This window comes from Gobio gobio, assembly GCF_949357685.1.
Source record: "Gobio gobio genome assembly, chromosome: 3".
Taxonomy (NCBI): domain Eukaryota; kingdom Metazoa; phylum Chordata; class Actinopteri; order Cypriniformes; family Gobionidae; genus Gobio; species Gobio gobio.
The window spans coordinates 54,793,294-54,854,241 of NC_137099.1; the positions used below are offsets into that span (position 1 = coordinate 54,793,294).

The 60,948-nt window shown below is 38.8% G+C and overlaps 1 protein-coding gene across 3 annotated transcripts; it reads left to right on the forward strand.

Moving 5' to 3' along the window:
• Positions 1-9,209: 9,209 nt before the first annotated feature.
• On the forward strand, positions 9,210-60,736 carry abca1a (ATP-binding cassette, sub-family A (ABC1), member 1A). 3 transcript variants are annotated; one of them, XM_079812742.1, is made up of 50 exons: positions 9,210-9,419; positions 12,564-12,668; positions 13,289-13,382; positions 15,958-16,099; positions 16,205-16,323; positions 21,188-21,309; positions 24,420-24,611; positions 26,797-26,886; positions 32,998-33,241; positions 33,336-33,475; positions 35,190-35,306; positions 36,923-37,117; positions 38,566-38,771; positions 38,873-39,049; positions 40,277-40,499; positions 40,579-40,800; positions 41,361-41,565; positions 41,659-41,772; positions 42,591-42,762; positions 42,855-42,986; positions 43,068-43,207; positions 43,352-43,489; positions 43,574-43,806; positions 43,931-44,003; positions 45,513-45,715; positions 45,808-45,856; positions 45,941-46,054; positions 47,118-47,266; positions 47,360-47,484; positions 47,569-47,667; positions 48,619-48,808; positions 48,933-49,027; positions 49,118-49,150; positions 49,259-49,364; positions 49,502-49,576; positions 50,567-50,736; positions 50,824-51,001; positions 51,088-51,203; positions 51,503-51,647; positions 51,788-51,911; positions 53,739-53,868; positions 53,969-54,089; positions 54,209-54,271; positions 54,383-54,489; positions 54,679-54,820; positions 54,907-55,041; positions 56,144-56,247; positions 56,871-56,963; positions 57,054-57,297; positions 58,957-60,736. In XM_079812742.1, exons 2-50 carry the CDS (start codon positions 12,603-12,605, stop codon positions 59,095-59,097), a joined length of 6,807 nt encoding a protein of 2,268 aa, XP_079668868.1. In that variant the 5' UTR covers positions 9,210-9,419; positions 12,564-12,602; the 3' UTR covers positions 59,098-60,736. The 3 variants fall into 3 exon arrangements, with proteins under 3 accessions (XP_079668868.1, XP_079668869.1, XP_079668870.1); XM_079812743.1 differs by having other exon boundaries at positions 48,622-48,808; XM_079812744.1 differs by having other exon boundaries at positions 45,941-46,045.
• Positions 60,737-60,948: the final 212 nt, after the last annotated feature.

Sequence of the window (60,948 nt, forward strand, 5' to 3'; positions counted from 1 at the left end):
ATTGATAAGCTATAGTGCTATATATCTGTCTTGCTCAGTATCTTCATTCAAGGCCCATGCGGCCCTGGCTTGTGTCTAAGAGTTTTAAAGCCTGCCTTCATTTCTCAGAGGTCCTGATGACCTGGAGAAAAGATATTTTTCTCCCCAATCCTTTCATTCCTATTAGCGATTGGGTCACACTTTATTTTAAGGTGTCTTTGTAGCACTGTAATTATACATTTAAGTAACATTAATTAACTACATGTATTTAGGATTCGAATTAGGGTTTGGTTTGGGTTAGTTGCATGTAATTATGCATAATTTATAGTTATTACTGTACTATATTACTATACTACATGTAACATTACGTAACAATGCCACTGTAATATAGTGTTACCGGAGATTGATATGTGTGCAGAATAAAAACTGCCAGGATTTGAGACCAACTTAAACCAGAAAACCATCTAAAGATTCTGCTGAAAGAGGATGAATCAGATTATGTAGGCTACCATGTGCTGATTCACAGACATGGCTTAGATCAGGGGTGGGCACTTCCAGTCCTGGAGGGCCACTGTCCTGCAGAGTTTAGCTCCAAATAAAGCTCACCTGCCTGTAGCCTTCTAGGCTGCGTCCGAAAACCTAGTCAGCTGACTCGTTGCCTCGTTGCCTTATCAGACAATGGCTTGTCAGGCAGTGTTTGTGTGTGAAGGCACCTCTCCAAACTGATTTCGGACAGACTTCTTAGGCAGTGTATCCGTTTAATGATCTACACCAAAATAGAGAGAGCTTTGGTGAGAACTAAACAAATATTTAACTACTACATTAGTAATTTCTCGCTAGAAATGACATCAGAAGTAGAAAATGTTGGTACATGTTCAACACAAACTGACCAGCAAACGCAACTTTCGGACGCCATCGTTTTTCTTCCTGCTCAACTGTCACAGAATGGAAAGCACAGGATTGTGGGGTATCAAAGGCAGCGAAGGATACAAATATGCTGACTTCAAAAATCGATCAGATGAAGGTATAGCTCAGGAGACAGGAAGTGAAGCTAACATTAGATTCAGACGTGCCTTGATGCCTTCCTGCCTTGAAATCTGTCCTCCGAAGGCAGCATTTTCCAGGTTTCGGACGCAGCCCTAGTAATCCTGAAGACATTGATTAGCAGGTTCAGGTGTGTTTGGTTAGGGTTGGAGCTAAACTCTGCAGGACAGTGGCCCTCCAGGACTGGAAGAGCCCACCCCTGGCCTTAGAATAAGCCAGGATTAGGCTTTAGTTCATTTAGGACATTTAAAGGGATATCCGTCCATTATAAAAGTAATCCACACAGCTCCGGGGGGTTAATAAACACCTTCTGAAGTGATCGATGGGTTTGTGTATAAGAAAAATATCCATATTTAAATCATTAGAAAGTAAAATGTCTAGCTTCCGGCAGACCGCCTTCCGTATTGAACTTACGAAAAAAGCATAACTTGCGTGACGTATTGTAAGCGTTTTGAACTGCGAGAGGCGTTACACTTTCTGCGTAAGTTGAATCAAACGGCGGTCTGGTGGAAGTTGGATATTTTACTTCATAAAGTTTTAAATATTGATATTTTTCTTACACAAAGCCATCGATTCGCTTCAGAAGGCCTTTATTAACCCCACTGAGCCGTATGGATTACTTTTATAATGGATGGATGCACTTCGTTGGTCTTCAAATTTTGGGCTCCCATTCACTGCCATTATAAAGCTTGGAAGAGCCAGACTATTTTTATACACTCACCTAAAGGATTATTAGGAACACCATACTAATACTGTGTTTGACCCCCTTTCGCCTTCAGAACTGCCTTTATTCTACGTGGCATTGATTCAACAAGGTGCTGAAAGCATTCTTTAGAAATGTTGGCCCATATTGATAGGATAGCATCTTGCAGTTGATGGAGATTTGTGGGATGCACATCCAGGGCACGAAGCTCCCGTTCCACCACATCCCAAAGATGCTCTATTGGGTTGAGATCTGGTGACTGTGGGGGCCATTTTAGTACAGTGAACTCATTGTCATGTTCAAGAAACCAATATGAAATGATTCAAGCTTTGTGACATGGTGCATTATCCTGCTGGAAGTAGCCATCAGAGGATGGGTACATGGTGGTCATAAAGGGATGGACATGGTCAGAAACAATGCTCAGGTAGGCCGTAGCATTTAAACCATGCCCAAATGGCACTAAGGGGCCTAAAGTGTGCCAAGAAAACATCCCCCACACCATTACACCACCAGCACCAGCCTGCACAGTGGTAACAAGGCATGATGGATCCATGTTCTCATTCTGTTTACGCCAAATTCTGACTCTACCATCTGAATGTCTCAACAGAAATCGAGACTCATTAGACCAGGCAACATTTTTCCAGTCTTCAACTGTCCAATTTTGGTGAGCTCGTGCAAATTGTAGCCTCCTTTTCCTATTTGTAGTGGAGATGAGTGGTACCCGGTGGGGTCTTCTGCTGTTCTAGCCCATCCGCCTCAAGTTTGTGCGTGTTGTGGCTTCACAAATGCTTTGCTGCATACCTTGGTTGTAACGAGTGGTTATTTCAGTCAAAGTTGCTCTTCTATCAGCTTGAATCAGTCGGCCCATTCTCCTCTGACCTCTAGCATCAACAAGGCATTTTCGCCCACAGGACTGCCGCATACTGGATGTTTTTCCCTTTTCACACCATTCTTAGTAAACCCTAGAAATGGTTGTGTGTGAAAATCCCAGTAACTGAGCAGATTGTGAAATACTCAGACCGGCCCGTCTGGCACCAACAACCATGCCACGCTCAAAATTGCTTAAATCAACTTTCTTTCCCATTCTGACATTCAGTTTGGAGTTCAGGAGATTGTCTTGACCAGGACCACACCCCTAATTGCATTGAAGCAACTGCCATGTGATTGGTTGATTAGATAATTGCATTAATGAGAAATTGAACAGGTGTTCCTAATAATCCTTCAGGTGAGTGTAGGCTATATAACTCTGATTGTATTCGTCTGAAAGAATAAAGTCATATACACTTAGGATGACTTGAGGGTGAGTAAATCATGGGGTAATTTTCATTTTTGAGTGAACTACACCTTTAAGGGCCAGCTTACCAACGAGAGGTTCCAGGTCAACAACGAGCCAATACCAACAGTTCAGGAGAAGCCCATCAAAAGTCTCGGTCGCTGGTATAGCGCAGAACTCAAAGACTCGAAGCAGCTGGAGCAACTCAGGCAGGAAACAATCAGCGGCCTCAAGAAGATCAACAACACTGCTCTCCCAGGGAAGCTGAAACTGTGGTGCTGGCAGTTTGGGCTTCTGCCCCGTCTCATGTGGCCAATTTCTATCTATGAGGTCACGCTATCCCATGCCATTCGACTGGAGAGATTAGTGAATGCACAAGTGAGGAAGTGGCTGGGACTGCCGAGATGCCTTACCAGCATTGGCCTGTATGGCAATGGAGCCCTCTCTCTGCCAATCTCGGGCCTGGTGGAGGAGTACAAATGTGCCAAATCAAGGCTGGAAATGACTCTCACAGAATCCCGGGATCCAGTCGTTAGAGGTGCTGCTCCTACCCTAGTAACGGGGAGGAAATGGAAGCCGTCGGCAGCGGTTGCGGCGGCAAAGGCTGCCCTCAAACACCGGGATATAGTGGGGCAGGTCCAACATGGCAGAGGGGGCCTTGGATTGGAAGCAGCAACACCAACATGGCAAAAGGCTACTCCAACCGAACGGCGGCACATGGTGGTGGAGGAGGTGCGCCACCAGGAGGAAGCAGCCAGGTGTGCCAAGGCTGTCTCCCAAGCCCAGCAAGGTCGCTGGATGAAGTGGGATGGCGTGGAGAGGAGGAAAATCACATGGAGTGAGATGTGGGGTATGGAGGCTAATAGACTAAGGTTCATCATCAGGGCCACATACGACGTCCTGCCCTCCCCAACCAACCTACATCTTTGGTATGGAAAGGACCCAGCCTGTCCCCTGTGTGCAGGTGCATCCCCAGCAACCCTCAAACACATCCTGGTGGGTTGTAAGACAAGCCTAACTCAAGGAAGGTACACCTGGCGCCACAACCAAGTGCTGAGGTGTTTGGCTGCCGAAATTGAGAACAAGAGGATAACCACGAACGCCGCGCCTCTAAATGCCCAAAGTATCATCCCGCGGAGAACAACCTTCATGCGGGAAGGGGAAAAACAGAGGACTAAGCCATCACTCCCAGAATCTGGCCCACTGAACGCAGCCCGGGATTGGGAAATGCGGGTAGACCTTTACCAGAGGCTCACCTTCCCACCCGAAATTGCAGCAACCAACCTGCGCCCAGACCTTGTCCTTTGGTCCAAGTCCTGCCGGCGTGTCTTCATCGTTGAAATGACTGTCCCATGGGAGGATGCCATCGACGAGGCATTTGAGCGGAAGAGGCTGCGATATGCCAATTTAGCAGCTGAAGCAGAGGGGCGGGGCTGGAACGTGAAGGTGTGGCCAGTTGAGGTGGGATGCAGAGGTTTTGTAGCCAGTTCTACCACAAGGCTCTTGAAGGAAGTAGGGATCAGAGGGCAGTCCCAACGGAGGGCAATCAAAGAACTTGCCACTGCAGCGGAACGGAGCAGTCACTGGCTGTGGCTGAAACGTATGGACGCAACATGGGCTGCCAAATGAGTGCATGGTGCCACTACCGTGCGACACACACCCGGGTCTGATCAACTCGTGGTGGGCCAATCCCGGCAGAGGGTGTCTTGTGATAAGTGGCCGAAACACCCAATGAGGTCGGGCACACAACTGAAGATGTGTCGCACGGGTGGCACCACGAGATCTGTGCAAATTTCACCCCACACAAGATTACATCCCCATTCAATTGTTGTGCTGAAAGTTAGGGATCTTTAACAACTAGTCCTATAAAAAATCCTGATGTCTGGTGTCAAAACCAGTGACTGCTGCGAAAGGGCAGCTGACAACCCGGGAAAGACCTGGTGACGGCCTGAAGAGACTGCTGGCAGGAGGGAATAGACCCCACTGGTGCTGGCATGGGTTAGCTACCCATGTTAGCAGGATCCTTGCACTACATTGTGACTTGGATCCAACCAACTATGGCTACGAAAAATTCAGAAGGAAAAATACCCCTTGAGTCTGCGAGAGCGGGGGCGGAAGATGACTCATCGGTGGATCACACGGTAACAGACCCTGGAATGGAAACGACTATGAATCAAATGTTCAGCACGGGAGTTGATGGGGTAACAGTAAGGGCAGGACACAAGCTTCAAAGCTGCACCTGTGGCTGGAAAAAGATAACATCAGAGAAGGGTCTCAAGATCCACCAGGGCAGAAAAAAGTGCCTGAGAGAGCCTAGCGAGGGGCCTCGCATTGACCACTACTTCCTTAGAGGTAGGGCAAATCAGTCGAGTGAAGCCCAGTGGCAGGATATTCACCACAGTCCACAGGGTATCAGAACCCCAGACGAAGCTCAACCAAGCACAGAGCCACCAACGGACATGAGTCCAGAGCCCATCCAGCCACAGACAGCAGTAGAGAGGAGGATGAATGGACGGAAGCCTCAAATCTTGTGGCCTAAATCCTGCCAAAAAAAGGAGTGGGAAACCACAGACACAGACCTCGTCCATCTTCTAGGAGGTCTTAAAGGGGGCGTGGAAAGAAGGTTGGACAAGATCGGAGAGATCATTTACAGCTATGGAGCAGAGAGATTTGGGGTGAAAAGTACAACCCCAAACCTTGGGACGCAGAAGAACCCATTGGTCAATATCAAGTCTAGGAGACAACAAGAGATTGAGCGATTGGTGAAAGAAAGAAGGAATCTGAGAAAACAATGGAGGAAGGCCACAGAAGTGGAAAGGAAAGGACTTGAGGCACTACAGGGAGACATCAAGCAGCGTATTGCAACACTGCGAAGAGCAGAATGCCTTAGAAAGCAACATAAGAAGAAGGAACGAACGAGGACTGCCTTCTACAGAGATCCCTATAAGTTCGTCAAAGACCTCTTTGGCAAGGAGAAAACTGGGACCCTCAAAGTACCCTTAAGAGAACTAGAGAAGCATCTGAGGAAGACTTACTCTGACAATCAGAGGTTTGTGCCAGCCAGCATCCCGGATGATATGCCGCCAATTCAACCACCCGAGCATCAGATGGAAGCAAGACCTCCAACTTGGAGCGAAGTGGAGAGCACAGTAAAGCGGGCAAGAACAGCCTCAGCCCCTGGGCCCAATGGCGTTCCATATAGGCTCTATAAGAACGCGCCAGGCGTCTTGAAGTACCTCTGGAAGCTCATGAAAGTGGCATGGGAAAAAGGAATTATACCAAAGGCATGGCGACGGGCAGGAGGAATCCTGATTCCCAAAGAAAATAATTCCTCAACCATCGATCAGTTCCGCCAGATCAGCCTCCTGAATGTGGAAGGAAAGATATTTTTCAGTGTTGCGGCCCAGAGGCTTTCTGTGTACTTGCAGAAGAATAACTTTGTCGACACCTCAGTGCAGAAGGCAGGGATAAGGGGATTCTCAGGATGTCTGGAGCACACAAATGTCATCTGGCACCAGATACAGACAGCCAAGAAGGAGAAGAAAGACCTGCATGTAGTTTTCTTGGATCTCGCCAATGCCTTTGGGTCAGTGCCGCATGAAATTCTCTGGGCTGCGTTCAAGTTCTTCCAAGTCCCAGAGGGTATCACAAGGCTGGTCAAAGCCTATTTCCAGGATCTTCAATTCTGTGTGACAGTACAGGCTAGTACAACTGCCTGGCAGCACCTCGAGATAGGCATTATGGCGGGCTGCACTATATCTCCACTCGCGTTTACAATGGCGATGGAGCTCATTATTCGAGCATCCCGATGGGTGGTAGGAGGAGAGCGGTTGAAGAGCGGGCTGCGTCTTCCTCCAATCAGGGCGTACATGGACGACATGACAACAATAACAACAACAAAGGCATGCACCAAACGCCTGTTGGATAAACTCCAAGGAAACATCAAATGGGCAAGAATGGAGATTAAACCCAGCAAATCCCGCAGTATCTCCATTGTCAAGGGCCAGCTTACCAACGAGAGGTTCCAGGTCAACAACGAGCCAATACCAACAGTTCAGGAGAAGCCCATCAAAAGTCTCGGTCGCTGGTATAGCGCAGAACTCAAAGACTCGAAGCAGCTGGAGCAACTCAGGCAGGAAACAATCAGCGGCCTCAAGAAGATCAACAACACTGCTCTCCCAGGGAAGCTGAAACTGTGGTGCTGGCAGTTTGGGCTTCTGCCCCGTCTCATGTGGCCAATTTCTATCTATGAGGTCACGCTATCCCATGCCATTCGACTGGAGAGATTAGTGAATGCACAAGTGAGGAAGTGGCTGGGACTGCCGAGATGCCTTACCAGCATTGGCCTGTATGGCAATGGAGCCCTCTCTCTGCCAATCTCGGGCCTGGTGGAGGAGTACAAATGTGCCAAATCAAGGCTGGAAATGACTCTCACAGAATCCCGGGATCCAGTCGTTAGAGGTGCTGCTCCTACCCTAGTAACGGGGAGGAAATGGAAGCCGTCGGCAGCGGTTGCGGCGGCAAAGGCTGCCCTCAAACACCGGGATATAGTGGGGCAGGTCCAACATGGCAGAGGGGGCCTTGGATTGGAAGCAGCAACACCAACATGGCAAAAGGCTACTCCAACCGAACGGCGGCACATGGTGGTGGAGGAGGTGCGCCACCAGGAGGAAGCAGCCAGGTGTGCCAAGGCTGTCTCCCAAGCCCAGCAAGGTCGCTGGATGAAGTGGGATGGCGTGGAGAGGAGGAAAATCACATGGAGTGAGATGTGGGGTATGGAGGCTAATAGACTAAGGTTCATCATCAGGGCCACATACGACGTCCTGCCCTCCCCAACCAACCTACATCTTTGGTATGGAAAGGACCCAGCCTGTCCCCTGTGTGCAGGTGCATCCCCAGCAACCCTCAAACACATCCTGGTGGGTTGTAAGACAAGCCTAACTCAAGGAAGGTACACCTGGCGCCACAACCAAGTGCTGAGGTGTTTGGCTGCCGAAATTGAGAACAAGAGGATAACCACGAACGCCGCGCCTCTAAATGCCCAAAGTATCATCCCGCGGAGAACAACCTTCATGCGGGAAGGGGAAAAACAGAGGACTAAGCCATCACTCCCAGAATCTGGCCCACTGAACGCAGCCCGGGATTGGGAAATGCGGGTAGACCTTTACCAGAGGCTCACCTTCCCACCCGAAATTGCAGCAACCAACCTGCGCCCAGACCTTGTCCTTTGGTCCAAGTCCTGCCGGCGTGTCTTCATCGTTGAAATGACTGTCCCATGGGAGGATGCCATCGACGAGGCATTTGAGCGGAAGAGGCTGCGATATGCCAATTTAGCAGCTGAAGCAGAGGGGCGGGGCTGGAACGTGAAGGTGTGGCCAGTTGAGGTGGGATGCAGAGGTTTTGTAGCCAGTTCTACCACAAGGCTCTTGAAGGAAGTAGGGATCAGAGGGCAGTCCCAACGGAGGGCAATCAAAGAACTTGCCACTGCAGCGGAACGGAGCAGTCACTGGCTGTGGCTGAAACGTATGGACGCAACATGGGCTGCCAAATGAGTGCATGGTGCCACTACCGTGCGACACACACCCGGGTCTGATCAACTCGTGGTGGGCCAATCCCGGCAGAGGGTGTCTTGTGATAAGTGGCCGAAACACCCAATGAGGTCGGGCACACAACTGAAGATGTGTCGCACGGGTGGCATCACGAGATCTGTGCAAATTTCACCCCACACAAGATTACATCCCCATTCAATTGTTGTGCTGAAAGTTAGGGATCTTTAACAACTAGTCCTATAAAAAATCCTTAAATAGCTTTCATAAACGTGTCTTAAAAAAACAACAATACTGGTGTCTTGGGACAAAACAATGCCACTGACATATTTTAAGATATATCAGTGCAAGTTGCTTTCAGTTAAAACAGCTCAATAATGCATTTTAGTTTGCGACTTGAACCTTGTCTGTGTAACCGGGTTAATGTCTTGATAAAATCATTCCCTATTTCAGTGATAACTGTCAGATAATATAGCTAATTAATATTAAATTCATATAAATTAATAAATAAATATTTGTTGTATAAACTTACAGCGCATGTAACGTAAGATGCATAAAATAGAGTAAAAAAACGTATTTTGCGCAGATGCACGTTGCCCTTTTAAGAGCTGTTTTGGGTCCGCACGTGCTTTCCATATATGGAGGCTCGAACACAAACAGCAGCGCTTTTCTGACCGACAGTAACCTCGCGCATCGCTCTCGCTATAAAAGGATGGAGGAGAGGAAAAAAGTCCGTCCATAGAGAACAAAACGCCACCAGTACAATATCGCTTTTGAGAGCGTTAAAACAGCTGTTTCTCTTCTGGTCTTTAAAGGATTTACAGTTTAGGCCTATATGAAATAAGGAATAATCATTTCGAAGCAAGAAAAAACGGTGAGTAACATTTTTAGTTTTTTTTTTTTAAGTTTTTTTTGCAGTGAGCTCGTGCTGTTTTTTTTTTTTTACTAATTCAAAGATACATATTTTAAATGTAGCTACTAAATCTGTCATCAGAAACGCTGTTGTTGTTCCCCCACAAATTACGTTTTTTTGTTGTTTTTGGAGTTGTGATGTGAAAGCTTCGTGACAGTCGTTTATGCTGAAAACCGATTACAATTGTCATGTTCCATCGTTTAATAATCGTGACACATAAACATATGAATAGTTTCACCCGCTGCTACTTGAATAAGAAACGCGCTGTTGTTGTTTTTCTTCAGCACTTGCACGGTCGTGTCTTTTGTCGTAAACACTTGATGAGTTGTGATGTACCAGGCAGCTATAATGTTGAAAAGTTCTGTAGCCTATGATTGACTATCATTTTAATTCGTATGCTACTGAGAGAATGACAACTTGAAAAGACAGTTGAACAAAGAAGACGGTAAAAGTGCTCGCGTGTCGCTTCAGCATCTGTTGGTATAACCGAGTCTGCGCGAAATGACCGAGAGTAACCTCTCCTCTGCGGAACAATGAAAAGCACTCCGAGCTCTTCAACTCTAAAGCATCTTTAAAACATCACGATTATCAACCCATTTGGTGGTAGAACAGCAGTTAAGGTCTATAGTTTGGTGTATTATTAATGTCTTCTCATATTTTGCTCCACAGAAGGCATTCTTGACAAAGACTGTATAGTAAACAAATGCATGTGAAGGCTATTCTCTTACATCACCTTTCTTGGACATATTTTAAATCAGTCGTGGATTTATTTATCTTGATTTAAGTGCAAAATGAGCCTAAAACTTGATCTTTGGTGTGCATGTGCAAGACATTGTAGGCATTGCATGGCGAGAGAGGCGATATGATAATAAGAAGAAAATGATAAACAAGGAGAAAAATATGAAAACGCACGCGTCCGCTAGGGACGCTCTTTGTGATGTCATGTATGATAAAAACAAGCATAAGAATCACATTACCTCAGACAGATCCATATCTGCCCAAACAGTACAAAAACAAAAGATTTAAAACACATCTAGGCTGAATGATACAGGGACTGTGAATGAGTCAACGGCAAATATAGGTAATGATACAAGGAGAAATGTTTTTCTTGCTTTAAAATACGTTTTATGTTTTTCTTACCAAACGCAACAAAATGGCTTCTTGCATGCTGGTTATGCCACACCGTCTTTGCTTTGGTGGACAAAAGTTTTAAACATTACTCAAATGTATACTAATCAAAATGAGTTTTGAATCAGAAATGTAAAACAATTAGTGTACTTCAGTGTTTTTGATTAACTTAATAGAAAGGAAAAAATGACTCATGTCTAATAGCTACAGCATTACTCAATCTAATTGATTTAATTTAATTTGAAAATGCATTACTAGACAATTCAATCAAAGCACCAGCAGGAGATCATGATTTATGAATTAGTTCCCACATACGGACTCTGTTCTGTTTGTAGTTTTCTGATAGCAAATGAAAGTGTCTGACAGATAAGATGAGTGACTTGAAGATAAGCTACTGTATGTCAATGGCAAAACATTTTGTTTGAATTATTATTCTACCTTGCTAACTTAAAGCAAAGTCCCTTTACGAGAAGTCATTTCACTCGGCGGCCATCTTAGAAACGCCATCTCGGGCATGCAAGTGCAGCTCCTATCTCTTTGAATGGGGAAACACCAAAACCGTTCGCCAAGCTTACGATTAAATTTCATTTTTGAAATCACCAATGAAATCTGACAACAACTGTCTCATAAATTTGGTCTCTAAACACTTGAATCATGGCAAAAAAAAAAAAAGAACAATTTTTCAACCTGGACAAAGCTAATGCACATGCGCAGTCCTAAACAGGTGTTTTAGACTTAGAAACTGCCTGTTTCTATAGCAACCATAGCTGGCAGCTGCAATGACACTTTACTAATCAACGATTGGCTCTTTCATTTAGAAGGCGGGGCTTATTCGCCATATTGGGTGTTGCACTTTCTCCCATTCATAAGTAATCAGAGTGCACCGTCTTCCTATATATAAAGTCTTGGCTTAAAGTAGGCAAGAAACGAAAGTTGCGATATTCTTTTCTTCCCTATTGTGACGTATATCTGCGTGAAACGGCTTCTCAAACAAGAAAAAATGTAGGGCGGCGGAACTAGGGTGCCTACAAGATGTATGCCTCGCATTTCAAAAATACTAAAAATGCAAATGGTGTTTAAAAATCAATTTGCTTGGCCGTCATGTTATAGCTAGAGCGCGAAAATTTGCATAGATTAGCATAGTCTAACAAAGAACAATAAACTAGTCGCTACTTAAGGAAATGTATTTTAATATAAAATGTGATTTTTACTTTCTAGCCTGTTATTCAGTTCATTATTAGACATAATAGGTCCAGTAGAGTAAATGACATTGTATCACTCAAAGAAAATTGAGTGCCGGTCACAATTAACAAAGCTTATTGACGATTTAAAACATTATCATTCATTGTGATGGCGAATAGACTTTCCAACTAATGTATAATCAATATTTTACATAGTACAATAGTAGTAAATTTATTTCTCCACACGTGTCCGGCATTGTCCCGCAGAATCACTTCTTCTGTCCTGCAACAGAGCAAGGTCTCCCAAGGGGTGGGGCTTGATTTTGTTCATGGGGAATTGATTGGATGGTTGTGGTTTGCTATTGGTGGATCTCATGTGAGTGACAGGTTGCATCAGCCTCGCGCCAGTAAACACGTCATCAGAGAAAAGAAGAGATGTCGATTATGTTATGTTACGATTATGAATTAAAAACAATAATGTGCACGAATAGATCATAATACTGAAGGATTCCATACAAAAACAAGAACTGTCCATTTAGATTTTGTGGTGAATCATCTCAAATTGGTTGAAATGTTAGTAGGAAATTCTCACAATCTGTTGAATGTTTACTCGTCCCAATGTCTCTGTTTGCTTTAATGCAACTCTTAGGATGATGTCACAGCACCCATATTATAAAGCCCCCCTTAGATAAAGCTGTCACGGGATCTTTTACCTGTATTTGAGCGTTCCATAGGTGACCACGGTTGAATTAGTTGAGCTTGGCATCATTAGCTTCACATCTCTTTTTCTTGACAGTTGCCAGAGGCGGCGCGGACAGTGTGGAGCCGTGGCAAGATGGCTTTCTCCACTCAGTTGGGCTTACTGTTGTGGAAGAACTTCACTTTCCGACGGAGACAGACTGTAAGTTCATACCCAAATGCTTTGAGATTTTAACGCATCGCTTACCACTAATCAATCAGTTATCAAAAGTATCAATAAATGCAACAATCAAATTTCAAATGCAGCCAAACGAATGTAACATATGGAGTCCCAAGGCTCCCATTTTTTCTGTATGGTGACATCTGTGAGGTTCTGGGGGTCACCAACCCCCCGTATTGAAAGCAATGAATAAATACATAAATAAAAAGACAATTTGTGGATTTGAATTGTGTTGTGTAGCATTTTTTAAGTTGCTGTTTGAAGAAACAGTAGTTGTCATTCGTGTACTTATCACCGTTTTCTTAAAGTCCAGTAAGAGAATGTACCTCAAAAAGCTGATTAAATGATACTGATATTGGTACGGACAGCACATAATGCACTTGGCACTGAATGTAGGAGGTTCAGATGCCTTGGAAGTCAACAGAAAGCCCCACAACCGTCATGATAAACAGGCTTTTCTTGACTTCGCTAGAATAGTTTATTCAGGATATGTGAAGTTGCGCTGTTGAATTTCAGATTAAAGTTCATTAGGAAGGAACCAAAGCAATCCAGGATGTAAACACATGAGTAAATGTAACACCATTGTGTCCTTTCTTTTCCAGATTCAGCTACTGATTGAGATAATATGGCCGCTCTTCATCTTTTTCATCCTGATATCTGTCAGACTCTATTATCCTCCATACGAGCAACATGAATGTAAGTGGCCTAAGATGGGCAAAACAAACAAACACACAAACATTTATTTTGCTTTTTTTTTTTTTTTTACAACCACAGATGTGTCGAATGAGAGAGTTTTTTTGTTGTTGCTCAATATAGCAAACTATGGATCTGTTTAAAATAGGAAGATAAAAACCAACTGTTATTTCACTTTCATTATATTGTTCTAAAGCCTATTTGTAATGACTACTTTAAAAGGAATGCACTGTCGATTTGAAATGATCCTAAACGCCTTTAATTTAATATCTTGTGTCACCATGTCTTACTTCATTCGCGTGTCAATATTTGCTCCTGTTTGGAAATCACACTGTACCCAGGGGAGGTCAAGGACAGAAAAACAGCTCCAAGAATTTTTCTTGCAGTGTGTCAGTTCCTGTACTTTGAACTAAAATAACGAAATGTTTAAACTAAGAGTTTTTTTCAAAATCTGTAAATGAAGACCAGGGGGCGTATTACAGAAACTTTCTATCTTAGGTATAGGTAACTTAAGTTAAGGTACCTTAACTTAAGGTATGATTAACTTAAGATATGATAAGTTAATTTAGGATTTTTCACAATTTCGTATTACAGAAGCAAATCTTAACTTGATTTAGGATTCTTATCCTATCTTACAAAATCTCATCTTATCTGTAGTTAGTTAATCTTAAACCGCTCCATTGAGTTCGGTAATCAACTGTCAGGTCTGTTACCAAGCAACCCACAACGCGCAAACAGCTTCTGAGGTAAACCTAAAATCAAAATGGAGGAACAACAGCGTGTGTCTAATTCCAGTGCGGCAGAGATTGAAATTTTGATAAGCTCCGTTGAAAAGTTAAAGCCTGTTTTATAAATCGCCTTTTAAAAAAGTATAAGGCGTTAGTCACTTGAAGAATGAACTGGTATAAAGTTGGTTTGACGTTATTAGACGTTCGACATCTATGTGTCAGCTATGCTGCACACATTTTACATATTCAGTTCAAATGCTATTGAAGTTTGAAATGTGTAGGTACCAATGTCATATGTAACTTTATAGATGGTCCTTAAATTTGCGAATATCGAACGTCCAGCGTCAAACCAAGGCTGAATCCGAAATCGCCCCCTAAACCCTCAATCACTATTCCCTACTTTAATCCTGATACAGTTCACTTGAAGGAGTGAATGAAAACAAGTGAGTGAATTCGGACAGCCGCTGTGTGTACATCACACTCGTTATTGCGGTGCAATGTGGGATTGAATGAGTGCACTCAATAACGTCCACTATCGTTTTGGACACCACTACAAATGGCTGTCCCCTCAAATAGCGGCCTATTTAAGGGTATAGGGGGTGATTTTGGATTCAGCCCAACTTTATGCCAGAGAAGAATGACTGGTAATGCTCGTTGGCCTCTGTAATATTGGTCGCAATTCGTCAAATAACTGCAAAATCATCGTCGTGGGAGTCTGTAATTATGTACAAGCATTTTATCATCAAAGCACAGCACATCCTCTGGGTCCTTCAAAAGTATCTCCACCATCAAAACGTTGCTGCTCTTCATCTTATATAATTAATAAATGTAACGCTCTCTCAAAAAAGGCTTTTTGTACTGTGATTTCTACCGTTGGATTTCAAAAAGGTTTGAAGTTAGGACACCAGTGGGGTTGTCCTATAGTTAAGACAGTTAATAAAGTTAGGATGCTTCTGTAATATCCGTTTTCTATCCATAGTTAAAATAATAAGAAATGTAATTCTGTAATAGCCTTTGTCCTAAATGCGCTCCTAACTGAAATTGCCATGGTTACTAAACAGATAAGATAGGATTCTAAAGTTAAGATGTTTCTGTAATACGCCCCCAGAAGAATAGAATTAGTACAGTATATCTGCTTTGTCAAAACATACACCTTTCAAACAAAAGGAAAAGCATTTCTGCAGGGATGTTTCCAGGAATTGTGTAATGAAGCGCAAAGTGCAATGTTGTCCTTGTGCATAGATAGTGTGAAATACATAACCTTTTCATCCCATGAACTCTTAATAAAACGAATAGTCAGCAATAAAACTCTTGATGGCACAGGCTGATCTGTCCTTTACATAGGATCTGCAAGCAATCACATCATTACCGCTTGGCACAAGCTGATTGGCCTCTGCTGATCCTGCAGCCAATGAGATTTCTTGCTCACCATTTAAATAGTCTAGTTCAGGGTTCGCTGTTAGCTAATCCTTCAGAGTTCCTCTGAACCCCTCCACCTCCCCAGCTCCACCTGCCTATATCAGCTATGGGATTTATGTATGTCTATTTATGCAGCAGCAGCATATCTTACAGGCTCATGTCAGCGTGTCTGTGTATCTATTAGCAGTCTCAAAAGCAGCAACGTTGCAGATCTACACCAAATACATCAACATTGCCATATGCAAAACTATTCCGCAAAGTGTCATGATTGAAATAAAAATAATACAATGGCCTCATTGTGCATGATTAGTCTGTGTACATTACTCCAAATAAAATAAAATACATTTGATTCCATTAAATACTTACAGAAATATGGTTGCATAGAGCATTTAATTTGTTGCAAATCTGATTGCTTTGTCTTGCTTTTCCAGGCCACTTTCCCAATAAGGCCATGCCCTCTGCAGGGAGCTTACCATGGGTGCAGGGCATCATCTGCAATGCCAACAACCCTTGCTTTCGCTACCCCACCCCTGGAGAGACGCCCGGAGTGGTGGGCAACTTCAATGACTCCATGTTAGTATATCAAGCGTTGGATTTTACAGAATATATATACACTTTTTTAAAAACGAAACACTTCACAACATGTTTTCCTCATGTGTGTGTCACTGTCATTTACAGCATCTCCCGACTGTTCATCGATGCCAAGAAAATTCTCCTGTACAGCCAACACGACAAGAGCTTTGAAGGTTTCAAAGGACTCGTCCGGGCCTTGAGAAAACTGCAGAAGAACACTGAAGGTCAGGCACGCTTTCACAACATTTGCTTTTGTAGTCATTTAAAATATGTACACTATCATTTTTAGGGTCCCAAGTTTGGGGTCGGTGCTCACCAAGGCTGCATTTTTTTGATCAGAAATGCAGTAAAAAAAACAGTAATATTGTAAAATGTAATTTATTCCTGTGATCAAAGCTGAATTTTCAGCATCATTACTCTAGTCTTCAGTGTCACATGATCCTTCAGAAATCATTCTAATATGCTGACTTGAAACCTTTCTTATTATTATCAGTGTGCAAAGCAGTTGTGCTGCTTCATATCGTTGTGGAAACCATGGTACATTTTATACGTGACAGAATAGAAATCTTTTGTAACATTTGATGCGTTCTTGCTGAACAAAGTATTAATTTCTTTAACAAAAAACTTACTGACCCCAAACTTTCGAACACTAGTGTATTGTACCAAAAACAGCATTGTTATTGGTTCAGTTTGTTGTTAGGACTAAGTGTTGTACTAAAAGCACTAAAAGAATGGAATCATTATCTGAGTTGAGTTCATGTTTTGTAAGTCTGTTGCAAAGTCAATTCATGTCTTGGTATCAAATTTCTAAATTCACTCTGCCACTTTATAGCATTATTCACTCTCATATATGCTTTGGTATTGATAACTATGCTGGGCCGGTGTGAGGTGAATTTTAAGTAGTGTGTTTCAACATCCTGATTCCCAACGGGCATCTATGTTCCCAGTGAAACACCAGAGGGATTCATTTGTCTGTTTCCTGTCAGACATCCTGCTTAGGTGTGGCTTTACATAGCTCTTCAAACAGGAAACATGTTCTGTTTTAGATATGTTTGATTATCGAAAAGTAAAAAAGGGGTCGCAATCTGCTTGTTTTTTCCTCATAATTCTCATAGTTCATAATAGTTCATAATAGCATTAAAGGGGGAGGAGAGTGAGCCAATCAGCAGTAGGTTGCGTGTCCACTCATGATGGGAGAGGAGAGAAAGTGAGCAATGGATAGATTTGAAGAAAGACTGTAGAAAGCTCAGAGGAATATCACTGGAAAAAGAAGGGTTATGATCAGGCAAGACAACAATGATTCTCAGAAATTGCTTACTGCACCTTTAAGTCCCATGGGGTTGCAAAGGCTTCTTGCTATGTGGTTGCTGCGTTTGCCAGGGCGTTTTAGGTGGTTGATTTGTAGCCCTGTACAAGTCTATTATATTATGTTAGATCCTATGGGAATTTTCGATGGACACTTGCAGAAGCGATATGTGCAAAAACCATACACTTGCTTACAAACTGTACACTTGCTTATAAACAATACACTTGCTTATAAGCTGAAGTTTGTGTTCTTTTTGTAGACTAATAACTCGCTGTAATGGCTGTTGAGAGAGGCTTGTGGGAGTTGCATCTTCTCACAGTTGACAGCATTTAATTAATGTTCCCGTAGGGGTTGCCGTTTGCATCTGGGGCTTGAGAAATAGGATGCTTGCTTTGCCCACTGTGGATTAGCAAGCCTCAAGAGTCAATGGTTAAACATGATGATTTTATGCCACAGAGACACTCACGTTTCATAAGTGTGCTCTTTTTGTGGTTCTAGAACATTCCACTGAAGAAGACTGAGGTATGATAACTCGTCCCATCTGCTCTGAGGTTTTGTAAAGGAAGTTTAAACGGTTTGAGGTCATGCTATAGCAAAGAATAATCGCAAACGAGATCTCTTTGATAATGTAGTTGATAACGATTAATGCATTAAATGGAGACTTTTGAAAAGATCTCCTAATTCTCCCTTTTTTCCTCTGAGGAAAAATGTTGTAGTGGATGTGTTTCAACACACACAAAAAAAGGATTTTGGCATGTTTGGTTTGATTAAAACGAACCCTGGTGCAATTGCTCTGTTTGAATAAGTGTGAACGCTGCCATCTGAACCCTGGTGCGCACCAAACAAGCGGAAAAGATGCTTCCAAACGAACTCCACAGTTCGACTGAAGTCATGTAAACAAACCAGAAATCCCTTACGAAAATGAACCATGGTTTTATTATAGTAAAATTGTAGTAACCATGGTTTTTTGGCTAATTGATTACCTAATTGAAAACCACAGTTTTACCACAAATACCATGGTTAAACTATGGTTAGAGTAGCAAAGCCATGGTTAATTTTTGGTTACCATGGTTTAACTATAATAACCATGGTTTTTTTGTAGTAAAACCGTGGTTCATTTTCGTAAGGGATGGGACATGATGTCACAAGATGCGACACAAAAAAGGACAAAATGCTCAATGATTCCTGTTTTTTCTGGTGATAGCCGTGATGTTGCCCATCACAGTTCGGCACAGGCGTCAGAACCGCGTCTCCTCGCAGCAGATCTTGGTTTGTGTGTGTGACTGAGGGTTTCCTGTCGCTGTTTTGACTGTCACGAGTTCTCAGCTGGTCAAAATACCATCATACATAGGCTACGCACATACAGCGAGTGCTTTTCGTCTAGCACACAGCATTGTTTTGGATGTTCGTGAAATATACGTAATAAAAGTCGACCAATCAGGTTGTGAAAATGTTTTTTTTTGGTCCAGACCAAACAAACTGAACTACAAGTGTGAACACATCCTAAAACCCTGTGTTGTGTCACAGGTGGTTGCAGGAAGAACAGGTTCACAAAGGCTTTAATAATCCACACTAGTAAACACAAAACAAGGCAGGAAAACGAACACAACCGCTACACATTGTGACCAGACAACTGGGAACTGAAAAGACTGCAACTTAGGCTACATCTACATTATTCCGGATACATTTGAAAACGCAGTTCTCATTTTATTTTAAAATGCTCTCCGTCCACACTAGCGTTTTCCAGAAGTTTCTTGTCCGCAAAGAAACGACAAAACACCAAATTCACCTTATTGTGCATGCGTTAAATCTCATAAAAGCTCACCGAGATGACAGACAGAACAAGACATTATCAAGTCATCACACAATTCTTCTGGCAGGCTCATTATATTCGCACTCACCATTATATGTTTGGTCTAAAACGCAACTGCTATCATGTTTTGCCACAGGACAGCAATTGTGAGTCAATTTTGGGTCATCTTTGCAGGACTGTGATATGAAGAGTGCGCAAAGTAACATATTTTATACATAGCACATAACAGGCACAATAGCGGTATAAACATGCGTCACATGACTAAACATGCGTTATTGTTTTCAAATACCTCCGTTTTCATGGTCCACACTACAAGACGGAGATGGCGTTTTAAAATGTATCCGCTTTGGAGAGTGTTTTCAAAAAGCTATCAGTATTAGTGTGGACATGGCCTTAAATACAAAGCAAATGGGGGAGATAATGATAAACACCTGTTCTGATTAAATTAGTTACCATGATGGGAAAAATTGAACAAAGGAACACATGTGACTGAAAATAACAAACTAAAATGAAAAATGAAAACAACTAAACAGAACCGTGACAATGTGTTACAAGAAAATACTGTTTCGGTCTTTCTACTTCAATATTTCACATGATGTTTCTTTGCAGTTATTTCTGAAAGTAAACCCCACTTTTGAGTTCCAAAACCGCTTCTCAGCTTTTGCCAGATCTCAAATGATCTGAGCTATATTTGTTTTATAGCTCTATACTTTTACTTTATGGCAGTATCACTTTTGTAGCTGTTTTTACTCCTCCCTGCAGAGGAGAAACAAAGTTTGAAGCTGCTGTGAAACGTAGAGCATTTGTAGGCTCTTCACATTAAAAAGCATTTTTGTTTTGCTAATGCACGAACACAAATTCTGCACCCTCCACCCCCTCAAAATCTTTTATAGCTCATTTCCCCAAAAGACTTCCTGTATAGCAAAGCAACAATAAGAAAATGTGAGAACTAAGTGCTCTGTGGTGATTTGAGGGAGCTAGCTGGAGAATGACCTGTAGTAACCCCAGAGGAAAGAGACTGACTCAAACCAGTTCGTACTGACGATGACTCTTCCGGAATGTTCTGACACGCAGCACAATGAGCTCTGTGAGGAACACTGCTGTTGTCACTTTCTGCCTTTTGTTTTCCCTGTTGTGGACATCTTGCATGATGGACTCGGGGAACTGAGAGCTAAATGGACCATTCTCTCGTGACTGTAACCTAGCGCAATGGTTGGCCTGCATTACCTCACTCGCTTTATCGTGGAGTAAGGAATTGCAGTAGAGTCATACTTATCACAATGTGCTGAATGACACCCTTTGTTAGAAATGATAATATTCATGGTGCAGTTATGAATCACTGTCATGTAATGAATTCAATTAAAAACAGCCAATTGACCTGTGTTAGTCAGCATGATTGGGATATGACGTCATCAAATTCAAGTTTGTATATAAGCTTGCATAATTTATTTATGTTTATTTAAATAAATAAATAAATAATAATTATATTATTTATTTTAGTTCTACTTTATTATATAAATTATTCAATCTACAAATAGCTTGTATTATTTATATACAGTATATATATATATTTGGCAGCAGAACTGTTTCCACATTGATAATAAATCAGCATATTAGAATCATTTTTGAAGGATCATTTGACACTGAAGTAATGGCTGATAAAAATTCAGCTTTGCATCACAGAAATAAATTATATTTTAAAGTATATTAAAATAGAAAACCATTATTTTAAATTGTAATAATATTTCATAATATTCCAGTTTTTTTCTCTGTATTTTTGAGCAAATGAATGCAGCCTTGATGAGCATTTACTATTAAAAATAGTAATGTTTCTAAACTTTTGACCGTTACTGTATATCACGCTGGCTAATGTATATTCATAGTATTTTGCTGAATTCGTTATTTGATTACGTTCATTGTATATTTCATTTTGATATTTTTAGTCTTAAGGGTTTTCTTTTTCTCCTAGGTTTCAAACTGAAGGACTTCCTCCATGATAATGAAACGTTGTCTGAGTTTCTCGAGAAAAATGCTACCCTGCCCAAGCATGCTGTGAGACAGATAGTGGAGGCTAACGTCAACTTGGAGAAGGTAAAGGAACTGGACAACATTCATGAGCTGTTTAAAAACTCCCAAATCATACAAAAATTTGTCTTGAATCATCAGAAATCAAGTTTTTTTTAGTTTTTTTTGTCCTGCTGGTGTTGTCTTTAGTTACCTTCACACATATGAACAGCGCTTAATATATTTTACGCTCCGTCTTTCGTAGTCATTAAATGGCACTCTGTCATGTCACGTAACACATCGTTGGCTCGTACATATATGAAGCGCTCAGTTTTTCAAAGCCCCGTACATGCGTCCGTACGACCTCGCATGCAGATGACCTTGGTGTGTTGGGATCGGGCTCGACTGGACAGTCTCGGGCAGATGCTGCTCATGATGGATCTCCTGCACAGCTGTACTGAGAGAGCGGTGCACATGCTCCTGTGCGCTGGGGGTGGGTGGAGTCACATGATTATTGCCTCGCAGAGCTAAGACCACAGAGCAATTCCTGGAACACTGAGACAGCACGAGCGATTCTCAGCACCTATGACACACTTGCTGCAAGATAGAGGCTACTTTGATAACACCGTACTTCCATTTATCGACAATGTGCCCAGCGTTTTATTCTACATCTATCATACATCAAAAATTGAGTGGGATTCTTTAAAACTATGGCCCCAAACACATTTGTGCATTTAAGCCACATTTAAACTGTATAAAATTAATTGCATTCAACCCATTCCACTAACAATTGACAACCAGAAAGTGTTAAAATACTTGGTTACACTTTATAATTGTTACCTGGTAATTATATATTTAAGTACTGAGTAATATTAATTAACTACATGTACTTATCGGGTTATGGTAGGGTTAGGGTTTGGTTGAGGGTTACGCCGCCTTCACATGCTTTCGGAATTTGCGTACTTCCTACTTCTGAAGTCGTGATTACGAGCTCATCCCATTCGAATTTTGACTTGACTTTGTTCATGTCCATTTTTCTGGCAAATAAATCAAAATATATTATCAGGTCAAAAATCGAACAAACATCAGGAAAAACTGGAGAATCAAACAAAGGCTCCCCAAATAAACAAACACTTCACAGTTTCACAGAAATACTATCAATCTCTCTCTGATAAGACTCTCTAATTCAAACGAAGCCAAAAAAGCACAAAGTGCGACGACACACAGAATGTCATGAAGATCGACGGCACACAAAATGGCATGAAGCCCTGAATGAGTGTTTGGGGCGGTCCTTATATCCGGATCAGGTGCTTGGCTGGACCAATCACAGTCTTCGGGTGATTAATAGAGGAAACACCAATCTGCAACACAAACATACACAGAGACATCTACACACAGAGAGATAGACAGTATACACAAAACCAGTTGATAAAATAAAAAAACTCCTCAAGATCATAGCACTAGGAAACTAGCATTTACGATAATTCCGATGAACTGATAGATAGAACCGATGCACGTGAAGGCAACATTAGTTGCATGTAATTATGCATAATTTACTGTTATTACTATGGTAAGTACATGTAACATATGTAAAAAGGACACTGTAAAATAAAGTGTTACCAAATACTTCATATTGAACATCATATATGTTTTTTTATAATTTAAAACAAACTAAAAGCTCATTTATCTTTACCTTGTATGTGCTATCTTTCTTTAAATACTATTAGCAATAAATATTACTTAAATATAGTATATGCACCATATGATTTCACTAAAATAATATTCATGCATTTTTAAGTGTCTGAATAGTTTATGGGACCAGGTTTTGAAATAAATTAATACTTTTATTCATCTATGATGTATTAAATTGATTAGTAGTGAAAGTGAAGACATTAATAATGTTAAAACGATTTCTATTTCAAATAAATGCTGTGCTTTTTACATTTCTATTCATCAAAGAATTCTGAAAAAAATAAATAATAATAATCATAAATGTTTCTTGAGCATCAAATCCTCATATTAGAATGATTTCTGAAGGATCATGTGACACTGAAGACTGGAGTAATGATGCTGAAAATACAGCTTTGATCACAGGAATAAATTACATTTGACAATATATTCACATTTATTTTAAATATTAATAATATTTCACAACATATTACTGTTTCTACTGTATTTTTGATCAAATAATTGCAGCTTTGGTGAGCCGAAGAAACTGTAGCAATGTTTAAATTTCAGGGAAGTAGGAGAAGGGAACCGGCAAAAAATTCAACTTAAACTTTAATCATAAAATAAACAAACAACAAAACGAAAGTAAAGCTAAAGCGGCAGCCCCTCATGGACGACTGCCGCACATATATAAACAAATCAAAACTTTAAAGTCCAGGCCTGGTCCTCTCTCGTCTTGCACTGTCGTCAATCCTCCTTCTATCCCTACGGAGCTCCTCCGTAAGACTCGAGACCGGTGTGGCGCGCAGGAGACGCTCTTTAACACTCACGACATCGGCCTCGCTCTGCTCCCGCGGCTCTCGTCCCCACCCTGCTTGCCACAGAAACAGAAACGGTTGTGTATATGCATATAAGAAACTGAGATAGTTGTCTGAGGTCTTACCTTAAGAGCTTCCCAAATTAGCCTTTAGTCATCTTCTAAGCACATCCTGACCTGATTGAATTATTGTGTAAAGAGGAGAGAGTGAGAAAGCTGACAGGGAGTCACGATCTTCCAAAAAAAGTAAAGAACAAGACTATTCATTGCCTCTTTCACAAAAGAAAGTGCCTATAATTATGTGATCACAGAACGCTGTTTCTTACAATAATTTGCACTGTTTGAATACCAGATCATGACCATACATGAACTAGACAGAATGCAAACACAGTTTTCCCCATCTGCCATTGGTCAAAGAAACAGGTAGTCCCGCCTCAAACTCACGCCATTGGTTGAGCGATAGAGGTTTGCCTGGTTACTACATCAAAATGGAGACATGAAGCATCTTCTGTTCTGCTTAAAAATACACTCTCATACATGTTATGCATTCATATTCATATGGTTTCCTGGTTGCTCACCTCCACTTCAAGACTTCGCAAATATACACATAGCTTTTAGCTCTTGTAGAAAACATTATCCTCAAAGTAAGGTTGAAAACATTGATCGCAGAGATTTTGTCTATTCACTTTCAACTGCTATTTGTGATCTACAGGTGCTTATTAAAGGGTTCGGAGTTCATCTTAGAGACCTGTGCAATTCCACGTCTCTGGAGGAATTCGTGACCATTGCCGATAAGGACATGTCTCAGCTGACTCAAAACATCATCTGTCAATCATCTGCTCAATGGCTGAACAAAGCAGAGAACCACTTCCTGTCCAACTTGGACTTCCTGAAGCCAATACGTGTAAGTAAAGACAATTGTTAAATAATACATCTCTTTCATGGGAGAAAGTCTTGTTTAGTTCATTCGTTGATGTTACAAGAGCTAGAATACAAGAATAGACACATTTTCAAATGTAAATGATTGCTTGAGTGTTTTATGTCCCATATGTTTCACATAAAAGTTGCTTACTGGAATACAATAAACGCTACAATAAGCACAGGAATTCGCCAGTACAATAAACCAATTAAACTCCAACTAGGACAAGAGTATATTTTTGTAATATGGACACAGTGAACTTTGCCTGGTCTTCAAGCTCAACAGAATAACATTGTGGTCACATAATGGCCACTTTTACATAATTTGTTTGTGTAAATCAGAATAATTTGTGCATGAAAAAGGAACCCCAGTGGCCATCAGCCAAGACTCGTCACATATTGATGTCTTTGTGTATGTTCGCTTTAGACTGAATGTTTTCTTTGTTTTTGAGTAATGAGATTTCAAGATGCCAGGTCACTACTATCTTTGCACAGCAATTTAGTTATGCAAGCAAGGGGACAATGAGATCTTTGACATTTTCCCTCTAAATCACAACAGTATAGCCCAGAGTTGCCCGCAGTATGTGGATCACACGCTAATTTACATTGCACTATGCAGTTTAAAACCCGTAAACTGCTTAATGCATGTTAACGCAAATGTCTTTACATGCAGGGCTTGACATTAAAACAAATGCGTGTGTATTTCAGCATTGCCGTGTGACGCAGTCACTCCTTCTAGCCACATTGGCGGGTTGGATTTTATATATAATATATACATTTTTCAATCGTAGTCTTTTAAAAGGGCAAGTTCAATGTAGTGTTGTCAAAAAAATAATATCTAAATATTGTTGGTGTTATAGGGCTTGAATTTCGGTGTGGGATTGCGCGTATTGCCCATAATTTTACTAATTTCTGCAGATTTTATTCTCACACCCAAAGTTTGCGCACATAAAGCCGCCTCTCAATAGCCTGGCTCCACCCTCTCACGTATATCCGCTCAATTTTCATTTTCCTTCAGTATTCTCTGTTTTTCTCTAAAAAAAAAATTCAAATTTAAACCAGTCCAATCAGCGAACAGAAGAAGTTGATGTCATGCGCTAGTTTGAGATGACATACTTCACGACCAAACGTTAGCGATTGGTTATGGCAGATCCAGAGCGGCTCTGGGCAGATCCAATAGTTTTACACTTCAACAGAGAACCCGCCTTCAAGGAAGTTAACGCTTGTCAATGGAGAGTGGCCAGACTCTCTGTACAAATGAAATGTACGAGAGTCTGGTAGGACCAGGCTAGCCTCTCAATACTGAATTGAGTACTTTTTCGCTGCTTAAACAGTCAAATACACACAAAGTAATGTCAAAAGGCCAGTCTTGGCGAGTATTCATGTAAGAATAGTCGGTTATGTTTTAAAAGAATGTAAACAGTTGAGAAAGATAATGCATGTGTAGCATCGTGCGTCAGCTATTAAAGTCACAGCAGCCTAATATTCCTGCTGACAAATTATGAGATAATATTAAAAATATCTATATGGCAGGTATCAATGTCTAAAACCCATGGTATCAATGTCAAAATCCAGTGAAAATACTGAGTGGCTAGTAACTTTGAAAATCTTTTTAAATGTACAGTTTTTGGAAGTGAAAAAAAAAACAAAGTCATCCTATAATTTACAGTTAAAAACCGTAAATTGACATTCCAATGAATTCTCTTTTACAGCTCAAATTTGTTGTTTTTCATTTAATAAATATGTTTGGTAACACTTTAATTTGAAGTGTCTGTTACTGTTACACTTGTTACATGTACTTGCTATAGTAATAACAGTAAATAATGCAATTAGTATTGTTAATTAATACTACTCAGTACTTAAATGTATAATTGCACTGTAACAAGGACACCTTAAAATAAAGTACATTTCTTTCTTATCAGTTATGGACATTCGGGTTTATGCTGCATTTAATGTTGTTAAATTAATTTGTATTGCATTATTGTAGTTACCATGATGGTGTTTAGTATTTGTGTGATGACTCTGTTCAACTTCTAAATCTGTAAAACTGAAAATATTGGGGGGGTTTTGGATTTTTTTGACCATAAATTTCACTGGATCATTATTATAGTAAAATTTGTGCAATTATATGATTATTTTAAGCTAATATTGTCTTATGTTTGGTCATGCAGAAAGATGTCAAGTCCGACCCAAAGATTATCCAAGATGTTTCCATAGCAACAGACAGCCTGCTGGAGAGTGTGGGAGCCTTAGCGGTGGAGGTAAGCACCCCCTAAAATATCCCTCACCCCATTTTTGGAGACCGAACTAGACACCAGAGTGAAATGGGATTCCCATCCCAGCCTCCCAAATGATTTTATCCCGTATTAGGATCTGGATTAATCACAAAACACAAATGAAAAACATATGCTGATTAGTCTTGCGGTAATGCAATAAGAATCAACTAATATTTATATGTAATTATGATTATATTACCGTTTTTTTATGTCTAATATTCCAATCTGCTAGTCTTGGAAATACAACACATCTTGTACTTTGCATCGGGACAAATGATAATCATTAAGCGTTTTGCTTTTCCCAAAATCAGTATATAACAAGACTTTTGCTTAAAAGCACAAACACTTTGGTTAATAAATAGCTTTTTCGGTTAGCATCCCGGACCTCTCTGTCCCTTGGAAACCAAGGAGCTGACGCTTGACATTTGTACTCGGTGTTACTGCTCTCATGCATTTGGTGCGCCGAGTTGAGAAACCAAACCTGAGTGTTAAGTGAGTTAGCATCAGTAGTTTGGCCCGTCACAAGACTCCAGTTCCTGCCAGCGCTGGGCAAAAGTGCAGAGCTCGACAAATGTTAAGTAACCTGCCTTTAGAAAGAAACAGGGACACATTTTTTTCATTCTCCTCTGTTTCCACATCATCACACAGGACATTTGTTCACAGGGAATGAGTCTTACAACCAATCTCTTTCCAGTAAGGCCTAGTTTTATCGTTTTAAACAGAAACAGAAATTGAGTCGACGCCAACGCTGCGCTGACCGGCATTAGTTCCTCTTTGTTCTCACAGAAGAGCTGAACTCCAGTAACCCTCACTTAAGCCGGCAGCGGAGAGGTTACTTCAGGTCATGCTTTATTTCTCCAGTTACTCTGCCTTGTTTGCATGTCTGTCTGGCCTCCAGGGCTTCCTCAGACACCTCATGATAGCTTACAGGTGGCATATATGACAATAGCTCTCTTCTATGGCTAACACGGCTATACAGAAGAGAGGGAATAGATGAATCCTTCCCTAATGAGACCCCTGGATGATGTGGGAAAAGTGACTGAGAGCTCATCCTTTCAGTTAAAAATGTATTTTCTTATGTTTTCATTTTAATTTTAGCAAAAATTTTGGTAACTTTTTTAAAATTATATGTCTATATAGTGTTTTACTTCAAAAAAATTTTATGGAATATTGCAGTATTTATTATTAATGATCTATCCGTGCACATCTTCTTTTTTGTATTGATGTGCCTCATATTCTTTCATTAAAAATAACTAGGGATGCATGATATATATATCGGCCACCATATCGGTATAATAGGCCGATATATGTTAATTTTTTATGTTGTCGTTATCGGCCCAGAAATAAAATGTTCCCGATATATTAAAGCCGAAAAATTATGGATTATTTCCTTCATCTGAGACACTTAAAATGCGCACTGTTCGCCATGATGATGGTTTTGAATTGCCTGAAACATGAAAGCACTTCAAAAAGAAAAATAGAGTTAAGTGCAACAAAGTCTGTCATAACGGCTACATAAAATTATAATGAAAACATTATAATAGTGTGTTTATGACATGGCTTTTAATGGTGAGACTTTTGTTTTTGTAATCAGGCTCTCAAAAACTATATAAAAATTTGGATTTAGATTTATCGGCCAATATATCGTTATCGGAGTTCAAATATAAAGAATTATCGGTTATCATATCGGCCAAAATTTTCATATCGGTGCATCCCTAAAAATAACTCCCTCCCTCTTGCTGTGACATCTGTTCTCTGATGATAAGGGCGGGGCAACCTGTCACTCACATGAGATCCACCAATAGCGAACCACAACCAACCAATCAATTCCCCATGGACAAAATCAAGCCCCGCCCCTAAATTTTTTCTTCGAGAAGCCATTTCACTCTGATATGTCACTGTCTATAGGGAAGAAAAGACTATCGCAACTTCTGTTTCATGATTACTTTAATTGTTTACACGTTGGTTTTACCGACAACACCCCGTTACAGGATTCATTCGAGGTTGTAGAATAAATAAATGAACCCGGCAGTAAAGCTCTTTGTGTGTTCATTTCTCAGATGGGTTGATTGTGATTTTGGGAATTGCACATGACAGAAGTGTTTACAGCCCTGTGAATCATATTGACTCATCATTTACAAACCTGACTGACTATAACCCGTCCACACGTTCAAACAAAGCGTTACACTGCGTGACACCATCCATTTATTTCAGAATGAAAACACTCTGATTAGCATCACACCGTGATTCTCATAACCCATTTTCTTTTCCACATGCATCCATAAATGTGATGGAAATGTCAGAAAGTAGGTCTTTAGTCCTCTTGAGTTGTCTTTCGGTCTCATCAGGAGAATGACCGATAGTAACCTCGTCTTCAGCAGACAGGCATGCGTGAGCGTGTTACAGCAGCGCCTCTGTTCATCTTGTTGTCAGGCAAGTGGCACGAGATACGGTTTTCATAAACTCCCTTGCATTCCTCTCCGAGCACTGGATGACCCTAAAAACACTTACATTCATCATCTACTTTTATGCTTTTGTTCAAGTACATATTTAACTTTCATTATTTACTTACCTTCATGCACTAAAAACCTGTATAGGTTTTTCAGTGTGTCATAGATTTGATCATACAAGTCATTATTGACTGAGAGTGAAAGCAAATAAGAACATTATCAACGAATAACAACTTACATTTCGTTTGTTCCTCTGCTCTTGCATGGCTTTACAAGACTGGAAGTATCAAGCAAATTTCTCTTTTTGTGTTTCACATGAAAAAAACAACATATATTATGTCATATGGGTGAGGAAATAATGAGAGAATAAGAAGTATCTGTAGTATTATTATTATTATTATTACTATTATCTTTGGGTTTAGTCACCATCAGTAACACCCTTCAGCTGACAGTGACGACACTTCCTAACAATTACACCCGCCCCGAGGTATAATGTCCAAATGCAGGCCGGCACGTGGACTACACACTTCAAGACTCAAAAACAAGACATTGAGGATGTTTTTGTAATGGCACAGCAATTAATATTAATCTCACTGAAGCAGCTGTAACGATGAATGACGTGCTTTGAAAGAACTGAATAAACACAGTCATTAGTCACCCGGTTTGCCGGGATGTTTGCATTTGTTTTCCCGTCATCAGGCGAACCGTTTCAAACAGTTCTTTAGCATAAGCAAACATTTTGTGACAAGTTCTTCACATCCTTGATGATCTTGATAAGATGCGTTTTCAATGTGATTCATAATATCAGTCTGTTTTTCTCATAGAGCCTTCAAACCCTTCAAGCTTTAAAACTATTTCAAGCTACTTCAAACTGAAAACCTTCAAACTTAAAGGCACAATATGTAAGATTTTTGGATTAAAATATCCACTAGAACAATGTTGTATATTTTGTTGACTTGCGTACTGACATTATCCCAAATGTTTCCAATAATGTTTAAATCCAGAGAAATAAGCAATTTTAACCAGGACACGGGTCGTGTCTGTGCATCGCCTATCAATGACATCATACCCATGTTACCCTCAATTTCTGGTTTTATGTTGTAGAAACCAAACACCAAAGACGCTTTAATTTATGATGTGAAGAGTTTGGTTGCAAAACGCGATAAACGCCATTTTTTGACATTTGGATTTTATTTTTGGAAATCACTGTTTATATGTACCTTAATCTATGTGTGAATTGCTGCCATTAATAAGATTTGAAAATGTACATTTTAAGCCAACTACAAAATGTATTTTTTCACAAAACGCGATATCCGCCAGCCCAGTTTCTTTACAAAGTGCGATATAGAACGTTAGGACGCTGCGCGAGCTCAGGATGTCACGCGAGGAGAGAGTCACCGCCGGTGAAGTGCTCCGAGTTTGCTCAGTGATTTAACGATAATATCAAAACAAAAAACATATTTTTAAAAAGAGGATTCAATAGGCTAACTAAAAAACGTTTACCAGTTTATACTGTAGGCGAGCTGTCAGTCACGTAGGCTAAGTCACTGATCAACAGCTGTCTGTCAGTCAGAGAATCAAAGCTTCAGAGTCAAGCTAACGTTATGGATTTCGATGACGGATTGGAGCCGGTCATTCCAGCTGCTGTTGGGAGAAAAAGGAAGGCATCTTAAGAAAATCATCAAAGGGAGAAGACCAAACGGGCAAGGCATTCAGGGGAGGGAAAACATCCAAATATTAATTGTTGTCATCGTGCGACTGCGAGTAATGTTGGTCTGTCATGCCGACACACACACACACACACACACACACACACACACACACACACACACACACACACACACACACACACACACACACACACACACACACACACACACACACACACACACACACACACACACACACACAAAACATTGATTCACTAGCTTTTCTTAATGGTATTACGTAGTAGATTATAAGGTGGATATATAGCGTTTTGCAAAAAAAAAACAAAAAAAAACGTTATGTTGTGTATGTTCTGACCAAAACTAACTCGGAATCTTATTATTATTAATCAATCTTTGTATATACTATTCCATATATTTATGATGTATTGTTTTTTTAACCAATTTAAGATGTTTGACAATGTTAAGATAAATATGTTGCATTTTGGCATGGTTTTTGACTTATTTATGGACATAAAATTAAATAAAAAATATCCTGGATTTGAAGAATATTGTGTCCCGGCCTTCACTGAGCTCAAGTAATAGTTTAATGTACAAAAAATTGTGAATGAACTTGACTGTTGATGTCTTAAATAATAATGTCAAATAACCAACATTTCTCAAAATGGATATATCTCGTTTTGCAACGAAACTCTTCATGTGTTTTATTAGACAGGTGAGCAACTGTTTGGATACATTCATATACAGAAAACGAATCACTGTTATACAGCTCAACACAGTTAGTCTTATCGTTTAAATCTGGTTTTCTTGATTTACCGCGAGTACCAGGTTTCACCATGCCTAATATCAATCTAGCTCACTGCAGTGTGAACAAGTGTCTCATAGTAGCCGCAGAGCGAACGCACAGAGTAGCATTATAACACAACTTTCAACACACTCAAATGTATGTAATATGATAAAACAGCGCTGTTACCCCACATACGCATGAGCGGAAGAAGCTGAAGAGGCGACTGTGGCATAATAAAAGCTCCGCCAAATCAAGGCGCCATAAAGCTACGCCTTCGTTTTGAATAAGTGACCTCTAGCGGCGAAAAATTACATTGTGGCTTTAAAGCTGTTAAAATGACTAAACTTGCTAGGCTTTCTCAAGCCAGCATTAAAATTTGTCTACAAACTAGTTAAACATTGTAATAATATTTCACGATATTACTGTTTTTACTGTATTTTTGATCAAATAACTGCTGCCTTGCCTTGGTGATCATAAGAAACTTTCCGACCCTAGACGTTTGAGTGCTAGTGTACACAAATATAGATTTTATACTGAAAATGAAAGACTTTTTGACTTTTGATGTTAATCTTAAAGTGATCTATAATCTAGTGTGCTCCAATACAATGACAAAATTCGCATTTAGAAGATATAAGTGTTCAAAGCCTCTGTCCAATTTTCTGTCCAATCAAATGCTCAATAGAATCTGAAGCCCCGCCCCCTACATTATAAACAGATGCTGAAGCTGCGGCTGAAATCGGTCACTCGTTCGCGCATTTACTATTTTCTACATGGTGAATGGCACAAAGTGCACTAAATAGGGGGTAGGGAACGATTCAGACAGTGTAAATATGCTTTCCTATGGGGTGAATGAAGTCTGGATTCACGTTAGTGTCACGCGAACCGCCGCAGCGTGAACACACTCCGGTCCAGTGACACGATAACACAGAGTGTATCATATGATCGAGTTGACGCAGACCAGAAAACGTATCGGACCACAAAGTGATATATTTTAAAGCGATATGGAGGAGAAGTGGTTAGTGGAAACTGCGGCTTTACTCTGGCACAGCTGTGATATAAACTAAACGCTATTGGCTATTTTAAAAAAGGGGAGGAGCTGCTCGATATGTCCCGCCCTGTCTTCCTGTTTCAGGAAATGACGTCAACACATTGACTAATGCTGAATGATAAAACTTGTCTCATTGTTTCTCAGCTTATCAGTATGAAGAGCTGGCGGGACATGCGCAACGAGATCCTGTACCTGACGGGCAACAGCACTCAGTCCCCCAACCACATGTACCAGGCCGTATCCCGCATCGTCTGCGGTCACCCGGAGGGCGGAGGCCTGAAGATCAAGTCCCTCAACTGGTACGAGGATAACAACTACAAGGCCCTGTTCGGCAGCTACGGCAACGACAACGACAGCGAGCCCGTTTCCGCTTACGACAACTCCTCCAGTGAGTGAAGCCCTATTTCTCTCTTCATTTGCGAATGCAAAATATGTCACGTACCCCACTAAATTGTTTCAAAAACTTGCCATCTCTCCATTAGCGCCCTACTGCAACAACGTGATGAAGGGCCTGGAGTCGAGTCCCATATCGCGCATGATTTGGAGAGCTCTGAAGCCGCTGCTCATGGGAAAGATCTTGTACACGCCAGACACTCCTGCCACCCAGAAGATCATACAAGAGGTCAGGAGATTGAGGAGTGTTACACATGCTCATTACTGTATGTCAAACCAGTGTTGACCAGGTTTCTGTGAGTCAAAGATTTGAACACACATACTCATTCTGTATTATTTCTATTTATAATAATTTATTTTAATCATCTGATCATGTCATGATGACACTAGTCATCAGAACGAGTGTTGTTTTATTATTATTATTATATATATATACTATTGCTGTCAAATCGATGATTGCGATTAATCGCATCTAACATGAAAGTTTGTAAATAAATATGTATATACAGTATATAAGTATGTGTGTGTGTGTGTGTGTGTGTGTGTGTGTGTGTGTGTGTGTGTGTGTGTGTGTGTGTGTGTGTGTGTGTGTGTGTGTGTGTGTGTGTGTGTGTGTGTGTGTGTGTGTGTGTGTGTGTGTATACACTCACATTATTTATTTACAAATGTTTGTTAGATGCGATTAATCACGATTAATCGATTTGATGGCACTATTGTATAATATTATTATAATATGTGTTGAATTACATTTTCATTCAATTACATATTTTTATTTTATTTTAAGTTTTAGTCATTTTGTTATCTGCCTATGTTTTTTATATTTATTTTTATTTCTGTGTTAATTTGAGTAAGTTTAGCACTTCAACTCACTTATTTCAGTTAAATTAGCTGCCAAGGCAACATTTCAAATTCAAAGTTTTTCATCCAATATTTATATGATATTTTATTTTGACAATTAATGAAAATATGCGAAAATATTTCATAGATTTCCTGAAAAAAGTTGTCATGTATTCTGGACACTTGTTGATGCTTTTCACTGCACAATATTTTAAAGTACCCTTTTAAATTATTGATTAGATTATTGGTTCAAAAATACGTAATATTATATTATTCAAAGCTATGTAGACACAATTTATATTCATCCACAAAAACCATTTCAAGTATTAAAACAGAAACCTGTAGATCAAGGTTTTGAATATCATGAGAAATAAAAATTTAGACAAATATTTCCATATTTGAGCAAATTTCTGAAGTATATACAATATTTTTTTATATATATTTTGTATGATATCCATACAATATATATTCCAGCAATCCCCAGCAGTACCTAAAGGTCCTCCAGCTGAAAGGCCTGGGTCTAGAGGACCATCCTAAAGCAGACTACAGGAGTTTCAGGCCGATTTATGCCCGATTTACCGACATTCTGAGAAAAAAAATCACAAAACCTCCTGATCTGCTCACGGACACATCGGGGCCGTCCCGACAATATCAAACATGTCAGTACTTCCACAATAGCCAATCATAGACAAGTCTACGAAAGTGACGGAACTTTTGAAATGGCGACCGTGAAACAACAAACAGCTGGATAACGGAGATGGAGGAACGGCTGCTCGAAATGTGGCAACAACACGACTGCCTTTATAATGCCTCCTCATATAATGTCTACAGCAAGTTGCCGCGACACAGTATCCATTTTGTTTACATCCGCTTCCCTGTGAGGTCACGTGAGGTGCTAAATCTGGCATGATAATCTTAAGAATATTTTGTAGTGTGTGATGCGCACGGTTTTCAAATCTTGTAGTGTGTGCAGGTTTAAGATTTGAAAGAAGAAAATCTGTGAAGATCCTCCTTGTGTGCGTGATGCCACCAGATTTCACAGTTGGTTAGGATTTAAAAACTCCTGTAGTTTGAGCCCGGCTGAACTGTATCTCTATTTCTTTCAGGTCAATAAGACATTTCAAGAGTTCGGCGTGCTCAGGGACCTCGGGGGCATGTGGGAAGAGATGAGACCCAAACTCTGGAGCTTTATGGAGAACAGCGAGGAGATGGACCTAGTGCGGGTGCGTGTCACACACACACACACACTTTCTGAAAGCAGAAACCCTCTTGAAACAAAAGACACTGTTCCTGTTTTTCTGTTAGTCACTTCTGAGCACATGATTTTTCTGCTAGCTCAGATTGTGAACTTCACACTGCCACGTTTTGGACATAAACGGTACTGCATTTTAACCTCACTACTGAACTCACATGGCACACAACGTGTGGGGCTCTGAAGGATGCTTACTTATTAGTGGAGATCTTCAAACCCTTGGAGTTTTAGAAGGACCTATTTGTGCCTAAACGAATGAAAAAGTGTGTTACGTTAGGTGTTTTGCTGTCATAGGCACAAAATGCATGACTCCATGTCACATTTCTATGTGCATGACTTTCATGCAAGGGCGTGCTAAAAAATACATTAAAATAAATAAATAAACAAATAAAATGAGATTAAATTAAGAACAACATTTTGATTCAAATAAATAAAGTAAATAAATCTAGCTGTACAGTGCAATAATGAGTAGAAACAAATATTAAACTTAATAATTAAGCTTAAGAGAAAATAAATATTTTCCAAATAATATTTTTGGCATCTTTATGATCTTTATAATATTATTTTTTAACAGCATATAGTATACATTAGATGAGTGTATGATAAAGTAAAATATAAAATAAATATGGTGAGTATTATTATTTATATTATTTACTTGCGATTCCTGTTGGGAAATGGGAAATTATTAATATTATAGTTAATATTCATAGTCCAAAAAATCGTATATGAATTCATTAATATACATGTAAACACATGAACTAGATAGATGAAAACAAATTACAATAAATAAAGTAAATAAATCTAACAGTACAGTGCAATAATGAGTAGAAAAAAACATCAATAATAATGCAATTTTAGACATCTTTATGATCTTTATCATATTAATTTTTAACAGTATTTAGTATACGGGTATAAGTGTGTGATACAATAAAAAATATATATATAATGTCATATATATTATACATTCTGTTGACATTTTGTTTTTGTTTACATTTATTGATGCACTAGTTTTAAAAAAAAATAATAAAATAAATAAGTAAATAATACATCTAACAGTATAATAATGAGTAAAAAACATTATAATTTACCTAGAAAATAAATATTTTCCAAATAATATTTTAGACATCTTTATGATCTTTATAATATACATTTTTAGCAGTATATAGTATACAGGTATATGAGTGTAAGATCATTCAAAATAAAATTAAAATCATAAAATTAAAATTATATCATAGTTTTGTTGACATTTCGTTTTCGTTCACATTTATTGATGCACTAGATTAAAATAAATAAATAAAAATGAGAATAAATACATCTAACAGTACAATAATGATTAGAAAAAGCATTATAATTTAACTTAATCGAAAATAAATATAATAATTTATGATATAAATTTTTCACAGTATAAAGTATACGTACAGGTGTGTAATAAAAAAAATAAAAATATTATTATATCATAGTTTTGTTAACATTTTGTTACATTTATTGATTCACCAATTTATAATAACAGAAGCAACGTGTCTTTTACAGTAGCTACGTAATATTTTTGTATGTAACGATTAAGTGAATGTCATTTTCCCTCAACAGACGCTCCTCCAGAACGACGCTAGCGCTCGCTTCATTAACGCCAAGCTGAGCGGCACAGGCTGGCGCGTGGAGGATATGTCCAGCTTCTTGTCCAAGGCTTCAGAGGACACGCGTCCACATGGGACAGCGTACACGTGGAGAGAGGCGTTCAACGAGACGGATCAGGCCATCCAAACCATCTCTCGGTTCATGGAGGTACACATATACACAAACCAAACTCCGTTCATCCATCTATGCTAACTTAAAAGTGAACACAGTGGCTTGATCTCATTATAGTTGAGCATAGATTACGTCTAGTCCTTTAAAACGCCGTCAGCAGTATTATGTGGGCATCTTGTGATCTCTGCTAATCAATTTAATGGTTCTAAGAAAAAAAAGTCTTGTTTTTCTGGGTCAGTGTGTCGCCCTGTTAGAAAGAAACAGTTCTCAGTTCTCCACTGAATTACAGTAACAAATCAATGATGCCGCACTCCAACAGAAAACCACCAAAACAGTCCAAAGTCAGATTTCATAACAGCTAACTAGCCCTTTTTTGGCTTTAAAAAACGACTGTTAGGATCTTGGGCGTAAATTTCATCTAACAGTTGGGGGGGACAATAAACATAACATTTCTCAAGGGCATTTTTTGAAGGGGACACAAATAATACAACCAAAATTGTACTGTTGTTGCACTGAAAAATTATCTCATGTACGTTTTTCTTTTCTCTGTCATTTTATCTGGCCAACAACAGCAAGAGTTGTTTAAGTACGAGTTATCATAGGTTCACCACGTGGTAATATAATTATTACATTATTTGCTTCTTCCACATAGCATTGAGCAAAACCCAACAGCGGTAGATCTACAATATTAGCCTAATATCAGTTCACACATAGTTAGTTGTAGTGGGTGACTTACAACAAGCTACTAATACAACAAGACTCATGGAAAAATACATTAGTTATCATCATTTTTTTGTCATTGCTAATTTTAACGATTGTGTTGGTCCTGACAAGTCCCCTCAATGTAACTATAAATGGCCAAATTGTCCTACCCAATATTTGAAATTCTTGCACTGCTCTGCTGGACTTCATTACGGAGCGCTATGTATGATGTTGTTAGGATGACAAAAAGGTTTAAAAGTCACAAGCGGTCTAACAGCGCTCGTCAATGTCAAAATGATTGAGACGGCCAATCAAATCAAAGTAGGCGGAGTTTACCAGTCAAAGAAGTGGAGCGTGAATTCGTCAGTTTAACGTACATGTGAACTGTTTTGTGACAGAAATGTTAAACGACCGATATTAACATCCAGTGTTGCAAACTACACAACTTTTTTTCCTCAAATATGGCGGTTTTGAATTGAAAATATGCATTTATGTGATTCATGTCATTCCTAGAAACACTTTAGGCATACAAAAAAGTACATATGTGCATATTTTAATGCAAATTAATACAAATACTATTTGCGAATAGTTCAAAATGATTATTTCTCAAATAGAAATAGAGACCTAGAATCTCCTTCACTGTTCTGTTTCTATGGGCTTTATTAAAAAAAGAAAAATAAAGACATGATTGCGGCCTTCCAGATTATTTGATTGCCAGTATTATTGGTTCAACCTGACCCCCGACTTCTTTCTGATAAACGTTTCATTTTCTTCTCCTAAAGTGCGTGAACTTGGATAAGTTGGAGCCGGTGGCGAATGAAGAACGTTTGGTGAACAAGTCCATGCATCTGCTGGACGACCGCAAGTTCTGGGCTGGAATAGTGTTTCCTGACATGCTGGCCAACACGTCTGATCTGCCGCCCAACATCAACTACAAGATTCGCATGGACATTGATAATGTGGAGCGCACTAACAAGATCAAGGATGGGTGTGATAAGCTACATTTTTCTAATCATGCTACAAATTTGACCGTACAGCTTCTGTATGGAGAAAATGAACAGGCTAATGTTGTGATTGTGTTTGCTGTAGATATTGGGATCCCGGTCCTCGAGCGGACCCGTTTGAGGATCTGCGGTACATCTGGGGCGGCTTCTCCTACCTGCAGGATGTGATTGAACACGGGATCATACGAGCTCTGACGGGCAGCAAGGAGAAAACTGGAGTTTACATCCAGCAGATGCCTTATCCCTGCTACGTGGACGACGTGTAAGAAATATTGTTGCAGCCTTTAAATTAGATGAATACTCTGTTCATTCATGATTAGATCATTCACAGGATTAGACAAAAACAAGGACCCCATCCGCAAACTTTAAAAGGCAGATGTATATTTTCATGCATAAAGGCCCAATTTCAATTTATACTGTGGAAAAAGTAATATTACAATATTATTTAAAAATGTTTAGTCCCTATTACATAAAAAAAAAATTCTACTCACTATAGTATTGTTAGCTATATTATTTATTTATTTATATTTTGTGTTATTTATTTATTTAAATCTAATTTGTATTATTTATTTATTTATATATATTTTAAAATAATTTGTATTATTTATTTGTTTGTTTGTTTATTTAAATCTTTTTTATATGTTATACTCAATTTTGTTTTACTTATTTTATTTGTTTATTTATATAAATATAATTTTTATCGTTTATTTATATATTTTAATCTATTTTTTGTTATTTATTTATTTGTTTGTTTTATATTTATTTAAATCTAATTAGGTGTTATTTATTTATTTATTTACATATTTTAATAATATATTTTATATATTTTTTATTTATATTTTATCTTATTTATTTATTTAAATATTTTTTAATGATTCAATTATATATTTTAATATTTTCATTATTTATTTTTTTGTTTTTTATTCATTGAAATCTAATTAGGTGTTATTTATTTATTTATATATTTTAATAATTTTATGTTTTGTTTTTATCTATTTATATTTTGTACTATTTATTATTTAAATAATTTTTTTATTATTTAATTATATTTACATTTTTATTATTTATTTTGTTATTTAAATATTTTACATTTTTATATATATTATAGTACATTTTGTATCTTTTTTACATATGTATAAATTTTTTTTATTGTTTATTTAAATCAAATTGTTTTATTTACTGTATATTAAAATATATATATATATATAATTGTTTATATTTATTTGTTTTTTTATTTATTCATTTAAATCTAATTGTGTTATTTATACATTTTTTTGTTATCTTTATTTATATCTATTTTTATTTTTATTATTTTATTATTATTTATTTTAGATCTAATTTTTATTCATTCATTCAAAGGCAGCTGACTACTAAGTTATCATACCAACTGAAATTCAGTTTTGCGTCGTGTTTACGGGGTATCTTAGCAGACATCTTTTGGCTATCTTTCGTGCTGAAGGCGTAACCCATCCTGTCTCCTCTGCCCTAGTTTCCTGCGGGTAATGAGCCGCTCCATGCCTCTGTTCATGACTCTGGCCTGGATGTACTCGGTGGCCATCATCATCAAGGGTGTGGTGTACGAGAAGGAAGCACGGCTCAAGGAAACCATGAGAATTATGGGTTTGGATAATGGCATCTTGTGGCTGAGCTGGTTCATCAGTAGTCTGATACCACTGCTCATCAGCGCCGCCCTACTGGTGCTCATCCTGAAGGTGTGTATTGCACCGTTTGTCTAGTACAAATATAGCCCTAACAACATACCTTAACAACCCTCTCTCATATTGTGCTCAGATGGGGAATCTCCTACCGTACAGTGACCCTGGCGTAGTGTACTTGTTCCTGGCCTCCTTTGCCGTTGTGACCATCATGCAGTGTTTCTTGATCAGCACGCTTTTCTCCCGCGCTAACCTCGCCGCGGCCTGCGGGGGCATCATATACTTCACCCTCTACCTTCCCTATGTGCTGTGCGTGGCCTGGCAGGATTACGTGGGCTTTGGCGCCAAATTAGTAGCGGTGAGTGTGAATTATGTGAATTTTATTCATCTGCTTAGCAGTGACAATATGCCAGGGGTTTTCAATTGTTTTGTTCATGCCATTAATCTATTTTATTTAAATGTAATTAATATTTATTTATTTACTTGTTTGTTTTAATCAAATTCTTATTTATTTTATAAGCATTTTTATTTATTGATTCTAATTTATTTACTTATTTATTTTAAGAAAAAAATATTTATTGACTTATTTTAACCAAATTTTTCTTTACTTATTTATTTAAATCAAATTATTTATTTAGTTGACTTTATTTATTTTAAATAATTTCATTTAAACGTGTATTTTCTACATATTTATATTACATTTTATTTTATGTTAAATTAAGTAAATGTTCTACTCGTTATATTACAGTCCTGTTAGACGTATTATTTATTTACTAATTTATTTTAATGTAATTTTTATTGATTTATTTTCATCTTGCTTATTATTTGACATCTTTTAAACCCCTGCCCTGTGCTGTTTATGTGTGTTTGACCTCACGCACTGAAGGCCTGTGTCTCTCTCTCTCTCTCTCTCCTCAGAGCCTCTTGTCTCCAGTGGCGTTCGGCTTCGGCTGCGAGTACTTCGCTCTGTTCGAGGAGCAGGGTGTGGGCATACAGTGGAGTAACCTGCTCTCCAGCCCCATGCAGGAGGACAGCTACAGTCTCACCACCTCCATCTCGCTCATGCTCTTCGACGCTGTGCTCTACGCCATCATGACCTGGTACATTGAAGCTGTGTTTCCAGGTAGGTGGCATTTGGTAAAGATGTAATTCATGACTGCAAGACATTGGATGGCTCTTTGAGGTTTCTCATGGTGTGAAAATGTCAATCTCACAGGCCAGTATGGCATCCCACGTCCCTGGTACTTCCCTTTCACCAAGTCCTACTGGTGTGGAGAGAAATGTGGTTGGATTTCAGCAACACCGACCAACAAGAAAGAAAATGCTGAAGGTATAGAAATATAACCAAAACTCGAACATACTGTGTGTGTGTGTGTGTGTGTGTGTGTGTACTGTATATACAATATATATTTTTTACTGTCAGAATGGAATTGATACTAATTGATATTACCAGAAATATTAATCATAATTTAATATTGTAATATTAATTAAGAAGTTTGCCAAAATAATGCTAAATAATCTGCATTAACTAGCTTTAAATATGTACACACAAATAATAATAATAATAATATTTTTTTTACTTTCAGAATGGAATTGAGACTAATTGTAAATTCAAATATTTTTTAAACCCAATATATAAAAATAAAAAAAATGTATGAGAATTTACAATATTGTAAATTCTCTTTTTATATATATAAAAAAAAAAAAAAAAAAAAATATATATATATATATATATATATATATATATATATATATATATATATATATATATATATATATATATATATATATATATATAATATTAATATTATAGTTTGCCAACTAAAATCTTCATTTAAATAATATATTTAATCATATTTATTAAATTGAAATATATTGTAAGGACCATGGTGGAAGAAAACTTAATTTCCCAAAATGCACTTATTTACAAAATGGAGTAAAAATAAATGGTGGACATTTTGTGGTTCTATCTGGTAAACGAAATATCTGTTTTTTGATTGTGTTCATTATTTTGACAGTACTGAACTTAGTTCAGAAGAATATGTTTAAGCATTAAAGTTAAGGCTATTGGCTGTACGTTGTGTGTGTACTGTAAAATCTAAATATTGAGCGTAAACGCTGATATATATGGTTTGATTTATCTTCTAGCTGTATGTATAGAAGAGGAACCAGCCCACCTGGATCCAGGTGTTTACATCGAGAACCTGGTGAAGGTCTACAGCAACGGCAAACTGGCAGTGGATGGTTTGACTCTGGGTTTTTATGAGGGCCAGATCACCTCCTTCCTGGGTCACAACGGCGCTGGAAAAACCACAACCATGTAAGACAACTCAACACAAGATCTGACCATCATCTGATGCTAATAATGTGCTGATGTTAATAAGATAAGCTCTGTACTTCTTGCGTTCTTAGGTCTATCCTCACCGGCCTGTTCCCACCCACCTCGGGCACTGCTTACATCCAGGGCAAAGACATCCGCACCGACCTGAACGCTATACGCCAAAACCTGGGCGTGTGTCCGCAGCATAATGTCCTCTTTAGCATGTACGTTGCCACCAAAAAGCACATTTTAGAAGCTCAGTTGTTCTGTGTTCTAGATCTCTAGATCTTGTTTATGTGTTTTAGGCTCACCGTGGAGGAACACATCTGGTTTTATGCACGTCTGAAGGGTTTGCCTGAGGAGAAGGTGAAATCGGAGATGGAGCAGATAGTGATGGACCTCGGCCTGCCTCATAAACGCAAATCTCGCACCAACCAGCTCTCAGGTACGGAAATTATATTGTGCAACGGTAGAGATTTTTCTTACAATTTAAGATAAATGTCATTTATTCCTGTGATCAAAGCTGAATTTGTATTCAATTGTGACCAGGATGAAACAGTAACAGAACTATTCGTTATGGTCCTTATAGGAGGAATGCAGAGGAAGTTATCAGTAGCACTGGCGTTCGTTGGAGGGTCAAAGGTTGTGATCCTGGACGAACCGACAGCTGGAGTCGATCCTTACGCTCGCCGTGGCATCTGGGACCTTCTGCTGAAGTATCGTCCAGGTATAGGCGGATTCTGTCTAAGCCAACATTGCCGTTTTGTTCTTCCTGAAATGTTCCATTAAAGCCGTATCGTTTTACCTCCAGGCCGCACGATCATCCTGTCCACCCACCACATGGACGAAGCCGATATCCTGGGGGATCGTATTGCCATCATCTCCCATGGGAAGCTGTGCTGTGTGGGTTCCTCCCTGTTCCTCAAGACCCAGCTGGGAACGGGATACTACCTGACGCTGGTGAAGAAAGACTTCGATCTCTCCGCAAGCTCCTGCCGCACCTCCAACAGCACCGTCTCCTATTCTAAAACAAGTCTCAAGAAGGTAGGGATCATGTTTAATATGTATTTGGCTATTATGGAGCGTAGATCATCTTTATGTTTATATTACTTACCCTATCTGAAGTTTTCAAGGTTGCCATATTTTGTGATTTTCTTTGTCCCTGTAGGAGGACACTGTATCTGAGAGCAGTTCTGATGCTGGGCTGGGCAGCGACCATGAAAGTGAAACCACCACCATAGGTATTTGGCTAATATATAATATGAGTTATTATTGTTAACTACTAGAGATGAAGCTGAAAAGCATGGGTAATGAATAACGCACCCTACGCATTCAAAATGGACTTGATGATGGAAAAAATATGGGTCACTCTTAAGATTAGGGTCCAATTCTCACTATTAACGAATTATTAACTACGACTTTTGTCTCAATAAACTCCTAATTACTGCTTATTAATAGTTAGTAAGGTAGTTGTTGAGTTTAGGTATTGGGTAGATATTGTACAATGGTCAGGCAGAATAAGGCTTTAATATTTCCTTTATATTTACTAATAAACAGCCAATATCCTTGTAATATTCATGCTAATAAATAACTAGTTAATAGTGAGAATTTAAAATAAATTGTGACCAGAATATGAGATGCATTCATATTGCGTTCGCTCACAAAAGGCTCTCGGGGAAGTGCAAACGCTTGCAAGCGAACACAGAATTATATGAAATATAGTTTCTCCTTACACCTCGTATTTTTTCCGTCAGTATGTCCCTTTTAGGGCTCCGTATAATGCGTTACTCATTATCCATGCATTTCCGCATGAGGTATGTAGCTCCGGGCACATCCCTATCGACTACAGCAAAAACTATTAAAAACCTTTTTTGAAATGAAGCTGAAATAAACTAACTATGAATATTAATTGGAAAACTTAAACTAAGCGAAAAATTATAAATGCTACTTTGGCAACTAACTGACATAAGTTTAAGCTAAAGCACTAAAATTACTAACTTAAATAGATCAAAACTAAAACTGAATTCAAAAATAAAAGGGATAGTACATTAAAACTAAATAGTAATCTTAAAAACATAATAAAAATGACAAAAGCACATAACAAAATGACTGAAATGTAAGCTTGATTAATGAAAATATTAGCATGAGTGCTGTCACATTTGTCTACAATTAACGCCGAACATTAAAGTTTTAATATATTTTACATTGTAATATTTTCAAATTTAATCTCTAAATTAATGTAGAAACAACATAAAGATAAAGATATTTTAGATAGGAAATTGAGTAAAGATATCAAACACTTCACAGACTTCACTGCATAAATGATTAATTCACTATAAATGAATCCCTATTAAAGCTACACGTTATTCATTCAGGAGCAGTGAGTGGTTTCCTCTTTGTCTTTTGTTCTTTGATTAACATTAATGACAGACAGCAGCAGGTTTATTAGGCTACTGTCACTTTAAGACCTGAAGCACATGATGCAGATCTGACACGCATCCGATGTCCTCACAACTCTTTAGACTTGATTTAACTCATTTAAGACTGTGCTTGCGAGGATACCCGACAAAGCGGACATTTTGGCATTTTAAAAAGATAATACTAAATAAGAGTTAAAAAGCTTTTTAAAGGGATAGTTCACCCAAAAATGAAAGTTTATTATTATTATTCACCCTCGTGTTGTTCCAGACTCGTTCGTTTCTAGTCATTCGTGTGTTTTGAACACTTCCTCTACTCTTTCCATATTCCAGACGTCTCCCTGATCTCCAATGTGATTTTCAAGCACGTCCCTACAGCCAGGCTAGTTGAAGATATGGGTCACGAGATCATGTACGTTCTGCCGTACGAGTCTGCCAAAGCTGGAGAGTTCGTGGAGCTCTTCCATGAGATCGACGACCGGCTCACCGACCTCGGCATTTCCAGCTACGGCATCTCCGACACCACACTGGAGGAGGTAACATTACTGAAATATCTCTATTTAATTCTGTTCATTCCTTGCAAGAATGTAAATATACTTAATTTGCGTGTGTGATTTATTTTGAGCAGATTTTCCTCAAAGTGGCAGAAGACAGCGGTGTTGACACTGTAATCTCAGGTAAAACCAAACACATTTCACTTTTTATTGGATGTCAATAGAGTCTTTGGAAACACGTAGATTTACTATGTTTCCCCATATGAGATGGAACTATACCGGCTCGCAGGAACCGCAGACACGCTTTCGGTGACCATCAGAGCTGCCTGAAGCCTTTTACCGAAGACGAATTTGATTTCAATGACTCAGAAGGTGATCCAGGTAGTCACTTTACCCATCCTTCATCCATCCCACTTATTCTGAATATATATTTGAGTTCTGAATCATCATCTCATGTGTTTAGATAAAGCCAGTTCATGTTAAAAGCTTGGCAATATATATTGAATATTTGCTATATTTTGACTTATCATGGTGAATATTTGCAAAGATTAATTTGGAGTTCAGTTTCAGTGAATCAATTTAATTCAGTGATTCATATATGTACGCTACTGTTTAAAAGTTTGGAATAATTATGATTTTTTAAAAATGTTTAAGTCTCTTCTGCTTACCAAGGCTGCATTTATTGATAAAAAATACACTAAATACAGGAATATTGTGAAATATTATTACAATTTAAAATAGCTGTATTCTATGTAAATATATAGTAAAATGTAATTTATTCCTGTGATCAAAGTTGTATTATCAGCATCATTACTCCAGTCTTCAGTGTCACATGATCCTTCAGAAATCATTCTAATATGATGATTTGATGCTCAAGAAACATTTATGATTATTATTATCAAAACATGTGGAAACCATGATACATTTTTCAGGATTTTTGATGAATACAAAAGAATTCTGCTTTTATTTGTATTGGAACTCTTAAAATAATATACAGTATATAGTATAGTATAAATTTATTTTAAAAAAAAAATCTTACTGACCCCAAAATTTAAACCACAGTATTAATAGATAAATGTTATATTGCTGTTTATTGCTATATACTCTTACACATATTCCGGTCACACTTTATTTTAGGGTCTAATTCTCAATATGAACTAGTTGCTTATTAGCTTACATATTACTAGGATATTGATTGTTTATTAGCATTTATAAAGCACATATTAATGCCTTATTCTGCATGACCATATTCAACATCTCTTAATCCTTCCTAATACCTAAACTCAACAACTACCTTACTAACTATTAATAAGCAGTAATTAGGAGTTTATTGAGGCAAAAGTCGTAGTTCATAGTTAGTTAATAGTGAGAATTGGACCCTAATCTAATGTGTTACCCATATTCCAAGTGGAAAACCAACTTTTTCCTGTTGGTGCACCTGCAGAATCACGTGAGACGGACTGGTTGGGCGGCGCTGATGGTAAAGGTTCGTACCAGGTGAAGGGCTGGAGTCTGAAGAGACAGCAGTTTGTGGCTTTGCTCTGGAAACGCTTCCTGTACGCCAGACGTTCCCGGAAAGGTTTCTTTGCTCAGGTACGTTCTCCATGTAATATTCTATATTAAGATTTTCCCGTGTTCTCTGTTTGCAGTTCCTAATTATGTCCTTAAAAAAACGCATCATTCCAGATCGTGCTTCCTGCTGTGTTCGTGTGCATCGCCCTGGTCTTCAGTCTCATCGTCCCTCCTTTTGGAAAGTATCCCAGTCTCGCTCTGGAGCCCAGCATGTATGAGGAGCAGTTCACCTTCTTCAGGTACACGCTGCCATCCACACACTTGAGTCTGCGATTGAATTCCCATGATTCTTTGAGAGTCTAATGATTGCTTTCTCACTACAGCAACGATGCACCAGAGGACAGGCATACAAACAAGTTACTGGAAGCTTTGATGGACAGTCCGGCTTACAACGAACAATGCACAGATCAGCAGAACGATGTGTGAGTCCTCAGACCTTTTCCTCATATTTCTTTGCTTTAGTCCAAATTAAAAGAGCAGCTGGCATTCTCAATGATTACATTCACAATTTAAACTGGGGGGGACGGTAAACCAAAAAATTATACTATGTAAATTAACTGGTTTAATTCAAGTCAAAAATATAATATAGCATTAACCTAAATAAATACATTTCTAACAACAAACTTAATTTTTATGGGTTGAAATCAAGTAAAAAGCAACTGTTTAAAGGTGCACTGTGTAAGTTTTAGCAGCATCGAGTGTTGAGGTTGTGAATTGCAATCATACACCACTCACCCCTCCCTTTCAAAGCACATAGAGAAGCTACGGTGGCCCACACAGGACAAATATGTCGTCATTTGAGACAGCAGAGAGTAGCTAGCGCTCTGTAGAGCAGTTTGTCCGTTTAGGGCTACTGTAGAAACATGGCGGCGCAAAAAACGGCGACTTCACTGTAAGGAGACCCGCGGCGCATGTAGATTAAAATGGCTCATTCTAAGGTAATTAAAAACATAACGGTTTATTATGTAAGGTCTTTATACTCCACTGAAAACATAGCATATTATATTGCATTTCTGTTAATAGATCCTCATAAATACTACACACTGCACCTTTAACTTTAAGGTAACAACTGCAGGTTACTACTTTTTACAGTGTAGAATATGCTTCTATTTAATTGGGTCTGTAATATTTTTGACAATCGACTAAAAATTCCTATAATTAAAAAAAATCCTTGTTCTTTACTTCGATTGTTTATATATTGAGATCGTATATACATTAGATTTTCAAACACTTCAAACACTTTAAATTTGTGGATTTTGAAAAAAAAAAAAAAGTTTTAATTTATTGTAAGTGCAATTTGAAAGTATTTGTATTAATAATAATTATTTACTAATTATTAAATATTTATTAATGCCTTTTTTTTTGTGAAACAGTAGCAAATCATGTCCGATTAAAGATGGAGAGTGGGTGGTTCCAGAGATTCCCGAGACCGTTCAGGACATTTTCCTAAATGGGAACTGGAGTATGGAAAACCCATCGCCTCTGTGCGAGTGCAGTTGCGAAGGAAGGAAAAAGATGCTTCCGGAGTGTCCGGCAGGAGCAGGAGGTCTGCCGCCCCCTCAGGTAGACATATTCACCAAATATTGTACTTCTTCAAAAGTACTATTATTTTTGATTTTATCATTCATTATGTTTGAATGACAGCACAACAATGTGTTCACTGGCTTTGTCTTGTGATATCCCTTAGATTAAAGTCACCGGTGCTGAAACCTTGCAGAATCTGACTGGCAGAAATATGTCAGACTACTTGGTGAAAACATACGCACAGATTATTGGGAAAAGGTGGGTTAAGGAAATCCAGAAATGAAAAGTTTGCTTGAATTTTTCATTCTCATGGCAGCGCTTTAACTCTGTCTTGTTTTGTCTGTTCAGCTTGAAGAACAAGCTCTGGGTCAATGAATTCAGGTATGCTCATCACTTCAGATTTGTTATTGATGAGGAAAATAATAATAATAATAATAATGCAAGGGAAGATGTGAACCTCGAATCTCTTTCTCATTGGCCGTTTTACAGGTATGGTGGATTCTCATTGGGTGCCAGAAGCTCACAGGTCCTCCCGCCTGGCGATGACATCACCGACGCCATCTCTAACATTCGTAACCGCTTCAGTCTTCAAACGGTATGTCTAAATTTGTTGTCCCATGCTCAAATTTACGATGGTTGAACATCAGCTAGGCCCCTTAAACTTAGAGGCAGGTGTTGCCCAATGTTTGGGATTTACTTGCCTTAACCCTGTCTTTGTTTTGCAACCCATAGGGTACCGCAGCTGACCGCTTTCTGGGAAGCCTGTCAATTTTTATCCACGGTCTTGATACCAAGAGCAATGTAAAGGTGTGTACACTGCATTCTGGCTGGAAGTATTTCTCTGACCATACAGACATAGATGACAGTCATGATGAAAGCTTGTACTCTTTATACATGTGTGTGTGTATATAAATATATATATATATATATACACACACACACACACACACACAAGTGCTTGATTGTGTAAACATATCTTGGCACGATTAATCGGTCAATAGAATTACTGAGTGTTAGCGCAACAGTAATTACATTATTTATGCACAGCTTAAGCTAGTTATTGTCCAATAGAAAATCGGCTAAACTTAAGGTGGCATTATATAAATTGTTATTTTAAGGTGTTTATGTCCTTATTTAAATTGTTTTAATGACTAATTTTTTTTATATTTTATATATAAATAATGCTAATATAGTATATGTATAATGTTGTATATCTGAATTGTTTTTATTGTTAATTATTTGTGTACTTGTCGGTCTTTATTAGATAATATAGATATTATTAGATTTTTTCACTTGTAGTTCTTAATATTTTAAATTACAAATATTATTGCTATATAATTTATAATTATAATTTTTTATTACATTATGATCTAAATAATAGTTTTTTATTAATTTACTTTATATATATATATATATATATATATATATATATATATATATATATATATATATATATATATATATATATATATATATATATATATATATATATATATATGTAAATATAAAAATGACCACTATAATTATCAGTATAATAGTTTTATTTATTATTATTAATTAATTCACAGGGCTGAATATGTTTATAGCAACTAAACAAAAGATGTTGTGTGTGTTAGACACTGGCACATTGTAGGCTTTGTTAATGTTGAGGCCTGAGTTTTCTATTTTTGTAGATGGAACAGTCTATTATTATGCCAGAGCTCATAAACTCTGATAATTGCACAATGTCAATGAGCTTTAAGGGCTTTTATTGCTCTATAAGAGCAAGTCGAGTGACATGATTGTGTGCTCTTCCAGATCTGGTTCAATAATAAGGGCTGGCACAGTATCGGAGCGTTCCTCAACGTCATGAACAATGCCGTCCTGCGTTCTAATCTGCCCCCCGGCTCGGAGCGGTCCAAATTCGGCATCAACGTTTTCAACCATCCGCTCAACCTCACCAAAGAGCAGCTCTCACAGGTGGCGCTGTAAGTAACCATGACTGCCGTTCACACACTCACATCCATGTCCGACACAGTCTTGATCTCTGACATTTGATTCCATCAAATTCCCAGAATGACAACCTCAGTGGACGTGCTGGTGTCCATCTGCGTCATATTCGCCATGTCCTTCGTCCCGGCCAGCTTTGTGGTGTTCCTCATCCAGGAGAGAGTGAACAAAGCCAAACACATGCAGTTCATCAGCGGTGTGCAGCCCTTGCTCTACTGGCTAGCCAACTTTGTTTGGGACATGGTATGTTGTAAAATGGTGTAATCTCACTCAAAATGTGTTGATATCTGTTCAAATGTCTTTTGACTGATTGCATCTTTGTTCTTTAGTGCAACTACATCGTCCCGGCGACCCTGGTCATCATTATCTTCATCTGTTTCCAACAAGAGGCCTATGTGTCCTCCACCAATCTTCCTGTTCTTGCCCTCCTGCTGTTGCTCTATGGGTAAGATGGGCCAAAAATTGCCTTACTGTCTAGTATACACTACCGTTGAAAAGTGTAGTGTCAGTAAAGTTTTTTTTGTGAGAGATATGAATACTCTCATTCAGCAAGGATGCAAATTTGACAGGAATAAATGACATTTGAAAATGCATTCAAATAGAAAACAGTTATTTTAAAGTGTAATATTTCACAATATTACTGTACTCAATATCAATATTTGTGAGCATAAATCAAACGTTTAGTCAAAATTATGTCACTAACATGAAAGCTTTGTCCATGTGCATTTCTTTGTGTCCATGCAGGTGGTCCATAACACCTCTGATGTACCCAGCGTCATTCTTCTTTAAGATTCCCAGTACAGCGTATGTGGTTCTGACCAGCGTTAACATCCTCATTGGGATAAATGGCAGCGTATCCACATTTGTCCTGGAGCTTTTCGGCAGCAACGTAAGTTCATATGTCTCAGCTGTGCTTGATTTATATATCTTATAACTAATGTGGTCTCATTTGGGATGACAATAGTTCAGCTCTCTTCAAAAGAAACCCTAAACTAACTGTGGATGATTCTTCTCATTTTTTTATTTCAGGAGATTGGAGGCATCAACGACATCTTGAAGAACGTGTTCCTGATCTTCCCTCACTTCTGTCTGGGCAGAGGTCTCATTGACATGGTGAAGAACCAAGCTATGGCTGACGCTCTGGAGAGATTTGGTGTGTACCTTTCCCACAAATGCATTATCCAGTTCAACCAATCAAATCCAAATTATTTTTGTAAAATGTTCTTGTAACAGAGAGATCCACTGGAGGCAAGTGTAGATGAACCCAAGTGCAGTTTTATTGCCAATAATTGACTTGACTTGACAAAGAACTCACCAACAGCAGTTTACAGGAAGCAATACTCAACAACCTGAACAGGCAAACATGAGGACTATATATACAGAGACTAGGGAAACACATGACTATGACAACCAATGAACAACCAGAACTCAACCACATGACAAGACAATGAACCAATAAGAACTTTGGACACACGACTAGACCAACCAATGACATTATGACACAGAGAAGGGAACCAATCAGAGCAAGACACATGAGACTAGGGAAGCACATGACATGATCGCATAAGGGCACTGAGGCAAAATTACAAAATTAAAGACATGAAAACATAAACGTGAACCAAATCCCAAAACCAAACGTGACAGTTCTTTTTAGAATGTCCATTTAGAATTGCTGCACTAACTGAACAGCGAACGTTCTCAGAACTTTGGCTAACGTTCTGGCAATGTTCTCTCAACGTTCTGAACCAACGTTCTTCCAGTAACACTAATGGAATGTTCAATCAGAGTTGTCTGGTCTCAAAATGTTATCACTAACATTATATATATATAAAAAAAAAAATTTTTGCAAACATTTTAGTTTTTATACTATTTTTTTTAAAGATATGAATACTTTCATTCGGCAAGGAAGCATTCAGTTTATCAAAAAGGACATTTATAGTGTTCAAAAAATCTATTTTAAATACATGTGGTTCTTTTGAACTTTCTATTCATCAAAGAATCCTGAAAAAAATTAGGGTTTCCACAAAAATATGAAGCAGTACAACTGTTTACAACTGATAATAATCATAAATTTTTCTTGAGCATCAAATCATCATATTAGAATGATTTCTGAAGGATAATGTGACACTGAAGACTGAAAATTCAGATCACAGGAATAAATTACATTTTACAATATATTCAAAAACCGTTATTATAAATCATATGTAATAATATTACTGTATTATTGATCAAATACATGCAGCCTTGTTGAGCATTAAAGAGACTTCTTAAAAATTGTTAAAATCCATGTCCATGAAACGTTTTTCTGAAACATTTTAGTTGGATATTCCTCTAATGTTTTTACTACTTGTTCTCAAATGTTCAGAGAACAGTCAAAAGTAACGTTCCCATAATGTGTGCAAAATTGAATTTTTCCTTAACATTCACATAATACCGTTTTTTTTGTTTTTTTTTTGTTGAATGTTTTCATGTGACTTCCCGACTTAATGGGAAGGTTAGAAAAACATTCTTCTAACATATTTGTGTTAACCTGGAGTTTAGTGGAGTTGAAAGGGTTTTGTTTAAATAATTGCTGATGTTGGTTTGGTTTGGGGCCCAGGTCAAAGTGACATCCTGCTGTGGACATAACATGTCCTGGATCATTTCCATGGAAAAGCATAGGAATCACAGCTGCTCAAATATGTTTAATCTAACCAAAATCTCATTCTAAGAAAGACATCAGGGTCGAATGTAACACAAATGTAGTTTGTAGACCTTGGCTCATTTCCAAAACCTAGTAATCTGCCTATAGCAGTGTTTTTTCTAAAGTATCTTTCACAGAGAAGTTATTTGTATTGATAAAACAGATTGAAATGTTCAACCCAATATTTGTGTGTACTTGTGTATTTTGCCGTTATCGTGCATGCAACACGTTAAATAATGTGTGCATCAATTCTGGGTCTGCTTCTTCTGACATGATGACGTTTCTGAATGTTTTCAGGTGAGAATCGATTCCGCTCTCCTCTGGCGTGGGACATGGTGGGTAAGAATCTCTTTGCCATGGCCATAGAGGGCGTGATTTTCTTCTGCATCACCGTCCTTATCCAGTACCGTTTCTGCATCAAGGCTAGGTGATGATACTTTCATACCCTCGCTGTGCCAAGTCATTTTAAATATATCCAAAATCAGTTTTAAATGTATGTACTAAATGTTCTGTTTTGGTATTAATAGGCCGTTTAACACAAAGCTGAAGCCCATTGGAGAGGAGGATGAGGATGTGGCCAGAGAAAGACAGAGGATTCTGGGCGGAGGAGGACAGACTGATATTCTGGAGCTCAAACAGCTCACCAAGGTGAGCAACATCTCACACCATCTACATACACATACATTCACATGTATAGCTTCTGTCACATAATTATTATTGCATCAGTATTGTTGAGTTGATTAATAATAAGATTGCTCATTCTGCAGGTGTATAAGAGGAAGCAGAAGCCAGCTGTGGACAGATTGTGTGTGGGAATCCCACCAGGAGAGGTGAGATCATCAACCTGTCTTCCTAGTTAATAAAGGACTGTTTTCAGGTTAGTTAGGCTGGTCTTGTAAGATTAGAACAAAGCGCTAGATGATGTTGTGTTCTTCCATCAGTGTTTCGGGTTGCTCGGTGTGAACGGAGCTGGAAAGACAAGCACCTTCAAGATGCTCACAGGAGATTCAGTTGTCACTAGTGGAGAGGCGTACTTGGCAGGAAAGAGGTGAATAAATGAAAACATCATGCTACTGATTTATTGCATTCGGATAATAGCTAATACTTTAAATAAGACCACATTTTTAGCTAGTGTTCTTGTAACAAGTACAAATAATGTTAACATTGGTTCATGCATAGTATGTGTTTAAGTGGCCCTTTTTATAATAATACTAATCTCTTGGCTTGTTTTCTGCAGCGTGCTGACAGAGATCGATGAAGTGCATCGGAATATGGGCTACTGCCCGCAGTTTGACGCCATCAACGACCTGCTGACTGGCCGAGAACATCTGGAGTTTTACGCCATCCTGCGGGGCGTCCCCGAGAAAGAAGTGTGCGAGGTCAGTCTTTAGCTGTCCGCGAGAGGGAAAGTCTTGTGTTGCAGCTGATTATCGAGGGATCTGATTGGTTGTTTGTTTTTTCGCAGGTGGCGGATTGGGGCATTCGTAAACTGGGCCTGATGAAGTATGTCGACAAAGCGGCAGGAAGCTACAGCGGAGGAAACATGAGGAAGCTCTCCACCGCTATGGCGCTCATTGGGGGACCGCCAGTGGTGTTCTTGGTGAGTGTGCAGATTATAAACCACCCAACTTCATCATACATCAAATATGTGCCATATGTCTGTATGGATTATGGAGAACAGGGAAAAACAATGCAACATGCAAATAATAAAATGTAAAAAATAGGATGTATAGCAAAATAAATAAAAGCTAAATAAAATAAAAAATTATATTAGCAGCATTTAAATGATTGGGGAAAAAATCAATTGTGCATAGATAGCAAGGTATAGCAAAATAAATAAAAAATAAAATCTAAATATTATTAAAATTTAAAAGGAAGAAAAAAATTACAATTGTGCAAAGTTTTCATAGTATAGCTAAATAAATACGAATAAAAGCTAAATAATATCAACATTTAAAAGGAAGGAAAATGTGCAATTGCACATAGTTATAAAAATGGCGAAATATATAAAAGCTAAATAAAATAAAAAATAATATTAGCAGCATTTAAAAGGAAAGGACAAAATGTGCAACTATGCAAAGTTATCAAAGTATAGCAAAATAAAACAAAAATTGAAATATTATCAACATAAAAGACACATCACATAAAACAAGGATGATTAATATGTTTTATGCCAAACACAATGTGTTTTGTGAGGTGAATTTCTGGCTGAAACTATCAAATTGGAGCAAAACCAGAGCAAACCATGTGCACGGTTAATATACTGAATTCAGAACAGTCATAATACACCACTTTACCATTAAAAAGCATTTTCTTTCTCTACAAACCCAAAAAAGTAACAGTGCATATAGGTCATCTATTTGTCAAGAAAAGATCTTGTGACATTCATTCCAGTTTAGATCAGTGCTGTTGTGTAACAGTCCTCAGACTGGCCACTTGGCAGATCTCTTTTTCTCAGAACAAAAGCGATTCCCACGCGGCCTTTAGCTCTTGCCACATTTTTAAGACGCCGTGAAGTGTTTAATCCCCATGGAACCGGGTTACACTTAGCAGTTCTAGCACGGCAGTGCTCCACTCTTCTGGTGCCCGTCAGTCAGAATCTGGAAACATGCTCACGCTCTTCCCTCTCTTTATGGTGTTCTGCTTGTGTTTCCTGCTGAATTTGTGGGCGACGGTTAACCTGGCTGTCGCGTTTGTTACAGGACGAACCCACCACTGGGATGGACCCCAAAGCCCGACGGGCCCTGTGGAACTGCATCCTCAGCATCATTAAAGAGGGACGCTCGGTCGTTCTGACTTCGCACAGGTGAGAAAGGAAGAGACGACCAAAATCTTACTTCACCATATGAGAATTATTTATTTCACGATAACTATAACACAATATAGTTATTTTTGTTATTAGAAAACAGATACAAATGATATAAAGTTTAAAGTAAAGTATAAGGTAAAGGTACCGTACTTTTATGTAGTAAGAAATACTAATACTAAGTGAGTGGTTTTCTCTTTGCCTTTTGTTGTTTGATTAACATTAAATGACACAGATAGCAGCAGGTTTATTAGGCTACTGTCACTTTAAGAACGAACGCACAGATCTAATATACTGACACACATAACCGACGTGAATATGTGAATACTCCACATGATGACGTAATTGTGTGTATTTGACCGTCTAAACGCAATAAGCCGCGAAAAAGAGCTGAATTAAGGATCGCATGCTGTCTTAGGGCGTTTATGCAACAACAATGTAATAAACATGGAGAAGTTTTTCTGATGCGTTTTTCGCATACAGGTAACAACGTTATCAAAACGATCCGCGAAAAGAACTAAAAACACTGTATTATTAATGCCAGGCCAGTAGATGGCGGTGTCATTTTGTAAAGAAACTATGCGCCCACAGACTGTGGCATGACTGTGCTGTTTCTTCTGCAGTATGGAGGAGTGTGAAGCTCTCTGCACTCGTATGGCCATCATGGTGAACGGCAGGTTCCGCTGCCTGGGCAGTGTGCAGCACTTGAAGAACAGGTTAGAAGTTACCCGACAACAGAATTGTGATTCATCCCACAGAATCGATCGTTTTGAATGGGTTTACTGACCCTTTTGCTCCTGCTCCAGGTTTGGTGACGGGTACACCATCATCCTGCGGGTGGCGGGAGCCGATCCGCAGCTGGAGCCGGTGATGGAGTTCATCGAGCGGGAGCTGCTGGGCAGCACCCTGAAGGAGAAGCACAGGAACATGCTGCAGTACCAGCTGCCCTCATCTCTGACATCCCTCGCCCGCATCTTCAGCATCCTCTCTAAGAACAAAGAGCAGCTCCACATCGAGGACTACTCCGTCACGCAGACCACTTTAGACCAAGTAAGAACACTTCAAGATTGTTTATGGGATTTTATGAATTGTAGAAATTCACAGAAATATTGCAAAAATACTTGTTGACTATACCACCATCCAAAAAGGTTATTTAAAGGCACAATATGTAAGATTTTTAGATTAAAATATCCAAAAACCACTAGAACAATGTTATATTTTGTTGACTTGCGTACTTACATTATCCCAAAAGTCTCCAATAATGTTTAAATCCAGAGAAATCAGCGATTTTAACCATATACTGTAAAAAAATATGGACGTAGTGTCCGTGACGTCACCCATAGGATTAAGTGTAAAGTAGGATTGAGCAGGCCGTTGCCATCTTGGCAGTGCGTTACTTAAAAGAAAATGGGCAAAGAGGCGGGACGTGGGTGGAGCTGAGGTGACGTGATGACTAACAGACAGCAGACAAACGGCTATCCACCTGTCACTCAAAGTGGCCATTCCCTTAATTATGCAGAACTTTTAGGCTTTATATAATGTAAACGAATGAGTTATAAAAAGATTCACCCCCCTCACAGTTGTCATGAAGGGCAAAATTAGCCGTATAGACCAAAACCACAATTTGTACCAGACTGTAAACTTGTTTTTTTCTGCTGTAAAGTTGGGCATTTTAACATGGGGCTCAGTGAGATTCTGCTCCCTTCTGGAGCCTGTCCCTAGTGGCCAGTCGATGAACTGCAGTTTAAGTCACTTCCGTATTGGCTTCAAGAGAAACTGGGGGAGGTTGCCGCTTGATTTTAACCAGTGTTACAGACCGTGTCCTTGCATCACATGTCAATGACGTCATATCCGCGCTACCCTTGATTTCCGTAGAAACGCCAAAGACGCTTTAATATAGCATGTATTTTATTAGACAACTGTTTGGATACACATTTATCAACAAAAAAATGAATCATTGTTATGCAGGGCAACACGCTCTTATTGTTTGAATCGCTTGTTTTCACCGCGAGTAACGTTTTTTACCACGCCTCAGAGATAACACAATCTCTCTCGTTAACATTCGTTCCCAAGGGCTTTTGGCGCGTCCTGCTTCATAACACGTAACGTTAATAAAACTATAATACATTCGCTCATTCATGAACATGATTTCTGCCCGAGTCCGTCGGATTCCTTTCCACCGGCTGTGGAGGTGAAGAGTCAAGACTACAACTCCCATGATTCCACAGTCATTCACGGCGTCATTAAGATACGCCTTTGTTTTGAGTAAATGACCTCTATTGGGAAACCTTACATACTGTGCCTTTAAAAGAAATTTATACTTTTATTCAGCAAGAATGATGTTTAAGGGATGAAATTCATCAGAACTCTCAGTAATTTATCTCGGTTTCCCCAAAAATATGAAGCCGCACAAGTGTTTTCAACATTGATAATAATAATCATAAATGTTTCTTGATCATCATATCAGAATGATTTCTGAAGGATCATGTGACACTGAAAACTGGAGTAATGATGCTGAAAATTCAGCTTTGATAACAGGAATAAATTACATTTTAACATACAGTATATTCAAATTCAGGCATTTATAATGATAATATTTCATAATATTACGAAAAAACGGAAGTTCGCAAAAGAACGAAACACCTCAAAATGTACCTCAAAAACCTGATCCACTGTAACTTTTAAGATCTTTTTTTGTGCTCATTTCAGGTATTTGTCAATTTTGCCAAGGACCAAACGGACGAGGACCACTTAAAAGACATTTCCCTGAACAAAACCGATGCCGTTGTGGACATTTCTCAACTGAACGCCTTCCTCATAGACCAGAAGGCCAAAGAATCAGTGGTGTGATCCGCCGTTCAACGGATACGAAAAATCTACGTTTGTGGGACTAGTGTGTCATTTGTTTTTGTACTACTTTTTAGTTTTTCGTTCTATTTCAGCGGTGTGTTATGCTCACAAGCGGGCACTGGACCTGAAACACACTACTGAAACAAACCAATGCAAATCAATGCAAAAAAAAGAGAGAGAAAAATTCGAGGAAAACGCCGAAGACAGCGAAGCTGAGCCTGGTGCTCGTCGCTCCGTCCGCGGTGAACACGAGGAAACTTGAAGCTGTTCGCGCCACTGGCGGTGAATGTTTGATGGACAAGACGTCTGCGGAAAATATCAATCGGACACTGCCAACGAGATGAGATCTAATTCAGGGCCGACTTCATCTCCACATTTAGTACAGGCTTCAAACTTTGCATTTCAGCAACTCTCTTGGTCTTTGTACTTTATTTTTTAGATAAGCATTTTAAAGCTATACTCAAATGATATTTTGATGCAACGACGTGCAATGTTTCACTATTGTTGTCGAGTATTTGAAAGTGTGTGGCCTTGACACTCCGCTCATGGACTAGAAACAACACCAGAAGCGTCGGGCACACACTGTCATCTTAGCTACGGTGGATTTTGCGTCAACTGTTTAGACGGAGCGGATGACTTTGGCAGTCTCTTGCATGCTTTACATGGATGCCGTGTTCAGGACGCCATTGTAAGCTCAAGCATGTTCTAGCTTCGTTATCCCGAAGTATTTCTGTGTGGGTATCAAACGGATGGTCGCTGATCTCGAGGAGGGTTCACCGGGAGATTCATCGTTGTTTTGAGGCGAGTTCATTTTGTGAAACCACAGAAGCAAATCATGTCCGTGCCAAAACAGGTCAAGCGGTTTCAAATCTTTCCAAATGAACGTATTACCAAGCATCCAAGTTGTCGGTGTTGGATATTATGCTAGTGGCCCTCGACGGGCTACTAAATGTTACAGTTGTTGTTGTCTACACCGTGTGATTTGAAACAAGAGTTTCGTTGTACAATAGGGCCTTAAAAAAAACAAGAGCTACATCTTTTTCTAGAAATGACATTCATGGGCCTCTGGTACAGGAGTTAACAACTCAGGATGTGCCTCTTTATTTTGTGCAAATGCTTAGTTTAACTTTCGTTCCCTGTAGTTTATCTCTTTTACCATCTCGACCAATGCTCTCCACGGCACCGTTGTTGTTCGCCCTACAGCGTGAAGTGACCAAATGCAATGAGGTGCTACCCGTTGAGTCTAATTTCCAAAATCCATGAGGTGCTCTTTGGACAAACACCCTCAGAAATTAAGCAACAATCCCTGCTGCACATTAGATGACGTGGAAGAAGAAGGAAACAAGTATCGTCTTTGGTCCAAAACTGAAGCACTTTATAACAGTCAATGTTAAACTGGTCTTGAACTATTCATAATTCACAAATGGGATGTTTTGTGTTTAACAAACGATTAATAGACAATTTCAGATGTCCCACCATGGCCATTATTTTATGTGTTACAATGTATGTGTTTACATTTTAAATATTAAAAAGCTATTTCAGTCACTCCTTTGTCCTTTTTCTGTTCTGCTTACTTCTGAAATGTGAGTGGCAACAAAAAGAATTGGAATAAATAAATAATAGTGCAGAAAAGCAAGTCAGAATGAAGTTTGTTTGATAGTTTATACATGTACTTGATTTTATATACATGAATTGTATTTAAAAATGCACTATAAATGTATTTTACCGGAAATGCACTTCCGGTAAAATACCCCAAAACCACGAGGCCAGTGTTATATATTTTGTTCAGTTGAGTACTTACAATATCCCAAATGTTTCCAACTATTTGTAAAGCTTGAGAAAAATTGCTAT

Coding starts and splice junctions, on each gene's coding strand:
- abca1a (XM_079812742.1), top strand. CDS start 12,603: ATGGCTTTCTCCACTCAGTTGGGCTTACTGTTGTGGAAGAACTTCACT. Junction 49,365..49,501: donor ACCGCTTCAGTCTTCAAACG/GTATGTCTAAAT, acceptor TGCAACCCATAG/GGTACCGCAGCTGACCGCTT. Junction 54,272..54,382: donor TGGGAATCCCACCAGGAGAG/GTGAGATCATCA, acceptor TTCTTCCATCAG/TGTTTCGGGTTGCTCGGTGT.